General features: G+C 35.4%; 2 protein-coding genes across 3 annotated transcripts in view; one reads left to right on the forward strand and one right to left on the reverse strand.

The window, feature by feature from the left end:
* Positions 1-20,189, forward strand: part of LOC137654439 (uncharacterized) — a 23,759-nt gene extending 3,570 nt beyond the window's left edge. Inside the window, exons 2-3 of one of the 2 annotated variants that reach the window (XM_068388060.1) lie at positions 11,185-11,211; positions 17,591-20,189. In XM_068388060.1, the coding sequence (XP_068244161.1) occupies positions 11,185-11,211; positions 17,591-19,520 (1,957 nt within the window). In that variant the 3' untranslated portion in view covers positions 19,521-20,189. The remainder of the gene's footprint in view (positions 1-11,184; positions 11,212-17,590) is intronic. The other variant, XM_068388061.1, reaches the window with a different exon arrangement.
* Positions 20,190-42,321: 22,132 nt separating this feature from the next.
* Positions 42,322-59,619, reverse strand: LOC137654440 (carboxypeptidase B-like). The gene is made up of 8 exons (XM_068388062.1): positions 58,556-59,619; positions 55,487-55,640; positions 54,163-54,315; positions 52,791-52,925; positions 50,693-50,916; positions 50,297-50,442; positions 49,571-49,686; positions 42,322-47,260 (listed from the first exon to the last, which is right to left on the reverse strand). Exons 1-8 carry the CDS (start codon positions 58,853-58,855, stop codon positions 47,052-47,054), a joined length of 1,437 nt encoding a protein of 478 aa, XP_068244163.1. The 5' UTR covers positions 58,856-59,619; the 3' UTR covers positions 42,322-47,051.
* Positions 59,620-72,089: the final 12,470 nt, after the last annotated feature.

The following is a 72,089-nucleotide window of genomic DNA, read 5'->3' on the forward strand; positions in this document are numbered from 1 at the left end:
CATTTTTGTCCACACTCAGCTTATATAGTATTATAATATACATCAAGTACTGTGTAATGTATGCATAGTACAGTACTCAGCTACTTACATGTATTTATTTTTTTACTCTGCTCTTGTTTTAAACATCGACATCTGAAACATGAAGACAAATAAATGACTTTCTAGTTTAGTTTAAGGCCATGGAACATTTGAAACTAATTATCCTACAATGTCTTTGACCTTACTAGCTATTTCTTGTCGATTTTTCGCACACTAGGTGTAATGCATACTTGAGATTACGTTGTTATATAACTCCATTTAGTTTATTCATTTTCTATTTACTATTAACTGCTGTTAAGCCGTATTTCCTTGTAGGTTTTGGATTTCGAAATAGCTAGATATGTTATTTTACATGTATATATATATATATATATATATATATATATATATATATATATATATATATATATATATATATATATATATACAGTATATATATATATATATATATATATATATATATATATATATATATATATATATATATATATATATTTACTGTATATATATATATACTATATATATATATATATATATAATATATATTTACTGTATATATATATATATATAATATATATTTACTGTATATATATACTATATATATATATATATATATATATATATATATATATATATATATATATATATATATATATATATAATGTATATATATATACTATACAGTATATATATATATGTACAGTATATGTATATATTGTATATATTTATATACATACATACTACATTTAATATAGGTTTCATTTATTAAAGAGTATCAAATTACAATGGGCCTCTGTAGCCTACATATCATCTATACTGTTTGTGTGGGATATTTGTACAGTACACACTTAAACAGTACGTACCTCTGTTGTTAACTTTATTTTCTGTAGTCTCCAAGGTTCCCGAGATCTCTCATACTAATACACACCCACGCTAAATTAGGGGCGATATTTGGCCCCTAATGTTTTTGTTGATGATAATTTTTATTTTGACACTTACGGATTGCTTTCATTATCCACTTATCTTTTGGAGTGATTAACAATTTAGTGGATATGGTTATGTTTGGAAAGTATAGGTTTTATATTCAGCTGCCTACTATTTATTAGTAAACTGCTTTATTAGTAAACCCATTAATTCTTCTTCTCCCAAGGGGTTAACTACTGTACTTTAATTGTTCAGTGGTTACTTTCCTCTTGGTAAGGGTAGAAGAGACTCTTTAGCTATGGTAAGCAGCTCATCTAGGAGAAGGACACTCCAAAGTCAAACCATTGTTCTCTAGTCTTGGGTAGTGCCATAGCCTCTGTACCATGGTCTTCCACTATCTTGGGTTAGAGTTCGCTTGCTTGAGGGTAAACTCTTCTATCTTATTTCTCTTCCTCTTGTTTTGTTAAAGTTTTGATAGTTTATATAGGAAATGTTAATTTAATGTTGTTGGTGTTCTTAGAATATTTCATTTTCCTTTCTTTCCTTTTCTCACTGGGCTATTTTCCCTATTGGGGCCCCTGGCCTTATAGCATCCTGTTTTTCAAACTAGGGTTGTAGCTTAGCAAGTAATAATAATAATAATAAACCCATTAATTGCATAAGAAATAAAAATTTTGAAAAAAAGTTGTTCATCACAAAAGTATAACTTTATTGGATAAGAAAGCTTTTTGTAGACTGGAATCGAGTTAATGTTTATTCTTATAAATAACTGCTATGCTTTTATAGTCAGGAGCTGCCTTATTTTACTTGCAATTTGTGCCTATATATAGTATTTTCATGCAATTTTGTGTATCATTACTTCCTCAACTATTTCAATCATTATGGGATTGAAAGTGTTCTTATGAGAGAAGATCATTGTATATATTTACTGTAATACTGCATAGCTTTTTTGTTTTTACAGTTTATACCATCATTCTCTCCATCTTATTAATAATATAGTTTCTTTTTTATGAAATATCTGGTAAAGTTTAGTAAATCATGAAATAATGAAGGCTGAGTCTAGCTCAAACCTGTTAATACACCACGTCGCATAAGTCCATGTTTTATTCATAATATTTTCCCCCCTCTATTGTATTATTTTGTATACATTGCTGGAGTGTAATGAAATTCTTTAATACACTACGTGCTCGACAATGCTTCTCCTGCCTTTGTCGTCCAAGGATGGTTTAGGTTCTATTCGTCAATGATTAGTTCTGTTTCTTCATAGTTTATCATAAATTTTGAATGGGTATTAGTATGGTCTAATAGTTTTTTACTGCCCATTCTTATAGTTTCCTATAGGACAACACCTGTTCTTTTGGGGTCTTATAATCTTATAAGTTTTGACAATGCCTGTTCATATTGTTTTTAATAGGTTTTGATAACACCTGTTCTAATGTTTTGTTATATGTTTTGACAATGCCTGTTCGTATTGTTTTTAATAGGTTTTGACAACACCTGTTCTAATGTTTTGTTATATGTTTTGACAATGCCTGTTCGTATTGTTTTTAATAGGTTTTGACAACACCTGTTCTAATGGTTTCTTATAAGTTTTGACAATGCCTGTTCGTATTGTTTTTAATAGGTTTTGATAACACCTGTTCTAATGGTTTCTTATAAGTTTTGACAATGCCTGTTCGTATTGTTTTTAATAGGTTTTGATAACACTTGTTCTAATGGTTTCTTATAAGATTTGACAATGCCTGTTTGTATTGTTTTTAATAGGTTTTGATAACACCTGTTCTAATGGTTTCTTATAAGTTTTGACAATGCCTGTTCGTATTGTTTTTAATAGGTTTTGATAACACCTGTTCTAATGGTTTCTTATAAGTTTTGACAATGCCTGTTCGTATTGTTTTTAATAGGTTTTGATAACACCTGTTCTAATGGTTTCTTATAAGTTTTGACAATGCCTGTTCGTATTGTTTTTAATAGGTTTTGATAACACCTGTTCTAATGGTTTCTTATAAGATTTGACAATACCTGTTCGTATTGTTTTTAATAGGTTTTGATAACACCTGTTCTAATGGTTTCTTATAAGTTTTGACAATGCCTGCTTGTATGGCTTCATATAGGTTTTGGTAATGTGCATTCTTAAGGTTTCTTATAGGTTTTGACAACTCCCTTTCTTATGGTGTCTAATAAGTTTTGCCAATGCCCATTCTTAAGGTTTTCAATAGGTTTTGACAACACCTGTTCTTATAGTTTCTAAAATGTTTTGACAACACCTGTTCTTATAGTTTCTAAAATGTTTTGACAACACCTGTTCTTATAGTTTCTAAAATGTTTTGACAATGCCCATTCGTATGGTTTCTAAAATGTTTTGACAATGCACATTCATATGTCTTCTGATAGTGTTTGACAATGCCCATTATTATGGTTTCAAATAGCTTTTGACTTTGCCCTTTAGTATGGTCTCTAAAGCTTTGTTCAGTTTACCAAAGTTTAAGTATTCTGATACTTCAAATTGCTTTGATGTTTTGCTCAAGTTTAATGGCATTTATCCAAAGCTGTTTATCAGCTAATTTACTGCTTATTAATTTCATATACTGTACTGTATATTGTATTTTATATGCTCTACAAAATTTTCATTGTTATATCATCATCGTCTCCTCTTACGCCTATTAACGCAAAGGGCCTCGGTTAGACTTCCCCTGTCATCTGTATCTTGAGCTTTTAAATCGATACTTCTCCATTCATCATCATCTACTTCATGCTTCATAGTCTTCAGTCATGTAGGCAATTTATTCTTTGGAAATCATCGTAACAAGTTAATGGCCGCCTTAATCAATTCTGGATGACTATGTGTATGTTTTATACACAGTGATAATATATCTGAAACACTTTTGTGATGTATGTCCTTAAATATAGTAACTATAACCTATACAACATACTTTACTCTAATTTTGTTTGCCCATAGTGCTCTGTTTAATATATTTGATGCAATTATTCAAGTATTCTATCCTGTCAATGCAGAAGAAAGATGATTTGATTCAAGCTGCTAATTGAGTAGTACAATATAGTGTGTAACATTGTTTACTCGTTATGATCTTACTTGTGTAATTTTTTGTTTATTTGTAGCTGATTATAGTTTTGTTTTCCCATTACATTAGTTATAATTTTTTTTTCTCTCGATTTCCTCTTTTCTGTAGACTGAACCTTATAGAGGCTTTTGTTAAAGTTTTTATAGTTTATATTGGTGACATTTATTTTGATGTTACTGTTCTCAAAATACTCTTTCCTTATTTTCTTTCTTCACTGGGCTATTTTCCCTGTTGGAGCCCCAGTGCTTATAGCATCCTGCCTTTCAAACTGGGGTTGTAGCTTAGCAAGTAATAATAATAATAGGGTTGTTATTTTATTACTGTAATACATACATGGTACAATACAGTATATGAGTCACCTGTCCCTTCGGTATCCTATCGGGTTCTTGTGCTTGATACTTAGTATTCCTAGCTTAGAGATGCATACTGTGATAAAGCTGCTTTGCATAATAAGTTGACTTAGCCGTTTGCAAATAGAATTCCTTACCTAGATAATGATGTACAGTATTTGCATTCTTATATACAGTACTGTAGGTTATTAACAGCTTAGGGTTTGTGGTGGCCGATGTGGTAACGTCCCTGACGGGTGAACACCAAACTGGGGTTTGAGTCCCGCTCAAACTTGTAAGTTTCTTTGGTCGCTGCAACCTGACCATCCTTGTGAGCTAAGGATGTGGGTTTTGGGGAGCCTATAGGTCTATCTGCTTAGTCATCAGTAGCCATTGCCTGGCTTGGGTGCTGATTATATATATATATATATATATATATATATATATATATATATACACAGTATATATATATATATATATATATATATATATATATATATATATATATATATAAACAGTATATATATATATATATATATATATATATATATATATATATATATATATATATATATATATATATATATATATATATGGTCAGTCTCTAGGGCATTGTCCTACTCGATAGGGCACTGTCACTGTCCCTTGCCTCTGCCATTCATGAGGAGCCTTTAATTTAAACCTTATGTAGGCAGTACTGTGAGCTTGTACATTAAACAGGTGTCCTTGTGTTGGGTAAAAAGCTGTATATTTTGCACATTGTACGATTTCAAGGCTCGTTTACATTCCCCATTTGCATTTCTTTTATCTTTTAGAAGGTTGTTCAGTTACCTTGCAAGAAGACACGATCATAAGCAATGGGTTTCTTGTCTCTTTTAGGAATAATTTTTATAGGTTTTGTTTGTGATTATTTTCTCGTTGCTGTTTCTTCCTGCTGCTTCCTCCAGTGCCTTAGATGACCGCGGAGGTAGCAGCAGTAGGGGACTCAGCAGTATGAAGCTTCATCTGTGGTGGAAATGTGGGAGGTTGGGCTGTGGCACCCTAGCAGTACCAGCTGAACTCGGCTGAGTCCCTGGTTAGGCTGGAGGAACGTAGAGAGTAGAGGTCCCCTTTTTTGTTTTGTTTCTTGTTGATGTCGGCTACCCCCCAAAATTGGGGGAAGTGCCTTTGGTATATGTATGTATGTATGTTTCTAACTTTTTTAGTTTTATTGGTTTTTTGTGTTAGCTGTTTTGTTTTAGTTTATTGCTGGTGTTGCTTGATAGTTTTGATTCTTATATTTTTTATTTCGGGTTGGAAAGAGTAATGATTAAACAGTTTATAAAGAGCTAATGAAACCTGATCTAACTCTAACCCCAGTGTTGAGATGTCGCTCGTTCTAATAAAATAACATAGATATATATATATATATATATTTGTTCCGACACGAATACTTTACCTCGAATTACCTCTTCGGAGGGTCCTTGGACCTCTCTCAATCTCGACCAAGATTTTCCGTGCTACCCCCCCTATCTCGTGTGTGTGTGTTTTGTTATCAAAGTTTACTCTGCTAGCAAGGAGGTTTCAGATCTAGTTAGAAGTTGACTATTGCAGTTTGTGCAGCCATGAAATATAAACATTTATGAAGCTCTTTAACTCTTGATTATGCATGGAATAAGATTATGAAAATACCGGGGTCTTGATAAAAGGATGGAATGAGGCAATCACTAAGTATATTTGCATTTTTGTTAGACGGCCACTTGATAAACAAGATAAAATGGTTGAAGAGGGTCAAAAGGAAATACTGTATGTAGATGAAGATTTTAAGATTTCGTGAGGGGTATGCCAAGTACTTTTTTGTGTCGCAAAACAGTGCTTACCCTTTTATGAATAAAAGAAAACATATGGTACCATTCAACAGGAATAATAGATGTTACAAATATTTGTCTTTTTGTAATTAGGTGGTGCTACAATGTTACATCTAGCTGAGGCAATAATTTTTACTGAATATTTTGAGTTGGTGTCCAAAGCATTTCTTGGTTATAAAGCTTGTTCGAAAGACACACTTTTTTTTCCACAGTAATAATAATAATCAAGTCTTTTATCTGAGAATTTCTTGCCCTTTCATCTGTAAGAAACTTTGCTGCATTTAATATCTGTGCTTCCAAGGCATTTTGAGAGTTAGTAATTACAAAATGCGGAGGGTCCATAGTGTTTCAGTGTCTAATAGAATTATTTTCACTCAAAACAGTGAAATGGACATCTAGGCAGCAAATGGAGTGTCGTTATTGCAGATTTAAGTTTGCGAGGCTACATGCTTAAAATGCAATTTTCTTGACCTTACTTTTCTAAGGAAATAATGTTCTGAGGAAGCTTTGTCAGCGACCACAGTATATATATTATCCCTAGTAAATTTTTTTTCTCACTGTTAAATGCTGTATAAAATTGTAGCTAATTACTTGGAGTTGTTGCCCCTGAAAGTTTGGATGTACACTACTGTACGCCCAGTCTGAAACTGTACGTTAATTAATTTTGTACTCTATATACAGTAAACTTTTTTCTGTTGCTGCAATTATTATGGTATTTGCAGTAATTAACTGCATAATGTTACTCCAATTAGCTGTATAATGCCACTCCATTAGTGCAATATTTACTACAGTATACTGCATACATAAGTTCTCTTCATTAATGTTGTTCCTTCATACATTATACTGCAAGTTTTGCAGTACATTATTGTTAGCCCAATGCACTGTCCAGATATTCTCACTTCTAAATGTATAATTATTCCTTGCTTAGATTTATATGTTGATTTTATTGTATGGTAAATAACATCAATCACCATACAGGAAGTATGTTCACTTTTGGAAAATGACATAAAGTAATGTAGATTGGGGATAAGGGTTTAAAGATACTGTACAGAATTACCCTTCCTTACATTACTGATATTACTGCATACAGTATTGTATCATTACGCACTGTAGGCTGGAAACTGTACATCATAGACTCTAGACAAATGACTTGTAACTAATATAGGTACGGTAGTGGGAAATGGGGTAAAATAACGTAGGTTGTGGTGGTTAACATCTAAGGTGTAACTTCATGGTCATAGTAACTCTTTCATTACCTCCGCCAACGAAGTTGGAAGGAGGTTATGTTTTTGCCCCTGTGCTGTGTGTGTGTGGTTGTGAACACCTCCCTGGTTGCAATTGTAATCGTAGGGTGATGGAACTAGTAGAGATTAACTTGTGTTAAAAGCTGGAAATTATAAAATTTGGAAGGTCAAGATCACAGTCAAGCAAAAAGTCCAATTCACATAATGAGCCATAAGTCTGGACATTTTTGTCACAGAGACTTCAAACTTGGTTCATATTTGAGTGTATGAAAATCCATGCCAATTAATACATGCTAAGGTCAAAGGTCAAGGTCGAGAAATAAGCTGCTATGGTGGAAGTCTGCACTCTACTGAGTGCCCCTATATTTATTTATGCTTCAAGGTGAATGCAAACAGTATAGCTTATTTTGATATTGGCATAAATTGAGTTTTATCCCGGGTGATATGCAGTAAGTTTGGCTCGAACTTAGGTCCTGCAGGACAGGAGCCCGTGGAGAAAACTCGTTTCGTGTTGGTATCTAACTCCGCAAAATGAATAATTTAATACGTGTAAAAAGTTATGGTGATGTGGCTGGTATGTCGTGAATAGCATAGATCCTAACTCTTTATTTTGATGAAAAAGCAAGAGAGTAACATTTTGAATCTTTCACAAAACAACAGAGATTGTTAATTGCGGTGAAAAAATGTTTGAATGAATTGGAATGCAACCAAAATGTTTTGCATGTTACTAATGTTAAGCATTATATTTTCTGATAACCATTTTGGAACTGCCTAAACTTTAAGATGCTGCGTAAGGAAAATAAGTTTTCAGCTTGTTAACCTTGCTGTTGTGTCTTGTTACTTAATGAAAGGTATTTTGATATTATACCTGCATTTTTGGATACATTACTGCATGTAATAGTTGGTCAGTTAAGAAGCATTTATTTTGCCAATTAAGCCAGTAAATGATGGTTTGAAGTGTCAATTCCTTTCCAACTGTTTATGATGAATGCCTTAACTTCATGCTTTATTATGGATATTAACCCTTTTACCCCCAAAGGACGTATTGGTATGTTTCACAGAAGCCATCCCTTTACCCCCATAGACGTACCGGTACGTCCTTGCAAAAAAATACTATAAAAATTATTTTTTTCATATTTTTGGTAATTTTTTTTGAGAAAATTCAGACATTTTCCAAGAGAATGAGACCAACCTGACCTCTCTATGACAAAAATTAAGCCTGTTAGAGCAATTTAAAAAAAAATATTCTGCAAAATGTGCTGGGAAAAAAATAACCCCCTGGGGGTTAAGGGTTGGAAATTTCCAAATAGCCTGGGGGTAAAAGGGTTAAGCTAAGTAAAATAGCAGGTACTGTATAAGCATAATTTATTTTTATTTTTAATACAAGAACACCTTAATAATGTGGTATAATTGGCAGGAAGTTAAGTGCCAGAATAGGTAAAATGTTTTGGTTTAGGCCAGGGATACGGAACCCCTTTTTTCGGATGAAGACATCTTGCAATTTCTCAATGCTCCTTAAGGCCGCATAGAATTTTGTTGGTTATTTTATCCTCCAAGTAATTTATTAATAATCTGAAAAAAAGAGTGACAGGTTTATAAAAATTGAAAGCATTACATTTTCAAATATTCGAATTAAGTACCTTTTATACAAGTAATCGGTAAATGAATGATATTGAAAACTAAATTTTAAAATATTTCATTCTAGTTTGGATAGTTTTTAAATTATTGTAAGTAAATGAATAATATCGAAAGCATATAATTTTCAAATTAATTTAGTTAAGCAAGTAGGTTCTTTGCATTTAATTGATAAGTAAAATAATATTAATCTTTTGGAAAAGATAGCTTATAAATATCAACAGTATAACCTTTTCACATATTTTATATTGGAAAGTAGGTCCTTTTTATACAATCACATCTCAAAAATATAACATCCCAGTAAAACATTGTATCTGTTTAAACACACTTAGCTGTTTTCATTTTAAAAAAAAATCAGTTATTTGCTTTCTTAAGATGTTCAATAAATCACTAGCTTTTAGCCATCAAAGCTGAAACACCATCAGTGCATAACTTATCATAATAAGAAAGTAAAATTTAGTCCTCCTTTGTGACATTGCTTTTTGAAGTTGTTAAAATGTCTGTTCCTGATGTCTTCCATAAAGTTTACCTAAGAGAAGCTGGTTTCATACAATTAAAACTCATCAGTGAAAGCACAAATGAAATATTTTTATGCCAAAAATATGAACTCTGTTGACTCCTAAAACTAACATAGATCACAGTGAAGAGATGGACAAAACAGGAACTCCTCGTCCATCATACGTTAAATCACTCACTCACTGCAACTAGAAGTTTTTCCTTGTCAGCTACAACGGCTGTTGCAGCTGATAAGGAATAACTGTTAGGTTTAATTGAATTCAAGGAGAAATTGCTTCAATTCCCTGGGAGGTACATCACTGAACATAACTATTTCTGTGTGTACATATTTGTATGTGTGGACATAGAATGATTTCAAACAATATTCAATGTCAAAGCAGAAATATACTACACATACTGTACATATATCAAAGGCCGTAGAAGACTGCACTTGATGGTCCAAAAGGCCAAATGCGGTTTAAAGGCCGCAAGTTCCCCATCCCTGGCTTAGGCGATGCCAACTCACCAAAATACAAAGCCTAAGGTAGTTTTTGTAGTGTATTTGACGATTTTATAATTGAAATTTTCTTTTAAACATTAACAATTACACCACCCTCAATGGTACAGTAAATACTTTTACAGGTCCCTAAAGCCATTTTTTAGCAATTTAAAATCAGAAATGGTTTACCTCTCTTATGACTTTGTTTTTTTATTTCTGGATTTTCTTCTGATAGACAAATTTAAATGTTCATGCTTAGAGAATCATTACTAGGAAAGGAATACAAACAAGAACTATACAAGAAGGTTGTGCTTGCTAAAATCTCCCTTTGTAAGCATACTATTGTGTGTTTTTTCAGTATGCGACCATAAAATCTCTGGTTTCATCCTTAAGTTTAAAATTTTTCCTTTGACAGCCCTCTTGCTCTAAAGTAAAAAACTATTTGTGATTCAGCATTTGAAGGCATATCTATGGTAGTCACAAGTATTAGTATCAAAACCATTTTAACTACAAGTATGTAGAGTAGGGTCAATATAATCTCTTATCCATAAATGATGATTTAAAGATCAGTCGAGGAATTCACGTTGTCATAACAGTTGTAATATTTAGAATGTGTTCGATCGTGCGACACAGTAGGAATTTCATGTGAAAATAGATTTGTTAGTGTGGATTTGGTTATAAAATATAGTTCAATTTGGTGTTATATTACGCAATTTATTATCTATTGTATTAAAGCGATTTATCTGTTCCAAATTTTCTAGTGGCAATCTTTACCAATCATATGCTTGATTAGGCCATTTCTTTTAGCGATGCATATTTGCACCGACTCGCAGCGATGCCCTTTTAGCTCGGAAAAGTTTCGTGATCGCTGATTGGTTGGAAGTATCTCGTCCAACCAATCAGCGATCCGGAAACTTTTCCGAGCTTAAAGGGCACCGCTGCGAGTCGGTGCAAATATGCATCGCTAAAAGAAATGGACTGTAGGCCATAATATGAAGTCAAAATATCAGGTTCATTGAGGTGTTACTGTATTAAGGTTGGAATTAGGATTTACTAATGTCTGCAAAACATTTTTTTTTCCTTCGGCAGGCGAGTACGAGTGCCTGTATCTACAAAGTAAGTGGATTAGCAAAAATGTGAATGCCAAGTGTTAACTCCTTGTGGTGTGGCTATATACAAGACTTACAACATTAGAGCACTTCTATCTTTCTTACTGAAACTTTACACATACTTCTGTTTTCTGTACTCCTAAAATTGCTTGCTTCCTGTTTTGGTACTTAATTGTTTGCTGTTTTGGTATGTGATCTCAAAATTGTGCTTCTGATTTGGCATGCGATCTCTCCTGATAGTAATGATCTCACTTCAATTTACCGCTAAGCAAGAACCATTACATTTCCTAAAAAATATATACTGGGAATAATTATCTAAGAAATAATAATCATTGACGTAAGCGTGCGCAGCTCAACATTACTGCATGCCAGTACATACAGAGCTTGATGTTTTTATTTTTCATGAGTGAAGCGAGCTCACAGCAAAGCAAGGACCATAAGATTTTCTATTCTTGTTTTTTTTTTACCTATTGAAAGTATCGAGATCGCATACCAAAGCAAAAGAATGATATCCGAGATCACTCCATAAATGAGATCGCATACCAAAATAGCACCCTTAATTGTGGCCTCCTATTTGTTGCTTTGTAGTCTGTCTTTTTCATTGATGATGCCTCTTTGAGTTTATTGGTGTTGATTTAATGTTGCAAAACACTGAGGTGCTGGATTAGTACAAAATACAAACCATTTCTTTTCTAGAGTCCATTACTTCCATGTGAAGGATGGTCTTAACCCGTTTACCCCCATGGACGTACCGGTACGTCCTTGCAAAAAAATGCTATAAAATTTTTTTTACATATTTTTGATATTTTTTTTAGAGAAAACTCGGGCATTTTCCAAGAGAATGAGACCAACCTGACCTCTCTATGACAAAAATTAAGGTTGTTAGAGCAATTTTAAAAAAATATACAGCAAAATGTGCCGGGAAAAAAATAACCCCCTGGGGGTTAAGGGTTGGAAATTTCCAAATAGCCTGGGGGTAAAAGGGTTAATAGCCATGGATTGAATGTGCAAAACAAAGTTTATTATAGATATTTTCTGTGTAATTTACGTCGTGCGTTATTGTTCCGATTCTTCTGAATTCACCCAAATCTTTTTAATAAACATTTTGAATTACATGTTATGCCTTGCTAACTTTACTCTGATGGTTTTAAGAAAAGTATCCAAATTATTATTGAATGGTTTCATCAGAAAATAGTACAGCATTTGTAACATAATATTTTCTGGAAGATTAGGGGACCTGTATCTCATTATTACTCTGCCCTTGGTATTGTGAATTACTGGAACCATAATCTTTTTTTTGTTTACTGTTAGTAATGTAGTAAGCATAATGAGGAATCAACCATTACTTGAGGTACTTTATTGTATTTGTACAGATTACTGCAATAGATTTTTAAAGATCATTGCCCCAGTACTCTGCTTTTGAAAATTTAACTGACATTGCAGTGTGAAAGGATGTACTGTATACAAAAATGCAGTGTCTTAATATTAATTTTGAGAAATATTTTATCTTGTGCATGCTCTATTGTGTACTTTGTGCTAGATAAAGGCATGTCCAGGTTTTCTAGAGAAGTAGCCGTGAGTTTGTCATTTTGAATAAACTAAATTCTGTGCTGTGGAGAGTAAATCGTGTGATGCAGATATTTTTTTTTTATTAAGTGGGTCTGGTTACTGGAAAAGATTCCTTAAAGCTCCTCTTAGAATTTTTGAAATTCAGGTTATACAGTAGTATTTTTAGCTAGGAGAACATCTATATTTAATGTTTCAAATATTTTCAATGACTTGTAAAACAGTTAGTTTCACTGCTCAAATGTCCTTTCAGTATCTTCTAATCAAAGTACCTTTTTATTTACTTTTTCTTCAAGAATTTGGTAGAAGGATGTTTATTTTAGTATCCCATATACAGTAACACCACCATTTTCTATGACTTCCTAAGGAAGAGAATATCAGTCTTCTTATTTTCTTGATGGTATCAAGGATAAGCATATAATACATGTCTCTTAAGTTTCATTCATCATATTGTATTTCTTTCTCTGTTCGCACTCTGGGATCGGAGTTGTAGCTGCTCTCCCATGTATCCAATCCTATCCCATATCCTTCGAAACAAGGTTAACTCTATTCGGGGAAGGATAGTCGTGGTTTTATACACGTTCCTGTTATATGCACAATATCTCTCGGGATATTCGCTCCAGGGGTTAGAACCCTGTGATTCGCCTACAGGTTAAATTCTCTGGTATATCACTCACAGGAGATATCCCAAGTAGAAGCTGCCTAGAGGAACTTCCATCAAGACGACATGGCTATCTCGCCATGAGTTTTTCCATGTCGATCTCCCTTTTTTATGTCGTGGTTATGCTGAAAGGTGCATAGCGTCTTACAGTAACTAAGTACAGTATGCCTAAAGCGTAAAATTTGTCCAGTAAATACAGTATGTAGACGAGAATGTATTATGCTAGAAACGTCTTACTCGGGTGGGAATTTGGTACTTGTAGTATACTGGTATACTGTATATTTCTGGATTTAAGGGAAGGAGCTCACAACTAAGTAATTAACCCTGACAGATGATGGTTATGTTCTTATTACCTGCTAAAGCCCATACTTATACATACTAAAGTACAGTATCTTCAACCAACCTCTACAGAAAAATCTTTGAAGCCCGATTTCTCAGAAAACATGAAATTTTCAGAGAATAATTGCTATTACTTTTTTTAATGTTATTCGATTTTTGTCATTCAAACTTGAAAGAGAGGGAGTTTTTATAGCTGACAATTCAAATATTGATATCTTTCATATAAAAAAATAGTCACTTATGAAAGTGGCTTCTATACATTGATGAAAACGTATGAAAATATGATGAAAATTTTTGAATAAACAACTTTTAGTGCATAAAATTCTATTTCAAATCGGTCAAGAAATTACAGTATATAGAAGGAATTTAAAGTAATTCCAAAATTATATAGTTTTAATGGGTCTTAGTAACGCCATTTAAAGCAGATGTTGTTAACGACTTTGAAAATATAATTGATACTGTTGAGTTACTGTGATTTTTCTATATTGCGCATAATTTATTCAAGAAAATCAACCTCAAAATCCATGAGTCCAAAACATTAAAAGGCAAAGTACTATGGGAATTATGTATGCAAAGATTAAAAAATCTTGGCATCTAAACTGGTATTTGGGAAAGAAGTCGGTGAATCTAGAGGAGTCCGTGTTGGAGTAGACCTACCTCAAAACATCAATGTTTTTGGTGGGGTTGAAGTAACATTTAAGTTTTCATTAAATGAAAGAACATTCAATGAATAACGGATGAACTTCAAGGTTGAACAGAAATTTATATAACTGCTTTTAACGTAGGACTTAAGATAATGGCCAAAGGCACTAACAGAAAAGGTGAGTAGGTCAGTTCAAATAAAACTGTTCGTTGAATATATGTATTTAGGACATAGATTGATGTTCGCACATAGATTTGAAGGTACTGTATTTGCAGAAGCAAATTTCATAGTATCATGCACAAAGAAATAAAAATTGTAGATGAATTAGATTCAGTAGAAGTTCATTGCATTAGTTCTTATACGTAGTTTGGGTATCTTGGTAAGCTTGGGGATGGTTAGTTAAGGGAGAGATTTTCTAGCTTCTCACTAGGCTGGACAGTTGTAATGTAGAGTCAATTTCTTTTATCGAGGCAGATTTGCACAGACTCGCAGCGGTGCCCTTTTAGCTCGGAAAAGTTTCCTGATTGCTGATTGGTTGGACGAGATAATTCTAACCAATCAGCGATCAGGAAACTTTTTCCGAGCTAAAAGGGCACCGCTGCGAGTCGGTGCAAATCTGCCTCGATAAAAGAAATGGACTATAGTGTCTTTTGTAGGTACAGTTGGCTTCATTAATTCTGGTACGCTTCATGCGATGCTAAAGAAATGTCTGACAGCTGCATATTGTTGCAGGTAACACTGTGTTTAGAAAAAAAAAAATGTTGGATTTCTGCTTTTAAAACAAAGTCGCTGAGTTTATAAACACATGATCAAAAGAATTTTTTATTAATTTTACAATGTCCTGCTTAGAAAAATATATGCTTAACAGCACATCGTAAAATTGATAAAAATGCTCTTGATCATGTGTATAAGATCAGCGACTTTGTTCAATGCCAATTGTTTCTCTTAGCTAAACACAGGGTTACCTGCTACAATCTATAGCTGTCAAATGTCTTCCTAGCTTCCCGTGAAGTATACCGGAGTTGATGTAGCCGACTGTACCATCTACTGAGCAGTATGAAGTCGGCACAAACAATATTTTGTTAATTACCCACTTACTGAACTGTAGAATATATTTTGAGCAGGCTGATATAAATCTTTTTATAATTTGTACGTTAAAGATTGGTTTTAATGTTGATACTGGTTTCAAAATATTTTAATTATTCATTACTTCTCTTATAGTTTTTTATTTCCCTATTTATTTTCCTCACTGGGCTATTTTTCCCGATTGGAGCCCTTGGGCATATAGCATCCTGCTTTTCCTACTAAGATTGTAGCTTAGCTAGTAGTAATAATAATTTCCGTATTTTTATTTGTAGGCCACTGTAAGCAGTTCAACAGGGAAATTAAAACGATGTCTTGAAATGGCAATGGAATTATATTTCAAAATAAACTTTACCTATAATTAATCTGGGGATGTTTCTTGAGTTTTGTTTTGTAGGGTCTTTGTAATAATAGAATTTAGCTTTTTTATAATTTACAAGTCTATAAAAATAGATTATGTGATACAAACAATTTAAACTTGTGTTTAAAATTATGCGTGATAAGTTTTTTCCACTTTCTTGAGTCTTGGACACAGGCTAGTTTCCTATTATTATTATTATTACTATCCAAGCTACAACCCTAGTTGGAAAAGCAAGATGCTATAAGCCCAGGGGCTCCAACAGGGAAAAATAGCCCAGTGAGGAAAGGAAATAAGGAAATAAATAAATGAAGAGAACAAATTAACAATAAATCATTCTAGAATAAGTAACAACGTCAAAACAGACATGTCATATATAAATTATTACTGTAGTTTTAAAGTTTTCAGCTATAACCTTGTTCCAATATTTTTTAATCTTGCCACTAGGTGCTGTTTTGTCACTTTCTTTTACTTTCGTTTTTTCATTATCTTTTTCATTGGGAGCCCAAGCATTTCTAGTATGTTATGCTGTATCTGCCTGTCCTGTTTCTTTATGTCCATGATTCTAGTATATTACAGTAGTGTATTTAGGTATGAATTATTTTCTTGAATGTTTCCACTCTTTTGTCTTCATTTAAATTCATTTATCTCTAATGCATGGCGTGGGTTGGCTAGTAGTAGCACGGGGTTGAACGGCACCTCGCTGTTCGGGGATTTTGACAGGAGATATTTAAATGGTGCGAGGCCTCTGGTTGTGATTTATCGCGCCCCAGTATTATATCGACACCTTATACAGGTGAGCGAGCTGGGTTCAACCTGGCATTCCCATGCAATTTTTTCTCTGGTAATATATAGCAGTTATATACCTTAGAAATGGTGCTTGAGGAGCATTTCACTGGGCGACACGGGTCTCTCGGCCAGAAATAGATTTTTCCTTCGTCAAAATCCCTTTTGTAGTCCTGTGAAGTCCAAGAAAATGTCGGTTAGATTTGTGGTATGCGAGTGGTGTAATATCGTAAATGTAGTTTAAAATTGTAAAATATGCATCTTGGTATAATTTGCTAATGTGGGAGAAGTCTCGGTGCAATGCCCGCCGAGAAATGAAGGTATACCATATTTTGTAATACTGTAGCTGATTAGTATAATGGGTTGCTATTCTGGGCCTCGGAATACTTTTAGATACCACATTTAGTTTGGTTATGCCAAGTTGCTACCACAGAACTGGTGTTCTCAAAACTTCAAGTTGTGTTAGGGTCTTTGTAGTTGTCTTCTGGCATGTCTTATTACGTTTACTCATTGTGAATGCAAATCTCACTCTAGTATACAATAATAAAACTCAATGTTTATTCATACATTTGTCGTCCTTTCCTTAGTAATGGTGTACGTATAGAGATCTCCACGTTCTGTTATCACAAAATCATTATCAAAAGATAAAAATTATTTCAGGGGTAAAAGGCACAGCAACTTAATGTACTTGGATATAAGTATTAAGTAAATCTTAGATATAAGTATTGAGCATTAGTATTAAGTAAATCGTAGATATAAGTACTGTATTAAGCAGTAGCATTAAGTAAATCTTGAATACAAGTATTAAGCATTAGCAAAATTTCGTGAACATTGCTGACAATTTTTAAGACAATATTTATAAAGTAGTGTAATAATATAATATGAAGAAAATAATATATGTTTTACCTTTGTAAAGGAAGATCTTTTCTAACGAAATCTTTATTTTCCAGGCGGAAAGATCCACTGGAAATATGTGGATCGAAACACAACAACACTACGTTGGATTATCACGAATGTCTGTGCAGATTTGACTACAGAGGTCAGAGGCATAGTCAGCAGCCTCTGAAGTTCAAGCACTGTCTTCTTGCTGATGAAATGAGAAGAATTGACAACTTCCAGATGTATGTGGTCATAGCTGCAGTTGTAGGTGTCGTTTTAATATTTGGTATTGCTGCTTTTTGCTCTTGCAAATGGTACATGCAGACTAATAAGAATCCTTGTGGTTGCTGTTTACCTAATTGTAAAAAGAAAAAGAAGAAAAAGAAAGGTCAAGACGAAGCGGACGCAGCTAATGAAACTCCCCGAGCTTTAGAGAATGATTGCCAAGGACAGGCGTGGACCCCAATGCGGTTGGCCGTTGACAAGAGTGGCTATGACAGAAACCATGAACCTAATCATGATCACCCACATGAAGATGATCGTCGTTCTGGTTTATGTATGAATTTTTGTATGAGTGATCCAGTTCAAGATTGCTGTGAATTTTTCGACTGTGACATCATGTGGCGTAAGAAAAGCATCTATACGATTCCAATATTTGGGAGGCGGAAGCCGCCAGCTCTACAGCGTAGACCCACCAGACCTGCGCCGCCGCCTCCTAAACCGGCTGTTACTCCTGTTGTCAAGTATCCAGAACCTGTTCTTGAAGGCTATGATGATGGCTTGGAATGTGAACCTGTTCCCGAGGCGCCACCGTCCCCAGAACCCATTCGAACTGATCAGCCAAGAGCAATGTATGTTGACCCAATTGCATTTTTGCAAAAACCATTTTTGAAGACTTCCAAAGATAAAGCCACTGATGATGATCAAGATGATATCTATAGCAAGGTGAAGGAGTTTGTCTTTGGAAAGTCAAAGAAAAGTGGTAGTATTGCATCTCTAAATAAACTAGGCATTTCCAAGTCTCCCGATGTCATTAATACCAGTGCTGCTAAAAAGAGCAAGTATGGAAGAACTGGCAGTCTTGCGTCCTTGCATAACTTGAGTGATGAACAGCTAGACACTAGTTACCATAGTAAGAGGTCCATAAGTCTTGCTTCTCTTCATATGGTTGAAGAAGAGCCAGTCCAGGCGGCGCCAAAAGGTAAACTATTTACAGCACGAAGCAGAGGTTCTCTTCATAACATTTGTGAAGATGATGACAGGCATCCTTCTTTGAAAACTGATGAATATATAGATTTAGAGGAGATGTCAAAGAGAATGGAAGCCAAGATGGCAGCTCAAGGCCCTGTTCCTAGACAAAACCACATGGAGATTGCAGCAAGGCCAAACACATCAGTTCACAAACAACAGAGTGCTCCCAGTCCTCCAGTTCATACAAAGCCAAATTGGACTCCAAATTTCATACCAGCTTCTGCTTACACAAAACCACCTCCGAAGTATGAGGTTTGTTCCTCTGACCCAGCAGCAAATAAACCTTTTTCTCAGGTACCAGTGCCAGTCTTGCCCCTGGATGCCATTGCTCATCGTGGAGTCCCCCACCAGTACTTGTCCCCAGATGCTAAATATGAACCATCACCTATGCGGTATGGTGATGGTCCTTCTGGCCAATATTATCCACCGGTACCAGCTACCCCTGAGAAGCCTGCAGTGCCTGCCAGAGTAGCAGTAGGTGCTCCTATCGTGAATATGGGCACTTTGGGGAGAGCTAAGCCTGTTGTACCGCCAAGACCTCCAAACAGCGGCGGAAACTCTCCCAGACCTAGGGGCACAAACTCTCCAAGACCTAGTGCTGGAAATTCCCCTCGTAGTTCTGGAGGAAACTCTCCAAAGCCACGAGCACCCCAGCCACCAAACACCCTAGGAAGACATCCACACGTGATGAAACCAACAGCGCCGCCACCCCCACCCCCAGTGTCTACACCCATTGAGTCTTCATTATGAAAAAGTGAAAGGAAGTAATATAGTGGGGCGTGAAGGTAAGGCAAACTGGAATTTACCTTGCGTGTGGACATTGACATTGTGGAAAAATATGTGATAGTCGTTTATCGTCAGTTTCTATTGCTGACTGCTCAAGGGACTTATTAGCCAAATTAATTGATCTGTTCACATAACAGATTTTCCAGTATTTGTACAGTTGTTATCCTCTGTGTATTTAGTGTTGTGCTGCTATTAGCCAGTTGTTACCCAATCCTAGACAATATCAAATCATTTATTCCGTTCCTATTGCAAACTATTCGGCTGCAGGCTTCTCACTATTCTTTTTGTTAGATACGTATTTCTTGCTTTTGGCCAATTTTTGTTTTGTGTTTAGTTTATGTAATGTCACATAAACCAAAGTTTGTAGTTGAGACCCACTTGTGCTTATAATGAACATGTACAAGGGATTTATAGTGTATAGTGCTTAAATTTGAAGGAAATTAGCATTACTATATATTGATATTTCATCTTTGCTTCTTGTGAAGGAAGAACACATGTATGGATGCTAAACTCAGTAATGGTTTTAGGATTACTAGTGAATACAAATTTTATTAAATGCTGATCAACCTTAGTTGGTTTATTGAAAAAATCTAAAGATGTTTGTATGGGTGAAATAGAAGAAGAGTTTTATGTGTTGGTATAGTAACCCTTGCTGCTATAGCAGCAAGGGTTACTATACCTTGTAAGTTTTTGGTGACATTTTTAACTTGGAAAGGATTTTTATATTATAAATTGGATTTTTATATTATAAATTGGATTATAGACGAATTTTCAGTTTTTAATAGTTGATGCTGGTTAAATTTTAAATCTTGAAGGCTCACACATCCAGACATGCACACACATGCAGATATACACACACAGTGGTTGGTATCCCATACTTAACGTGAACACTGTAGGAATGATTGTATTTTTTTTTTTTTTTACATCATTTGCCCGTGTTATTAATCTCGGTAACGATTACGTTTATTACATGAAATAAAAATTGAATTGGATAATAGTTTTTGCACTAAACTTATTTTGTGTACAGTATTAGTAATAATAAGGACTCAAACCATTTTTGAAGTTCCTTGCTTAATTTCAATCGTAATAGCACTTTTTCAGTTGGAATCCTCTTTCCACCTTTATAATTGGCCATTCTTTTTGAGTTATGACTTTTATGGAATTAATAATATATACATACATACATACATATACCAAGGCACTTCCCCCAATTTTTGGGGGTATACCAAGGCACTTCCCCCAATTTTGGGAGGTAGCCGATATCAACAAATGAAACAAAAACAAAAAGGGGACCTCTACTCTACGTTCCTCCAGCCTAACAAGGGACTCAACCGAGTTCAGCTGGTACTGCTAGGGTGCCACAGAAAGAAATTTTAATATCGATGAATATCACAATGTGTATAAATTGTAAAGTAATCGCTATGTACGTGAAAGGCGAAGACTGTTGACCAGCGCTGTGTGCATGGGCATTGTTGTGTTGTTGCATTCTATTGTGTAGAAGGAAATTGAAATTCATGTTTATTTGGAATGGTGTAATAATTATAATTTATGTTGGTGATTGTATGTCCTTATTGTGGTGGATTTGTGGTTTTTAATTTTGTCACTTGATTTTGGTCAGTAATTGATTTTGCAAGTCTTGCTACTGGCCATTGCTTGCCCAGCTCTTTAAAGATTTCATTAATTTTTAATGGCTATGTAGTACTTAAGTATGTTAATGAATTCTGTTGTAAGTACAGTATTGCAAAACAAGGATAATGCAAAATTTACTTAATTGTGTGTGCCAGGGAATTTGAGCTTGCGGTGATATTTGTTGCAGAAGCTGGAACAAAACCCAAGTGAGCCATTTGGAAAAGTACTTTAATTTACAAATTCTATAGATTAAAATGTATTTTATCAAGTAAATTACCAATAAATGCACTGTTACAAATGATGAGTGACCTACTTTGCTGTGTAATTGTCCATAATTTTGTAGGACCATACATATGCAAGTTTAGGTTTAAAATGTGCTTATTGAAATATAAGATTATTTTAACATTTCCCTCCATTTAGCTGCCCACCTTTATCACCTTTGAGTTGATAATTTGAATCTGACAGGTTGGACAGACACTTTATTATGATTTTATATTTACAGACACTTTATTATGATTTTATAGTTTTCATGCTCTTGGTAGAAACGAATCCTTTCGGCCATTTCTTCATAGTTTTTAAAAGGTTTTAATGATGTATAAATATAGAGTACATTTGTTTGGAAATTATTTCTGTAACAAGATTCTTCTTGTAAGTTTTAATGTGCTAAATCTCTCAATTTGGTATTGTAGTTATTGTCATGAAAAAAATTTAGTATTTAATCTTAGCCAAGGGATTACTGTACTGTGTTTATTGATACTTAATAGCCTTCAAATTCACGCATACTTTCAAATTGTTTATTGGAAGTTTTCCAGTGTAGATTTGGAAAATTCAATGTCAACCAAATTTCCTGTGAAAATTTAATTTTAAAAAGAAAAATCCTTTATTGAATAATTTTTTGAGGAGCATCATAGCCAAGCTCATTCACAGTTTCTTATACAAAAGGGAGAAACACTATCGAATGTGATAAGTGTAGTTATTGTATTAGGTGTATTGATTATGTTATGGGTGGTGCATATATTATCCGTAACATTTGGGTATATTTTGGTAATGTTTTGCTTTTGCACACCAGTATTATAGTACTGTTTTATCATATTTTTAGGAAAAGGCCTAATTTATTGCAGACTTCTTATTTGCATATATTTGAAAGGATGAATTCGTTCTTTTACTATTGATTACTGTAAGGTACTCGGCGAGTCCCATAATTGAATTTATTGTCCTTCTTGGGTAAATTGACAGGTTGGTGACGTTGGTTTGGGTAAATTGACAGGTTGGAGACGTTGGTTTGGGTAAATTGACAGGTTGGAGACGTTGGTTTGGGTAAATTGACAGGTTGGAGACGTTGGTTTGGGTAAAATGACAGGTTGGAGACGTTGGTTTGGGTAAATTGACAGGTTGGAGACGTTGGTTTGGGTAAATTGACAGGTTGGAGACGTTGGTTTGGGTAAATTGACAGGTCGGAGACGTTGGTTTGGGTAAATTGACAGGTTGGAGACGTTGGTTTGGGTAAATTGACAGGTTGGAGACGTTGGTTTGGGTAAATTGACAGGTTGGAGGCGTTGGTTATCCACCACAGTAAACAGTACGAACTAGAACTGAACGGACAATTTTATAGTCATATTAGATTCCATAGCCAAATATTATTCTGCTCTTTATGTACAGTAGTTATCTTACTTTACTACTGTATCCTTTAAGGTATAGTAAGAGCTAGAACAAAATTTACTACCCATCCCTAGGTAATTTGTATTAAAGTAAATCGGTGATTATTTGATATTAAAGGTATCCCAGAGGTACTATAGTCAATTTCTTTTAGCGATGCAGATTTGCGCCGACTCGCAGCAGTGCCCTTTTAGCTCGGAAAACTTTCCTGATCGCTGATTGGTTGGACGAGATAATTCTAACCAATCAGCGATCAGGAAACTTTTCCGGGCTAAGAGGGCACCGCTGCGAGTCGGTGCAAATCTGCCTCGATAAAAGAAATGGACTATAGGTCCTTGAACTAGATTGACATTCCTTTTAAGTAATTCATAAATCTCTATTTATAGTTCTAGGGTTACTATTACGTCCCCCAAACCATGTAATGACTTTCCCCAAGGTAGGGTAATGTTTGTTCCAAAGCTAAATATGTATACCATCCTCTTAGAAGGTGAATACAGTAATTTATGTCGGTCCCAGAGCTGTTAAACTTGTAAACAATGTTTCTTTCTTGGTGCAGTGTATGGAATTAGTACTTAATGATTTGATAATTTTAGGTTGATCTATGAATGGAAAGTTTCTTGGTAGCCTACAGTACTATAGTTCAAAGATGAAGTGTTGATTAGTTTTTTTTTAACGCGTGTGTTTTATTATGGGTTTTAATTTGCAGAGGAAACTTCAAAGGATATTTATTTCTTAATAGAACTAAGGTGTTTGAATTTTACACGATGGTTTTAATTGTTAAATTTTATGCGTTCTTTATATGTACATTAGTACTTCGTTGTAAGAGTTTAATCCATTCCAGGAGCGTGCTCGTAACCATAAATGCTCTTTAAACCAAACAGATTCTTCCTATAAGAAAGAAAGGGGATTCACTTGATGCATTCCATGTCCAAAATATACATGTACACTTTTTTAACGTTTATAATGCTTTATATAAAGCAAATTATAATCCTTAGCATCTGAATGAATACAAATTCACTATAAAAAAATATATGTATTGACAAATTCACTCGCACTAAAAGTTGAGGAGTCATGGCTGGTGTACGGGAGATGACAGAGAACTGGTAAAAATATCATGTTCTAACGCTTGTTCTGTTACTAACTGAATCGTTTGAATTACACTTCATAGATGCTTTTTTTACACCTTTTAATTTTGACAAGGAAGCTATTTAGAGATGACTGCTTTTGCCTTTTCTTTTAAATGGAATGGAAATGGGGTTAAAGTCTAATGAACACGGCGTGAGTACTGTAGTTTTTTCGTATGGAGGGCACTGATCGATTCCTTGCTAGTTTTGTAAGTACTTGTCCAGAATAAATACGTATACAGAAGGAAATATTTGCTCACAGACTGATACTATGTTCGTATACTGAATGGCTTGTATTCTGAATTACTCGTAAACTGAGTTATTAATGTATTTTTACTTTTTACTGTGTTTGAACAGATACACGTTTGATACAACAAATACAAAAATCTTCTGACAAAAACTTTTATCTTGAACTCAAGTAATCATGATACATTTACTTGATAATCTTTTGCAATATTTATTTTTTAGTTTATTGGCGAAGGATTTTAAATGTTTTACCTTTTTAGACAATTATGTTTTTTTCAAAAGTTCATAATTACTTATCTGTAAATTCCAACTGCTAAAACTGCAGGCTTGGTCATAAAATTCAGCGTGTAGTTTGATACTCCTTAGCTGTGTCACGATGACCTCTTATTGAATGGCCAGCATTATTTTACAGGGGTTGGAAGCCTGACATTTTGTGCAAAAGGTTACACAGAAGTATAACTCACTCACAGTGTTTAGAAGAAAACTTGCTTTCTTCTCGTCCTGCTGGGAAGGACAAACTATGTCACTTTGATTGCATTCATGGTTGGTTAGATGCATCTTGTTGGAAAGTATTACATCACTTGTGCTTGTCAATGGTAGCTTCGCTATTAGCGTGATACTGGAAAATTGTCTGTCGTGACAGAAATGTTTCTTAGTTCCATGTTTATTTGCAAAAGAACATACATGTGTGTGAATCTCTTTGATTGAATTTTAGGGAATAAATTCCTTGTGATAATACAAGGTAAAAATCTGAACTTGGCCTCTTCTTTCACTTAGTCTCGTTGATGTTTGTTTGTCATAAGATGCCACTTCATTGATGTGTTCAAGTGCACATTCCACGTTCACATTTTTCTCAAATGTACATTTCACATGTACCTTACTCCTCTTATCTTGTCCTGTACTATACTGTAATTTAATTTTGTAGGATATTTTCTGATGTTTATAATCAAATTTTGTTTGTAGAAATGTGTGATTTTATGGAATTAATTTTGCCATTCAAGGCCAAAATGGATATTTTTGAATTTACGATGTCAAAATTCTCGTTTCTTATTCCTTCTATGTTGGTAAGGTTAAATCTTTGACTATGCATTGTAGACAGTAGTCTTTAGCATTTTGTATGGAGAGTTCAGAAAACCTTATCGAGTTATATATTTTGAATAGACTAAGCAAGCCTTTGTAATACTCAGGTCCCTTGTGGATAAAACTTGATGTGTAGTAAGTGTTGATACTGTACATTGTCTTTCAAATCTGATATTTTGTGTTAGAGATAGAAATATGGGCATTATATGAATTAATTGTGAAACAGAACTTGTAAATTACTCTACACAATGTATTCGACTCTATTTTCAGTCATTCAGAAATATTTTTTTACGATCAGATGTAGTTACCTAATAATATTTTTGATATGACTAGATTTTTCTGTGTATTCCAATATACTGTCGTGGTAGGTAACGTGAAACATATGCCGCTGGAAAGTACTAAGGCACTTCCTCTAAATTGTCTTAATAGGAACTTAATAGGTTAGAGGCGTATGCTTCTTAGTAAATTTTTCTCACTTTAGGGTAGATATTACATACTATAGTCCATTTCTTTTAGCGAGGCATATTTGCACCGACTCGCAGCGGTGCCCTTTTAGCTCGTTAAAGTTTCTTGATCGCTGATTGCTTGGATAAGATAATTCTAACCAATCAGCTATCAGGAAACTTTTCCGAGCTGAAAGGGCACCGCTGCGAGTCGGTGCAAATCTGTCTCGCTAAAAGAAATGGACTATAGAAGACATTCTTAAGGTTACATGCTTGTAAATGTTGTATATACAGGTTTTATAAATTTTATAAAGTAGTTATGAGCGTACGTTAAGATTACGAAGACTGGGCTCGAGCTTTCTTGCTTGGGGTTTGCTTTACCAAACCTCCTTATCATGAGTTAACATCATGTGCTGTTGACCACTGTTGGTACAGTGACTTTATAACATTTTTTTGCAATGCCAGTGGCAATTTGTGCTAATTGATTCAGGGTGCAGTCAAAATGCTATTGCAATTTTTTTGGTAACGACTTTATCATTCAATAATGCAGGCAGCCACATTGCACTGTTGTCACTACTATTTTTATGAGACCAATACTATTGCGTCATATTTGTTGAAGGTTTTGCTATGTATAACCTTAAGAATTATTTCCATTTGCTTTTTGCAAACATTTAAAATTTTTCCCTTTTTTTTTTTTGTCGTGTGTTGTACTTGTGACTTTTTTTTTTTTTTTTTTAATGAAAATACAAGACTGAAAGAAGGCATAATTTTGTAAATTTTGTATGAGTACTATATATTGAAGATTTTATATTGATTGCAAGGGGCTAGATGGTAAATTGAGGTCTGATATATTAATGGAATTTTTTTGATGTTGACTATCTTCTCCATACCTGTGTTATTAAATTAAATGGTAGAGTCCATCCTTGAGAAATGACTTTGTATTTAAATTACTTTAGGTGCTAAAGTAACTACCTTTAATTGAAATAATATCAGTAAACAATAGAATCCTTTGAGACAATTTTATATCATACTGTTTTTATTTTGTTAGAAGTTTCGTCCATAGTGGCAGTGATTTCAAACTGAATTGCAATTCATCCTCTTTGTTCACTGTAAAGTGTTTTGACGAGGTGCTATGAAATTGTATTTACCATAGGTACCCCCTTGGCACTTCAAGTAGTCTTATGCCATGTAGTTACTCGTTTTGAAATAGTCTTCCGACAACTGTGTATACTTACTGTATACGCTATACTGTCTTCCTATATATACAGCAGGAAAAATGATAAACTTAGTGAGAAAAGAATCCTTTAAAAGTTGATAGTATTTGTTACATGAGATTAAAATCCACTTCTGGAAATGCAATCGTATAATGACACTTGTAAGTTTTTCATCCTTACATTTGAAACTGACAAATTGATAAGACGGAAAGTTCTGTCAGTAGAATGGTTTTGCGTAGTGTTAACTAGACTGAAATTTTTTTTGTATTTAGTGACTGTAACCATGTAGAATGATTTATGTAAGTAGGTTTGTGAGTGTTTTGACTATAAAAACAGTCTTCAGTTTTATGCTGACTATTTTGACAATTGTGTAAAGGTGCATGAGTTTCAAATAGAAGAGCTGTTATGAATTTTTATGAGACTTCGAAGGCAAAGAAAATTTAGTGAAATCGAACATTGATCTTTAGTTGATAATTCACTAGTAATGTATTTATTATACCGTCAATTTAGTTCTCTTAATTTGATGGTACCAAGTACACTTGTCATTTTAATATCTTTCAAGAAGTTTGTCTTAGTGACTACCATTCGATATTGAATGAGTGTACAGCAACTTTCAAGGTGTGTTTGTATTTTTATACAATGTTTAGTGTCAAATACTGTTAATAAGCCTTTTTTTATATCAGTAATGTATGAGTGTAGAACACCGAGTTGTTTCACCAACGATGTAAAAGAAGGTGTTTTATGTGATAGCATATGCCATACTTATTTTCTTAGTGTACATAAACTGTATAGAAAAATAAAGTGGAAAATTGATTGGTGTTTTTTTTTATGGTTTTCTGAAAATTAAAATTTATTTTATTCTGTATGTTGAATGATATTTATGTATTTTAAGTTTTGTATGATCAGAATATGTAAATCATATATGGAAGTATTGATAGGTAAATGAATATGCAAGTATGATGTATTATAAGAAAAAGCTAAAACAAAAAACAAGTGACGTAATGTAATCTACGTTAGAATTTTTTTTCTTTTATTTGTTACTGTGAGATGTTTACGAAATATGAAAAATATCCAATGAAAGGAAATTTATTCAGCCATATAGGATCTTGATAAGTTCTTAACCCTAATGGGTTTTGTGTTTATTGAGTCCAGTATATATTAATCTCCAAAGGCATAAAAGATTGGGAGTCTAAGGGACACATTTGAAAATATGGCTACCACTGCTTGTAGTACTGTATACAATATAGTACACCGTAATGTAAAGGTTCAAATATAAAGTTCAATTTTATATATACTTCGCTGTAAATTTTAGCAAAAATATATTCTAATCAAGAACTAAGCCTCCTTGGCCAAAAAAAATGAAAAAATGTAATGAAAATGTTGCATGATTTAGGAAATCCCTTGTTAAAATCCAATATAATCGAAACATATTCCCTGTTGAGGCAATGTTAGCTTTTACAGTAGAGCATTGTAGGCCATAGTCCTAAACCTAAGTGCTCCAACAGATCTCGAGACTAATTAGGTGAGGCTTATGTTTACGTACATAAATATGCTGAAGGTGATCTTGCTTCTTACATAGCTGGTACTATTGCGAACTTGGTTCGAGAGTAATGTTCGGTATGAATACCATTCGTTTTTCCATCCCCCAGGATTGATTCGTAGCAGATGTCCGTCTGTATGAGACTGTTCATAAATCATACCGTGTCAGATGCTTCTCTGGTTTTTGGTGCTCCTCGTAGGGAATGGGACAAAATGCCCTATCAGCATTTTGCTCAAGTGCCGTTCATTTTCACATCATTCGGCTTTTCTTCCTCACTATAAATTTATACAATTACTTATAGTCAATTCTTTTTAGTGAGGCAGATTTGCACCGACTCGGAGGGGTGCCCTTTTAGCTCGGAAAAGTTTCCCGCTCGCTGATTGGTTGAACAAGATCATTCTAACCAATCAGATAGCAGGAAACTTTTCCGAGCTAAATAGGGCACAGCTGCGAGTCGGTGCAAATGCGCCTCATTAAAAAAAATGGAGTGTAGTGTATCATGTTCTGTACTGTGGTAATTTTGATATACTAAATTTATTTACTTTATGCTTCGTTGAGTAATACAGGTAGTTTACTTTGTCTTGAAGTTATTTAGTGTGGGTCGATATACAGTATGTTTTGTATATAGACTTTCAAGGTTCTTTTAATTTAATCATCGTCCCAATTTTGCTCCATATCTAAAAGCAAGTCATTTTGAACCAGCCTGTAATAATCTAAAGATGCAATTGCTTTAATGATAATAGTGTAACAAAACTTGCAATGTGTTAATAAAGTTGCAATGGGAGATTGTGACAGTACATTTACATTATCTCCCTGTCCTTAGGGCTGTATGAGAATTCAGACCACATTGTGGGACAAAGTATAATTCTGAAATTGATTTCCACTGTTCTAGTAATGACGGAATATGGGATTACATTTCTTTTTAAAGTCCTGCCCATACGGTTGAGCATGCCTGACGGGCAAACAGTGATACCAGGCCGCAATAGTTAGTGAAAATGATGACGTCAAAAGCAGGAAAAGTAAAGGCACGGATCTGGCAACACTATGATGCCAGATCCCTGTCTGTGGTTTTCCTGCTTCTGACCTCATTAACCCTCATTCTTACTAACTATTTTGGTCTGGTATCAATGTTTGCCTGTCGGGCATGCACGATCGTGTGGACAGGGCTTAACTAATGTGCAGCATTTGCTACCTTAGTTTTTAATGTGCATTATTCTTATTATCATTATTATATTCCAGGTGATTGGTAAGTAAGCAGTGATGTGATGTTCCCTAAAACCTAGAGTGCATGTTGCTATATTTACTGTTGCTGCTTCATCGTTCATTTTAATATATTCATAAAGTTTCTAAGTCCCTATGTAAGTACTTTGAATTTATATTTTTGTTTCTGGGTACTCAGTATGTTTAGAAGAAACAGTTTGGTACAATATGTACTTGTACTGTAATAGATCTTTCAGTTTTTAGCCATGACAAGTTATGGATAAGTTAAATTTTTTTTTTTTTTTTTTTTTTTTTTTTTTTTTAGCAAACTTTACCTTTTTTTTTTTAAACTATCCTAACGTAAGTTGTTATAGTATGCATTATTTCCATGAGTCTTACCTTCAAATCATAAGCTATTAACTACAGAAGCATCATTTTCCCAATCTCGTATTAAAGATCAAAATCATGGAAATTTTCAGGTCTAACACCATCCCACCTCACGTTGCTTAACCTATGCCATACGTCATTTGACTAAGAATTGCGAGTAGCATATGCTACAACCCAATTGAAGACTGTCAATAATTTAAAAATCAGTTTAAATGAAGTCCTGGTGCAGTGTTAATCTAGATTTCTGTTTTCCCATCATTTGTGGTTTCTACTTAATTTTTTTTCTTCGACCAATAATTTTTGTTGGATACTGTACTTGTAGCCAGCTGATTAAACTGCCTTGACAACCTAATAATCACACTTCTTATTAGAAGTAAAGTGCTGTAAAGTTGTATTTCGAATTTGTAGATCTTTAATCTCTGTATGTGAAGTTTTTGTGACTTAGAAAAACCATAGAAAAATCATATTCCAGATGGTAAACTCAAAATTAATGCTCTGTCTGACCAAGCAGAAACACTCATTGGATGGCCTCAACAGTTATGCCTTCCCATCATTTTGTCTTGTAAGGAAAGGGATCAGCAGAGCCATCATCATGTCCAATCTCCAGATCACTCTGTTAGCACTGAAAAGGCCACACGCAGATTGATACCCACACCTATATCTGATGGCAGAAGTTCCGAGAGAGCTTCCAACTTGGATCGGCCTTCTGTGTCAACCACAAGTGAAATAACACCACAGTGAAGTGGGTTAGTGCTCTCTCAGCATCTCCTGAGGCAGAAGCTTTACACACCTAACTGCAAAGCAAACCTCTGGATATTTCGGAAAGTCTGATAGCGATCTACCTATCAATGTGGCCGGTCTTCACTGATTGGTGTTGTAGGAAGAACCCTTCTCCACTTGAAGCCTATGTTCCATTAATTGGAGACTTACTACTGTACCTGGAGTATGGGAAATGCCTTTTAATTTCATCAATTAAAGGCTATCACTCTGCCGTGAGCCACATCTGCATACTGAGAGGAATAGACTTCTTTTCTTTGTGAAAATTATCTTCTTTGACTAGAAGTTTTGAACAATTTTGTCCCCTTCAGAAAATCAAGCCCTCACTTTGGAGAATGGTACTAGGGTCTTTCGAACCCTTAAAAAAGGCAGCTTACAAACCCATGATGAGAGCCACAGATGTGGCCCTCAATCCTATGACATCATTTCTATTAGCCTTAGCCTCATCTATAGAGATGAGAGAACTGCATGGCCTATCATATTTGGTGTCACCCCTGTATTGTTGACAGATTTCGTTATTTTGTATGGAAAAATCTCTCGAGTTGTGATGCATTAGGTCATTCAACCATGGATCACCAGATGCAAGGATCCTTTGATCTGCTTTATTATCCAGACTGAACATTGTGTTCCTGGGTTTTTAACCAACCAGTTGGCAGAGCAGGACTTTCCTCGTCCTAATTTGTTATAACATCTGACATGGTTCTTCGTTGTCAAGAGCAGGTGACAATTTTGTAGCTTTTCGTGTTTTGACTAGCAAGGAACTGATCTATACAGTGTTGGAAACTGTCCCTCCTCTTGCTTTCAAAAATTTTCCTATTTGACAGACATGTATCATCAACTATAGATAATTTGACAAAATATTAGGCTAAAGGATCCTTGGCCTCAAAGATCAAGTGACACTTAGACACAGGATGAATGTCATGCTGCATTTCTTTAAGCCTAAAGTTCCTTGCTTCTGGGTCAGGAAAACTTCCGTTTTCTGTCGTTCCTCTAACTCCAGCAATTCATCATTAATGGTTACGTTTTAACCTCAATCAACTGTTCAAAATCTTCCAACTCTATATCAACTTCCTTAACAAGGGATACCAAATTCTTTGATATATCCAATACTGGCCCATCAAAACCGTTGAAATTATGAACAACTTTAATGCACAGTTTCTTTCATACATCATTCATTGTTATTTTATAGTTAATTCAGACCAAGAAGTACTGCCTGATAGGTATTACAGCCCCTCCAAAAATCCAGAATGTTTATGCTGTCATCTCCCATCGTAGCATTGACTGTCCGATATAAGGTACTTCCTCTTGAAAAGATCTTTGAAGCCTTGGCTCAAAGGGTGAATGAGAGACGGAGTGTAAGGTAGAAAGAAAACTACACTGGCGTTTGGGTTTATGAGACATGAATTATCTAGGATCAACATTTCCTTAAAAGGGAGTTTTTTCCTCTGCAATATTCCTTGACTGCTGGTATAACATGGCCAGTGAAATTCTTCAAAAATTACCGTGGTGATCCATGCATTCTGGTTAGCTATCAGAATAACAGGTGTTGATTTTAAAGGCTAAGTAGATTAATTGTAGTTTAAAATCCAAGCGGCACACAACAAACAAAACGGCGCTTACGAAGTCCAACAGAAGGATGTAGTGTGGCGCTAGCACCGGGCGTCGGTAGGATAGTTCAGGTAAAGTAGATAGGGCCTCTGTTACGGCCCTCACCTTTGATGAAGGAATTACCTAAATGGGAGGCAGCCTGTGAATAGTGGTTTTCACACGCCCCTGCTTTATAAACGACGCGCGAGGGTAGTAACCTCTGCATTCCATACTTTAATTTCTCTGGTATATTGGAAGTATTTATATCAGAAAAGTGTAAGGAAGGACTCTTTTCACCAGGCGTCACAGGTATCTCCCCAGAAATAGATTTTTCCTTTGTCAAAATCCCTTAATTGTAGTTTAAGCTTGAAATTGCCAGTGATTTTACCTCCTGACATTGTTTGCGAGGGATCCTCTTTTACCGTATTCTCTGGTAGCCTTCCTTTTGTATGACACAACCTTGACAAGTTCTTGACTCAACAACTAGAGGTAAGAAACCTGTAAAGGAGAATACCATTGGGGGAGTGACTTTGCTCAACTCAAGCTTCTGCAATCATTTGTTCATAATACTCGGTGTACCTTGAGGTTGGAGACCCATCAAAGATTACTCCAGCCTCAACAAGTTTGTATTCCTCATGAGATCGTTATTGGAGGTAAATTTTTTAGTTTTTTCATTGATCCAAAAGAAAGATTGGATGTTCTTCCTTGACCTATTGAATGCTTATTTTATTGTTTCAATTTCTCATAATTTGAGGATATTCCTGAGGTTCTTTTTTCATAAGGGAAGACTTCCCAATTTTGAACCTGGTGCTTTGGCCTAAGCAGAGATTCATAGATCTTCAAAATGTTATGGCTCAAGTCACAAGTGGCTACGTCTAAGGATACGAGTTTTATTATATCACATGACTTGTAAGTCTTTGCAAGTTCCTTGACACGGAGTTTATGGGCCAAGGAACCAATTAAAAACATATGAAAAATTAAATGATTCTCGTGACGCTACAGAAGGCCCAATTTACCGTAACTTGGTCAATAGTCTTCATGTTTGGGATATGGATGAAATAAGCTTTTTTTTTTAGGTTTCTCCCTTGGAGAAGAGAGTTGACCCTTTCCCCACTTTTCTTAAAGAATTCTGGCTCTACAGACATTTCCTGCTAGCATGTATCGAGCCTTTGGGGAATCATTGGTACTTTAAAGAAGTGGCTGGTATCCAAAACTGGCTTTCTCGCTAGCAAAGAATTTTGCATGATATATAAATTAACCTACTCCTAATTTTCATTTTTAAACATTTAAACTTACCCGCTGGTTATATAAAAATAGCTTTATTCTTCTGTCCGGCAGAAATTCAAAAACTTGTAGCAATCGCATAGATATGCCAGGTGTACACTAGCGCCACAACGGTAGCTAGGCCGAACTATTCCTCCCAGCACCAGATTTTCTTCTGCCGCCATACTGGCAACATAGAAGGAATTCACTCGTGATTAACCTGGATTTTAGCAGTACATTGGTGATGTACTCTTATATACGGGTTTTAACATTCACTTATTAGGCTTTGTTTGATATTTGTTCGCTATGTTATAGCTTAAAAGGTAGGATTAGAAATTTTTCAACCTATCTTAAACTAACGAAAGCATTATGGTGGTAGGTAAACACTCCACCTCATCGATGACGTCAAAGTCATATGACGTAAGCTTGAGTATGACTTGCATTTTCTTTCTTTTTCTACAAAGAATGATAAGTTAATACTATCTTACAAAGTATTTAGTTATATGAAATAAAAGGATTATGTTATTTTAAGAAAATTTTTGTCCGATAATCTTCGATCTGTTTTAAAAATTATCTAGCGTTCAGTTTATTTATGCTACGCAGTCCTCAGTCTATCATTACAGTATTTTTCTTTAAAAACTAAAGTTTTTAAGTTGTATTAGATAAAAGGTATATGTTGTTTTTTCTGTAGCTAATCTGTTTACAAAGATGAAACAAAATTAGCGTTCAGTTAATTTTTATACGACATAGTATTCATGACAATCGATATAGTCTCACAATTCTCCGTATCGTTGTTTACTTGTTCGTTTTTAGAATACTAAATTTTTTCGTATAATATTTATAAATGTTCCAATTGTTAAATGTGACTATTCGTCTTTTATTGGAACCCCCTTAAGTAATAAGGGTTGGTTTAAATATATAGATATACAGTATTGTTTATTCCTATATGTATTCATTTAATATTTTATATAAAATTTTTGTTACATTTTTTATAGGATTCAGTGACTATTGCATTCTCATTCAAGCCCTTGACAGAATAATAAGATCTCCCTCTACAGGCGTGTCTACTTTTGGTTTTATGCCAAAGAGTTTAAAAATTGCAAATTTTTAGTGCTAAATTAGTGCAGTGAATTTTATTCAATACAGTGGAGGGTGCTTCTGTTCGGACTTGTCGTTATCTTAGCCTTAGACCTCTTTCGAGCTCCCGGACCCATGGGAGAAGTAATGTCGAGCGGCGAAGGGAAGCGAGAGGCGTAGCCTGGCGCCTACCGTCTTGTAAGACCCGAGCAGAAGTCCCCTCGAGTGTTTTCTGTTGACGATTCCCAGAACGCTCGCCCTCGCCATGGGTAAGGCGTGGTAAAAGTTTTTTCTAACAACGATGTAGAGCTTTGGACATCAACGTCCAGCAAGGCTAGCTAATATCGCTGCTGTAAGAGCTTGACATGGTTTGTAACTTAGTGCAACATCTTGTTTTCTTTTGTTCGATGATCGACCGTTCTAGACGCGATCGGCATAGTTCCAAGCGTCTGAATCGCGGGCGTTTTTATTCGCGAGCGTCATTGTTCTGAAAATCACCCAGCGCCGAGCGTCAAGCAGTTGCATGGCGTCAAGCTTCCAGCAGTTGCGCTTGACGTCGAGTGTCAAGCAGTTAGACATGACGCCGAGCGTCAAGCAGTTAGACATGACGCCGAGCGTCAAGCAGTTACATGGCGTCAAGCTTCAAGCAGTTGGACGTGACGCCTCGTGTCAAGCTTAGCCCCGAGCGTCTAGATCGCTAGCGTCTGAATCGAGAACGGCATTGTTCCGAGAGTCACGTAACGCTGATCGTCAAGCACAAGCTTCCAGCAGTTGCGCTTGACGTCGAGTTTCAAGCAGTTGGACGTGACGCCGCGTGTCAAGCTTAGCTGGCAGTTAGATGCGACCTTCCCGAGGCGGGTACTTAAACTATAACAAAGGCAAGAACGTTATTCTTCGTTCGTCCAAATTGGACTTGCTAGCAAAAAAATACCATAGTAAAAACAATAATAAAATAATGATAATAATAATGGTCATAAAGCGTAAGTGATATAACCTAGATGACAGAGTACCAGATGGGCAATATTAACTTGAAATACCAGCGAAGCGAACAAAGCCACAATGGCTGCCAACACTGAGGAAGGCCAAGCCGCTCCCAATATTAAAATCCACATTACTGGAAAGAGAACAAATGCCCGGTACTGAAAAAAGCTGTCAAAACAAACTATGGTACTTAACATTAGTAAAGGTGAAGTAGCAGCGTCAGTTATGATGAGTTAACGCCAATCACGGGAAAAAACACCGAGAGCACAAACAACACAACTATGCGAGCAAGTCCAAAACAGAAGGATGTCCTAGAAGGCGTTCGTGTTAGGTGTCTGTGGCGTGGTCCAAGTGTGGTTTCTAGGGCTTCTGTTACGGCCCTTCCCTTTGATGAAGGAATTATCTAAATGGAAGACAGCCTGTGAATAGTGGTTTTCACATGCCCCTGGTGTATACACGACACCCACAAGGTGCTCGCGCGAGGGTAGTAACCTCTGCATTCCATGCTTTTATCTTTCTCTGGTATATTTGGAAGATTTATATCAGAAAAGTTTAAAGAAGGACCTTTTCACCGGGCGTCACAGGTCTCTCCCCAGAAATAGATTTTTCCTTCGTCAAAATCCCTTATTTACATTTTTTTTTGCATATTTTTGATAATTTTTTGAGAAACTTCAGGCATTTTCCAAGAGAATGAGACCAACCTGACTTCTCTGTGGCAAAAATTAAGGCTGTTAGAGCAATTTAAAAAAATTTGCTGCAAAACATGCTTGAAAAAAAAATAACCCCTGGGGTTTAAGGGTTGGAAAGTTCCAAATAGCCTCGGGGTAAAAGGGTTAAGAAATAAATATTAACTAGAAAGATATTATGTTCTCAGACCAAGGCCTCCTTGAACTAATTCTTGGTGTCTGTGGGAGAGCGAGAATTAAACCTCTAAAGCATTGAGCTCAGATTTCAGGACCTTAAGGAGTTGGCTCCTAGGAAACAAGACATCTCTACCTAGGTCAGAGACTTGTAGAAGGAAGGGAGTGGTGACTTTCAGAAACTCATGAGTTTTTTCTGAAGAGTTTCCATTTTATTTTGTACCTGCTGCTCCTCGTCCCGCCTTCAGAGTTTTTCGCTAAGGAAGACGTCGAAGGAGTCTCTGTGTATTATTTTTATTATTATTACTAGCCAAGCTACAACCCTAGTTGGTAAAGCAAGATGCTATAAGCCCAAGGGCTCCAATTGGGAAAGATAGCTCAGTGAGGAAAGGAAATAAGGAAATAAATAAATGATGAGAATAAATTAGTAAATCATTCTGAGAAAAGTATCAACGTCAAAAAGACAGTGCATAGGGCAGTGCAATAGCGCGTCCTCAATGCAGCATAAAGAATCTAATTGCAGATGTTGGTGCAGCAGCACGTTCAGCTGCAACAGCAGGAAGTGCATTGGGGCTTTTGTGAGAGAAGGCAGTGTCCCTTTTTTGCTGTGTATGTCCTGTCAGGATGTCAGAAGCTTTAGTTCAGACTGATATGGATCTTGTTCCTGAGTCTGGTGTTATGGTACCGGCACCGCCGCTTCCGCTAGACTGCTTTCCGTCTGCTAAAATGCGGAGCGTTATGTAAGCGATGAGGAAGACGAGTTTGCGATCGAAGTTTTTCTACACCGGTGTCACCTAATGTTGATCCTAATTGGACTAAGCATGAAGTAGTGGCTCTCATCCTTTATGCAGTCTTATCAGCCTGCTGTTAGCAAAGCGATGGTTCGTCATGGTTCTTATCAGGACGCGTTGTCGCACAGGCTGTCTACCAGCAAGCTAAATGTTGAGCAGCGTGATAAGGCTTCTATATCCCATTGAGTGTCTGCTTCTCTTGATATCAGACATGAAACGGCCAAGCGTGTCATCGAGCGTTTACCTTCCAAGCGCGGCGACGATCGCTAGGTAGCTAAGCGTAGCATTGGGTGTCAAGCTGAACGTGTCGTTGGGCATCAAGCTTAATGTAACGTTGGATGTCAAGCTGTACGTGACATCGAGCAACAAGCTCGTGACGTCGAACGTCAAACAAACCGTGACGTCCAACATCAGTCTCATACTGTTCGAGCTACGTTCAGAGGACAAAAGTTCTCTATGGAGACTCGGAAGACTATGCTTGCAGCAGTAAAGAAGGTCCACTGGATGATCTATTTAGATCTCCAGGATGCTTACTTCTACTTCCCCATCCATCCGAACTTCAAGCTACCGGAAGGTTCGTGTATAGCAGGAAGTTGTCCAATTTTGAGTTCTTTGTTTCGGGCTAAGCACCACCCCTCAAATAGAGGGTGTGTCTGTGAGGTCATATAGTTGTTTCTTATCCTTACCCCTCTTCCAAGGAATGTCGATTTGAAACTTCTTTTAGCTCCCTTTTCCCGGAGAGAAGAAATATCGAACGATAAAGGTAACGAGAGGCTTTAGCTCCCGAGCAGTCACCTACTCGAGCATACCTTTTGACGCCTCACAGGTCTCTCACCTTCATCATAGGAAAGGTGAGGTGAAAGTTTTTTGTCGTCTTCAGATGACTTGGCTCCCAGGCGAGGCTGGCATCAACTTCCAGACTTCTAAAGAGGAAGATGGACACGGTCAATCAGCATCTTTTCTTGACACTGCAAGCTTCTGGTTGTAGTCTTTCGAACAGTTCTGAGCGTTTTTGTTTCTACCGAAGGAAATCTCTCCTACCAAACATAATTTTAGGATGTCAGCAACTGTCAAATCACATCCAACTCTTTCAGTTGCAGGACAGTTGTCTGAGCCTAGCATGGCTTCAGTTCATGCTCCTTCTCCACCGTCAAACTGGTTATCGTCTTCTGGACGCTCTGCGTGTTTTCAAACGGTGTAGAAAGAGAGCTTGTGGTAGACATGACGTCTCCTGTACCACAGCAGTTTGACCCTATTTTTATTACACTACTAGATTTGCAACAGAAGCTCTCTTCACTCATGCTAGTTTGTCGGCCTGCATACAACAAGAGAGTAGCAGACCTGGATCTTGAGTGTCAGGTAACTTCACGTCTGGACACAAGCGTAGTGAGCCTACTAGTCGAGATGTTCTTGATGACAGACGTCTTTACAACTCCCTAGCAAGGAGTCAAACAAACAGACGTGACGTCGTACGTCCACCTAACAGGACGTCGAGCTTCCAGCGGAACAGGACGTCCTGTAAGACGTGACGTCGAGCGTCTATTGAGACGCTACATTAATCATCAAGCACAATGCGACCCCGAGCGTCAAGCAACTCGTGACATGGTCTTGTACACGTTCCCACCATTCAAAATACTTTACAAGATGTTACAAAGTTTACAAAGTTCGTGTCTCACGAGGGAACCAAGTTGACTTTAGTACTGTAGCTCTATTTTGGCTGTCAAGAGGTTGGTTCACAGAGGTTCTGGAATGGATGATGGACATTCCAAGAAGCCTGCCATTGAGAATAGATCTTCTCAAACAACCTCACTTGGCAAGAAACCATCCAAACCTCCAAGCTCTACTTCTGACTGCCTTCAAGCTATCGAAGTACTCCCTAGATCTGGAGGGTTTTCGAAGGAGGCAGCTAAGGCTATTGCTAGTACAAGAAGGACTTTTACCATCAAGGTTTTACAGTCTAAGTGGGAGGTTTTAGAGAGAGGTGTAGAGCTAAATCAGTTTCTTCATTCAGTACCTCTGTAAAACTAATTGTCGATTTCTTCTTAAACCTTAGAAGAAAGCACAATTTTTACTCCTCGACCATCAAGGGGTACGGGGGTATGCTGGCAGCTGTCTTCGGACACAGGAATTTAGATCTCTCAAATTATAAAGACCTTCAAGATCTTCTCAGATCCTTTGAGACTTCTAAGAAGCGTCAATAAGATTCACCAGCCTGGAATTTAGATATTGTTTTTAAAATTCCTCACGAGTGACAGATTCGAGCCTTTACACTTGGCTTCTTTTATAGATCTGACCTTGAAGACTCTTTTCTTAGTAGGTCTGGCAACAGCTAAGAGTGTCGGTGAAGTTCACGCTTTTAGCCAGAATATTGTCTTCAGAAACAGAAAAGCCATATGCTCCTTGCAATTTGGATTCCCGGCCAAAAATGAACGTCCTTCTCATCCATGGCCTAAATCTTTCGAGATTACTTTTCTCTCTGATATGGTGAGTGAAGATTGGAAGAAAGTTATTTGTCATGTTAGAGCACTGAAGTTTTTTCTGAACAGGACTAAAGATTTAAGAGGCAATTCAGAGGCTCTTTGGTGCACAGTCAAGAAGCCTGCGCTACCTATGTCTAAAAACGCCCTCTCATTTTTTTTGTAAGACTTTTAATTAGAGAGGCTCACTTACAGTGGTGAGACAGACCTTAAGCAGCCTAAAGTAAAGACTCATGAAGTTAGAGCTGTGGCAACTTCTGTAGCTTTTAAACAAAACCGTTCTCTGCAAAGCATCATGGATACAACCGTTTGGAGGAGTAAACCTGTGTTCGCCTCGCGTAACTTATAACGTTTCCAGACTCTTTATGAGGACTGCTACACTTTGGGAACATTCGTAGCAACGAGTGCAGTAGTAGGTGAAGGATCTACCACTACGTTTCCCCTAATCCCTAGTACCCTTGTTCTTCTCTTGGAACTTTTATATATTTTTATGATTATTCATGAAGATTGGTCGACAATCCTCCGCAATCTTTGATTTAGTCAGCTGGTCATTTTGTTCCTTGAGAACACCCAGAACAAGATTATTAGTTGAGGTCCTGTCAACATAGAGGTTATTACCCGTTTGACAGCTCCTAGAGATCTTCAGCCCCCTGAGTGGACTGCTGGATCTTATAAGGATAACAGACATAATGAGGCAGAGAATCATTGAAGTCAGCTTTCTTAAAAGGTACGAACCCTTAAGCTTGTTTTTATATAACACTTAAGTGAAATTCCAACAATGTTGCTGTCTCTGACCCTACACCAAGGGTGTCAATCAGCTATTGTTATATAAATAGCGGGGAAGTTTAAATGTTTAAAAATGATATTTTCATAATAAAATAAATTTTTGAACATACTTACCTGCTGGTTATATAACTTAAAATCCCACCCTCCTCCCCTCTAGAGACCTATGGGCATGGAAAATCTGGTTCTGGGAGGAATAGTTCAGCCTAGCTACCGTGGTGGCGCTAGTGTACACCTGGCATATCTATGCGATTGCCACAAGTTTTTGAATTTCTGCCGGACAGAAGAATAAAGCTATTGTTATATAACCAGTGGGTAAGTATGTTAAAAAATTTATTTTATTATGAAAATATCATATTCAAAAGAAATTTAGGTGCTAAAACTATGGGGTACTGTATATACTTGTCTTGTATTAGAGGGAGCTTAGAAATTTTAAAGAAAATATTTGCGGAATCTGCTATCACACACTTCATATTTTTCCTAAGAGTTTGCACAAGTGTATAGCCAGCTTGTGTGTATATTCTTACAAAATGCTTTACAGTATTGTAAATATAGTTATGCAAAGATCTATATATACCATTCTATATACCAAGTCTGACTTTGCTCTACAATTGTTCAATTGTTTTCTAACAAAACCTATATAGTTTCTTGATTAACTGCATATGAAATTTATTAGCTTCTGCATTACCATCTTCTTTTTTCACAAGCATTTTCAATATTTCTTTATTTTAAATGACAGCATAGATATGCTCGCTGCAAAATCATTAGATGTCTGTTTTTTGTTCGTTATTTTATGCATGAAATTATTTTTACTCGGTACTTTTGCATTTACAAATAATTGCAATTTTCATGTTCTACATATTTATAAACTCATTCTTTGTATTTTCTCATGGTACAGTATACGAAAAAATTTGAAAATATAAACATTGCGATATAAAGAAATTATACTGTAAATTTAGTTTGTCTATAATCGCTCAATCATTTTCTGATAATGTATACAACTTTTATTTATGCAATAAACAGGAAATTTATTCAGCTTGCTAAAACAATTTTAATTTCTTAATGGCATTCTTTAATTATGCTATGAAACATCAATGGGAAGGAGGTGGACGCTTGACGTTATTGCTCACTGTAAAAAATTTAGGATACTGTAATCAATCACGGGTCATTAACAATCAGATTTATGTAAAATCATTGCCACAGTGTAATGGATCTGTCGTTTCTACACATATCCTCTTTTAACATTATTTTTTACGAATATATTTTTTAATTGTAAATTATTGAACGTTTCTCACATATTTTTCATAATTCCTTTGATTTTTTAATACTTTTAATCACCGTTAAGATATTTTGCTTACATCATGGAACAAGTTAAATAATTTCTTGACAAAATGAAATAAATAGAAGTTCATATGTTATAGTTTGGCTGTACCAAGGCGCGGAAAAAAATCCCTTTTGAAGGCATGTAAATTTTGACTTCTGGCCAAAAGTCACGAGCCTAACAGTTTTTTTTCTCATGCCTGTGATACCGAAAGGGTTAATAAAGTATAATTCATAACTTGGAACCAGGGGCTACAAAAACTCATTATCTTGATTACCTTTATTTAATAAATATCACTTGGAATTTATCAAAATCTTGTACATTCTGTATTTATTACATACCATGTACCACAAGTAAAAATAGTTATTTAAATAAATAAATATAAATAAGTATATAAATAAATACGTGTATAAATAAGTATATAAATAAATATGTAAATAAATAGTGTATTATGCAATGTCCTACTACATTGCAAAGTTTCTAAACTTGGGTGAATAACTATTAGTATGAAATGGTTTACATTAATGTCCTTTTTATACTATAGGTATGGGACAGTAAGGCTTTTTGGTAGAGCCACATACAAGAATACATGGCATGAATGTTTTACAAAGGATATAAAATGGAGGAGGGAAATAAGAAATAGCGCTGTGGCTAGAATATACCTTGTAACCCTTTAGAAGTGAAAGAATTCTTTATAGGTGCTCATTGTGTGCACTCCTTTAGTGAAACATATAAAAACGAAAATTTGACCAAGAGTCATCCATAGAATAGTGCCAGTATGTAAAAAACTTATAGAATGAACTAATACTGTCCTGTATATTAAAGAAGGGAATTAGAAGAAAGTTTAATAAGCTAGATTATTGGTTATCATAGACAAATTTTTAAAGGAGCACATGAGTAGGTTAATTACAAGCAATTGGGAAAGAGGTAATATTGAAATGTAAAAATGGGTGCTGTTGCTAAATCAAACAGACTATGTAGTTAAAGTCTGTTTCTATTTAAAGAAGAGATTGCAGCAAGTGGGGAAGAGGTGATTGCATGAATTTTGTGTATAAGGACAGTTTGACAAAGATTAATTAGGTTTGAGCGTTCGAGGTCGGGTAAAAGTATTGGTGTAGTAAAAGTGCTGATAGGGACATTTAAGTTCAGAGTGGATCCGAAAAATGTAGTTTATAAATTGAAGTGCAGTAGAGGGTCTTGTTTTACGAAAATATTAGTGCAGACGGGAGTTTTGAAAAATCAATATTGGAAGGATTGAGCTAAAGGTGGTATGGGAGGGTGTAGAGGGGTAATTTGAAAAAGTGGTTTCCTTACGTTCGAGTGTACGAAGGGTGCCAAAAGTGTAGGGGAGATGAAGAATATGCAAGTGGGGAGTTTGAAAAACTAATACTAATTTGTGTTTAAAGTGAGTTTGGAAATTATTGGTCTTATAAAATTCAAGGCGTTATGAGGTCTTGAGTGTGCACAGTTTTGAAAATTTATTTATGCCAGTGAAGTTCAGTGGTACTTTGAGTGCAATATTGCATTGAAAATATAGCTTTGCAGGGGAAGTGCAAAAGGGAAGATTGACCAAATATTTTTTAGTGATATTAGAGTGCATAAGGAGTGAAGAAAATATACTTGAAGAATGACGATTGCAAAAAAAGTTTAGAAAATGCAGTTTTTCAATTTCTAGTGTCTAGGTGTTTTGAAAATATAGATTTGCGTGCAGGAATAAGGGTTTGCAAAGTGATTGTAAAGAAGTTTGACTGGATAGAAAACTTGGAAAATGTATTTCAGTGAAAAAAAAAGAATAATTGCACGAGTGTGAGTAAAGGGATTTTGACGAAGGAAAAATCTATTTCTGTGAAGAGACCTGTGACGCCCGGTGAAAGAAGTCCTTCTTTACACTTTTCTAATATAAATCTTCCAAATATACTAGAGAAAGATAAAAGCATGGAATGCAGAGGTTACTACCCTCGCGCGATCACCTTGTGGGTGTCGTGTATACAACAGGGGCGTGTGAAAACCACTATTCACAGGCTGTCTTCATCAAGAGTGGAAAAAGTGACCTTTGATAATTAAGGTGCTGAGGGTTGAGTGCATAGGAAATGTGAAAATTGTGCTTTTTTTGAGAACAAAAGTATCCTTAAGTAGTTTAATGTGGCTTGAATGCATAATTTTGGAAGGAGAGACAGGGAAGTATTAGTTTAATGTGGCTTGAAGTGAATAAGGATCTCAGAATGCATAATTTTGGAAGGAGAGACAGGGAAGTATTAGTTTAATGTGGCTTGAAGTGAATAAGGATCTCAGAATGCATAATTTTGGAAGGAGAGACAGGGAAGTATTAGTTTAATGTGGCTTCAAGTGAATAAGGATCTCAGAATGCATAATTTTGGAAGGAGAGACAGGGAAGTATCTTTTTGAGATGAGTGCACAGGGTGTGTGAAAATTGTTTTGTGAAATATTGAGCAAGTAGTGAATCCAAAAATTAGATTTATACAGTTTCAGTTTTAGGAAGATAAAAGAATATTTTGAAGAGTGAAGAAAGATGTGGTTTGAGTGTTATGAAAATGCAAGTTTATGAAGGAAGTGCTGAAGTTAACAGAATTATTCATGAAATGAAGGCTGCAGTAAGTCTTTAAGGGTATTTCATATCAATAGTACAATAATGAAATATGGTGATTGGGGTTGTGCAGAAAGGTGCTCTGTGCTGAAGTTTAGGGGGTTCTTGTCCAATATCATAAGTTAGCATTCAAATATTTAGTCAAGGGTGATTCATCTTGTGCTTCTAGTGTGGGGTCTTACTAGTTTGAGAAAAAACCTAATGAAAGTGTATCTAAGAAATAAAATTGTGTATTATTGCATCGTATTGGTATGAAGGACGTGATAGACAAATTTACTTATGACTTTCAATAGCAACATTGATATCTTTTGGTTTCCGATTGCGCAGTTACTCTTAAATGTTATATTGTTAGCTGGTGTTTTGAATATTTGTTTCACAAGGAACGGTCATTTACGAGAGATAATTTCCACAAAAGTGTACAGATGAGGAAACCAATGAAGGATACCACAAGGATTTTAAAGTGTAATGGAGTCAACCCCTTTTTTGTTAGATAGGTCAGGCAAATGAAGGAGATATTGTTTATGGAAGTACGCTTAAGGAATGGAAGCATATATTGGGGATTTTTTATAAATGAAAACTTGTGGCTATCTAGGGAAAAAAAGAAAGTTTCTTTTAGGGAGGGTAACACTTAAAGCAAGGTAGAAATGAATAGCTGATTTCTTGGTGTTGGAGGATTTCTGTCTAGGTTAATGGGTTTACATCAGGGATGAAAGGCTTTGTTAGAAAAAACTAGGGATATCGTTTAGGGATAAAATGGTATTCGATACATGTAACTTTTAAAAGTCTTTTGGGCATTGGGGATGGGCTGCTGAAAATATGGATAGTGGGGTTTCTGTCAATGATAAAAAAAGGAGCTCTGTGAGGGATTGTAAGGTTTCTGCTGGGAATAGAATAGTTCCTATCATGGATAAAATGGATTAATAAAGGATAAAAGATTTTCCATTAGGAGAAAGAGGATTTCTAAGGATAGAAGGCTTAATGCCCATGGGTGAAAAAGGATTTAACCAAGGAGTGGGGTTCATAACAAGATCAAGACTACATTGCAAGTGTAATGGAAAGTTATATATTTTAACATATCTTAATGGGAATGAACTCAAAAGATCATAGGAAAAATACTGTTTGGTAGTTATTTGTGCAGTGTGGGGACTATAAAGGCTCTATAACATACGGTATCTAGCATTGGTTAAGAAGGTAATTGTGCATAGTATTCTGTGGATTTGAGTGGAGACAGTCAGTGTGGGGAATATTTGCTGATATTGTATTTTATGCAAGAGTTAAAAGGATTTCTTATATGAGGGAGAGAGCAAAGACTGAAAGTAAATCTTGAATACTTTGAAGGAAATTAAGTGTTAAGAAAAAAATATTTGCGACTTGTTAATCGTAAAGATTGTTCAAGCGTGTGCATTGTGCAGGTCATTGCAAGTGAAATGAGTAGTGCAACTCTTGGCAAATGCTGTTAAATGAGTGAATAGTTGAATAATGGCTAACTGACCAGAGATTGTGTTAAGATAGGTGATGAATATTACGGAGAAAAATATTTTCGGTTGTAAAGGAAAAAGAAAATTAGTTAGTAGTAAAAGTAAAATGTTTGGTGGATTAGAGACGTTATTATAAACTTGGGAGACTTGATATACCTGAAATGAAAATGGACATTCTATAAATACAAGTATAGAACAAATGCGCCATTGGCTGGTAGGTGGGTACAGTATTACATTTAAAACAGAACCTGCGACTTTTCGTGCAATTTAACTTGCAAATAACTAAATCTTTTAGGGAAATTTACCTTTTCAAAGAGAATAAAGACTATGGGAAAATGGAAATTAAAATAGAATGAAGAGTAGCCAGCCTTTAGAACTTGAGAAAGGAATGTATTTCCATTTCCACAGTAAAAAATTGTTTGTGGTGCAGATAATCGCAAAGAAAGAAGTATTTTTCATTGGCTACACGTGAAATAAGAAGAAACGAGGAAGACGAAACGATTGATGCTTAAAATCACATCAGTTAAAAAACGTGAAAAAAAAGTTAATGAGATTGTGTGTGTGCTGAAAACTACGTCAATTTTAAGTACTCAAGAGATAGGAGAGTAATTAATATAAGTAGATTAGAAGAGAGATCAGCACCTATATGTGCAAACTATTGGTTTTGTTTTCAATAAATATCCAGCCCTTTAACAGATGTTTCAGTGAGTGAGGCCCTTGGATTTTAATGTAGGCCTACTGTTGGACACAGGAAGTCCCTGGTACTCCATCAGTCTGAGGAAGTGTACCCTATCACTCCCTAACTGCATGGGGCGTTCCTGTATGTATCTCTTCCACCATGTCTGTTATCTCTCCGTACATTCGGTGTTTGGTTACTCACCACACTGTAAGAGTGTGACAAGGTGCTCTTCCATAGAGCAAGGTATGCCAGGAATTCTTGCGTCCAACTATAAATTTTTCTACGTGCAAATGATTTTTAAGCTTTGTTCATTTCCCCGTCCAAGGAGTTGGAGGGTTCGGTCAAAGCTGCATCATCTTGCGAGATGTTTTCCGAGACCCTGGTACTATTTTTTTCGTATTTTGGAAGCCTCTCCAGCACTCCGGCAGCCATGGCCCTTATGCCCTCGTAAGTCTCGATGCCGGTTGGTAGAATCTGCTCCTTGGGCAAGATGAAGCCGTGCTGACCTGTTGCAAAGGAAAGGGAAAATGTGCTGAACTGGAATTTCTATTTTAATCTATCATATTGAGCGTGATCAACATCTTTCACGGAGATGCATTAATATTTGAATTGCTTTAAAGCTGTAGAGAGAAATGCCTTCTTTAGATACTTGTATTGTTCTAGATAAACTTGACTAATTATCAAGGGATTTTTAAGATTTGCTTTCATACACGATATACTTTGTTTTTCAGAAAATTTATAAGGAAAAATTTAGTGAATAAGTGTTTAGAGTCTGACCAAGGTATCAAAATATAATGCCATAAATATAAGGACTAAAATAAGACAAACTTATTTAATGAATCATCTTAAGTTCTTGAAAATGAATTATTGTAAAATCATTGTCTTATCCTTGTAATGCCTTCAGTTTATGCAACAATATCTCCATCATAGATACAGTATACTGATATTGAATGTTCCTTCAATACTAGGCTATTGAAAGTCACTCCAAAATCAAACCATTGTTCTCTAGTCTTGGGTAGTGCCATAGCCTCTGTACCATGGTCTTCCACTTTCTTGTGGGTAGGGTTCTCTTGCTTGATGGTACACCCAGGCACACTATTCTATCTTATTTCTCTTCCTCTTGTGTTTTGAATTTTTTATAGTTTACCTATGAAAGATTTATTTCATATTATTGTTCTTAAATTTCTCTTGTAGTTTATTTCCATTCTTCACTGGGCTATTTTCCCTGTTGGAGCCCCTGGGCTTATAGCATTTTGCTTTTCCAACTAGTGTTGTAACTTGGGAAGTAATAATAATAATAATGATAACCCTAAGTTTGTTCATCGAATAATACCTAATACTCCCCTTCAAAGGCTAAGTAGCGTTTTCCTTCATATGGTGGATATATTTAAGGAGAAACTAAAGTATTTATAACAATCATCCATTGGTTAAAATTACGTTTGACTGCATACTTTCACAAGTTTGAGAAAAGGCCAAAATTCTAGGAAAGATTGATTTACAAGTAGACATTCTTACTGAGAAATTATAATGTTTTTCGAAGAAAGCAAGAAATGAGATGATAACGGAAATTTAGGTGTTTAACCAGGCTCACATGCACATATGTAGCCTTTTGGTATGTAGCCTAAATATTTTGTTGTTACTATTTAAGAAAATCTACCACTTTGAATTAGTCCTAAATAACCTAGATTCTCGGAATCATATCGGGTTTTAAGTTTATTTATCCACTGATTCTCGCATTCATCAACTATTGTAAGAAAAAGTTTACTTTTCAGTTGCAAACATCAGAATTTCCAATTTCAGCAAATTTCCAATTTCTTTCAGCAGTTAGTTCGAATTTCTAAAGATTATCAAGATATTCAGTAGGAAGTTAAAGACTACAGTGCACCTCACAAAGTGTACTGTAGCCTTCACCTAATGAGATTTGCCCCAAGTTTTCTAGTTCTCTTATATCTCTATTCCACTTCCTATCTTCACCTGTCTTTGAAGATCACTTCAGTATTAGTGGAAGATTCTCAGTGAACAGCCTCCTCTGACCCATTATTGTTCCATATAACAAATTCTGTGAATCAATTCTTAGTTTATATTATCTGAAGTTCTCTAGAATCCCTACGAATTTATAGACAACCTCTTGAACTTCAAACATCTTGGATAAGTTTCCAAATTTTAAAACTTTCCAGGGTGTATTAACTAATTTAAAATTTCCGGGAATTTTTGAGTCTTCAAAAATTAATTTCCAGTTCCCACAATTTGTAAGTCCTCATTAAATAAAATTTCCGATTTCTTATGTCTAGTGTCTCTTGATTGAGTTTAGCATTGCTGAATTCTTAAGATCTCGTTAAAACGTCGTTCGTGAATGGCAGAGGTAAGGGACAGTGGTTATGCCATAGAGACTGACCATAAAGTATACATATGATCAGTGAAAAAGCCTCCTCTCCATCTAAGCTAGGACCATGTCAAGCCAGGCAATGGCTGCTGATGACTCAACAGGTAGACCTATAGGCTCCCTAAAACCCTGATTCCCCCCCCCCCCACCTTCACATCTTTAACTCACAAGGATGGTGAGGTCACAGTCACGAGAAATTATCTTGAACCTCATTTCAGCAGATCGTCAAGTTAAACGTTTCTACCAGCTTAAAAAACCTATCAGGCTCAGTACAATTATTAATATTGCAATAGAATTCTGTTTACTATATAGTCAAAATTCAATCCTACTTGGGAAGGTTTCTTCCTTCGTAAAGTTCAACTTAACGAAGTCCTCCTACTAAGTTTTCGGTTTTTCAAAATTCTCAAAAGGAGCCTCATTTTCGAGCACTTACCTAGATCTCTTAATTCCAAGGAGTAAGAGAAAGGTATTCCTGCAGTGGCATAAGCAAAGTCTCCAGAACCACCAGAGGCAACGTAGAGAAGCTGCGTCACAGATCCCAACGTGTAACTGAGAAGAAAGAGAGAAACATGTCAGTAGTGGATGGGAAATAATTCATGGTTATTTTCAATGATTTAAAATAAGGTCCTAGGCATTGTGTGTGTCAAATGGAAACTAGAAAAGAAGGATAATGGAGGTAAGAAGTAAAGTTTAAAGTGAGTGATTATAGTATTCGGGAATAATAGAATCGGTTAAAGAAAGAGGCAGTCACTAGGCTGAATGATTTGGACATGTGATTTTCACATTTTTGAGTGAAATTCTCCATCTGTAGTGATATATTCGTGAAAATAGACTATTGTACTGTAATGCAGATATAAAGACTTAATTTTACAGGCAAGTCGATAGCATTAAGTGTGTAGTTATATTCAGCTAACACCAACTATTTCTAGGAAGATATCAGACTTGATAAGTTAGCTTCTTTGGTCTACTTATCAGTTTTGTTCAATTCATCAAAGTGTAACTTGGGTTTTAGTAGTTTTCATTACCTCTTAAAGGTCAACTGTATCTTATAGTGTCTTAGAGAGGAAAAAAAAGTTTTGGAATGTAATTTAATCCCTAGCACTATATTTTGACAAGTTTCCTAATGGTTACTACTACCTAGGTATTAAAAAACACTTACTCGGTACCGTCGTATTTGCGGATGGCATCTGTGGCTAGCTTGCCCACTTCGTACATGTCGTCGTAATTGTCTGGGAAGTTGTAAGTGCCTGCATAAGGCAACATCCACATCTGAGAGTAGGCGTGGATGCTGACGTAAACTTTTAGCTGTGGAGAATGGGTGATAAAGTTTCAGAGTTTGCTAAATATGAAGGGAAATAGCAGTGAAGTACTGTATGTACAGCCCAGTAGTGAAGTAGTACAATTATTACACCTTGTGGTGCGTTGTATGTACAGTACGGTACTGTATTATTTAAAAACTTAACTTATGCTACCGTAAGTTTGTGAGAATAAGCTTTTGCCTTTGTACAATAGTAATTTCATCACTGAATTAAAAAAAAGAATAAAGAAAACTCACTTGATCCTTGTACTCCATGATGAAATCTCTGATTGCTTGTGTCTCGGGTTCAGACTCTGCACTAGGTCCAGCGTAGATTTCACTACAGGGATTCAGGGATGAACCGCCATTGTTCCAGAGGTAACCAAAATTCCTGTTGAGATCTACACCGACGCAAGAGCTATCTGGGTTCACGGCGCGGTTCTTACGCCACAGGCGGTCATGGTGGCGAGTGTATTCGTAGCCTGGGGTGATGAAAGATGAAATTATATAGATTTTGCTTGCATTCCAGAGTGAAGAACCATGGACTTACCTGGCCAGTTGAAAATGCTGAATACTGCTAACAAGAGAACGTTTGTGTCTTCAAGATTAAGCCAGTGCTGACTTTGATGCAAATGTATTGTACTCTACATTCCTATTGAATTTCCTATATAGGTTATGCTGCAGTATTGTACAGTACTAAGGAAATGGAAAATAATTCAGTGCATCAAAGTCTAAAGGACTTATAGAATATTGTGAAAATACATTTGATGACTAGTTGAGTTTGAGTGCACAGTATTAACATAGAAATAATGTGCTCAATACCTTTTGCATTCTACTTTTCTATAAAGAAACAATAAAAACGGTGATCTCATACAAGCTAAACAGTCCAAAGTTAGAGACCTATATTCTGTCGTTTCTCGAAGCTGTGGCGTGGAAAGGGTACTATCTCTAGCCCGTAGGCTAGTTTCTTTGAAGTTGGTAACTTCTTTTGTTGTCATTACTTGGGCACCAATACATCTTGAAAATTCAGGCTAATTCGTCCACTGAGTTGGTTGTTTGTTTTTACATTTATTAGAGAGCTTTCTGTTCTGTGTCATTCCTGGTTTTAATAAAGGTGTATCAAACATTGAAAGAAGACTTTTGTGGTTGGCACCAATCCGTAGCCTTGTATACTTCCAAGCTTCTTGTACCGTCCTCTTCAGGGAAGCCTCTTATAGTGGAACAATTCACATTGTATGCTATTGATGGCACATCAGTGTTATAGCCATACCGCAAATTAAGATGAAAAGTAGATAGTGTATGGCTATTATTAACAATGATGTTCAAGGAAGAAAAACAGCGTAACCTTTTCAAACAACTGCAATTCTAAATTTCTCCCTTATTCTTCATGATAGTGACCCTAAAATCCGTATTATTACTTACACATAAAACCATAAGCCTATTTTATTGTAGTACTGTACTTACATGTAGAAGTCTCAGTGCACATTCTTTACAAAGTGCAGTGCGTGCCATTGGTAGCCTTTCGCTGAGTCTGGCTATTAACAGAGCAGTACGATATCAGAGTAAAGGACTTACCTAGGAAACTATTTGATTGTATATTGCTGGTCTAAAAGCCATGAGAATTGGGCGTAAAGGAATAAGCTGCAAATTCATTAACAATTTCAGTGAATGTTGGAACTAAAGAAAAACGTATATGGAATAGAACTATAAAACCAGAAAAATCCTTCAAAACTGAAACAGCTGCTAAAGAAACAGTCTACTTAAAAGATTTATCAGATTTGTGAGAGAAAAGGGTCATGACACTTAAGTTGCTTCAATTTTTTCAGAACTGACTAAATCTGACATAGTTTGATAAACTAATAAAGTTAGAAAATTTTCAGCAATTTATCCTAGCTTTACAGCTAATGAGTAATAAGATACAGCCAATGACCAAGATACTTTTATGATAAAGGGTCTGGTCTGAAGAGTAGCATTTTTTTATTTTAATTAGCTGATACAATGGATACTGAATACTTGAAACGCTGTGGAAGCATGTGGAAACGAACTCGTTGAAGCTAACCACCTGTCAAAATTGTAGAAATATTTAGAAAATTCAATTGCGTTCTCGACCGGTTACATATAACGGCGAGCTAATCGATAAAAATTATACTTGTAATATTGACAGTCCTACGGTAAGATTTATGAATGATATTTTACAAATATACAAAATTGTAGCTATCTGTTTAAGCACTAGAACTCTATATATTTATAAATTATTCTCCATAACTAAAATTCTGCGTAAAGATAAGGTCACATATATGTTGGTTCTTAATGCGTAATAAAGATAGATTCATACTAATATGTATGAGCAACCTACCGTCAGGATTACCCAGAGGCATAATGTACCAGTCGAACTTTCCAGTGACATTTTCGTGTTCCCAGTGATACTCCACCAGTCGGTTCAGAATGTACATGGCTGTGGCAGGAGAGACCCATTCTCTAGCGTGAAGACCTAAGGAGAAAAGACAAGAGTTCCATAAGGTTTGGGAAATGTTAAGGGGTTCAACTGAGAGTATTTGCTGTGCTTCATTGCACGAAGACCAGAGACGCAAAGTCATAAGTTCCATTAGGTTAGGGAAATGTTAAAGGGTTTAACTAAGAATTTTTTCTGTGCTCAGCAGGAAGACCTGAGGGGAAAAGACCAAGAGTTCCATAAGGTTTGGGAAATGTTAAGGGGGTTCAACAGAGAGTATTTGCAGTGCTTCATTGTGCGAAGACCAGAGGGGGGAAAAGTCATAAGTTCCATGAGGTTTAGGAAATATTAAGGTGTTTAACTAAGAATTTTTGCTGTGCTCCCTTGGAAGGCCTGAGGGGAAAAGACAAGCTTTCAATAAGGTTTGAAAAATGTAAAGTGGTTTATCTGAACATTATCTGTCCTCCCCTTTAAGCCCATTCTACACAAGGGGCAAATGCTGGACGGGAACTCTGATTTGTGCGTAATTCTCTCGTTTTGAAACTGTTAGCAGATCAAATAGTCTAAGGAAGGCAGGAGAATGTATGACTCTGGCCAGAAGTTGGGCAGAGGGCAGTCAGAGCTGTGTCGGACAATAGTCGGCCACCCATCCAGTGCCTTGACAATGGGCATGGGCACTTTGCACATGGTTCCCTCGTCTATGACGTCATCTGTACTCCTGATCGCAACCCATACCACAAAATTGGTAACAGTGTCTGCCCGACGTGCATTTGCCCGTCTTGCCTGTCGTGTGGAAGGGGCTTTAGGTTCCCCATTCTATGTATCATTCATGTTTAATTTCTATTGGGTCTTTGCTCTGAAAGATGATTGATTCTTCGATAGAATGTTAACACAAGTCTCTCTTCGTAGTTGTATATGACAGATCTATTTTAATGTTGTTACTAATCATAAGATATTTTACATTTAGTCATTGCTTCTCATGTAGTTTATTTATTTCTTTTCCTCACATGGTTATTTTTACCTGTTGCTGCCCATAAGCTTATAGTAGTCTGCTTTACCAACTAGGGTTGTAGCCTAGTAATAATGATAATTACAATATTGATGATATTGCACATCTATAGTAGAATAACATATCTTCATTACTAATCCAAAAGTTTGTCACCAAAAGATTTGTAAAGTAGAGAAGAAGCTTCACCTCTAAACCAAGTTGAAGATCTTATAATAACAAACGAGTTTTCCTTAAGAATAAAACAATTAAACAAAAGACTTCACTCACCTCCATCAATCCAGATAGCTGGTTTTGGTTTATCAGAAGGCTCTGAGATCTTGACCACCAGCAGAGAGCGATTCTCATAGGACTTGCCAATGTCAATGATGGTAACCAAGTTTGGGTAGTGGATTTCCAACCAGGACATGTAGTCGTACATATCTGAAAGCAGAGAATTTATTTCGAAATTTATTCGACGAAGTCGTGTTTAGATAGGGCCGTAGATAGTCTGAGATAGTCATCTATCCTTACACTATACTCAATTTTTTTTAATGAGGCACCTTTGCACCGACTCGCAGCCGTGCCCTTTTAGCTTGGAAAAGTTTCCTGCTATCTGATTGGTTAGAATTATTTTGCCCAACCAATCAGCGATCAGGAAACTTTTCCGAGCTAAAAGAGCACCCTTGCGAGTCGGTGCAAATCTGCCTCACTAAAAAGAATTAACTATAGTTGTTTGGTTACTCGCTGCTCAGGTAGGGTGTGACAGGGTGTACTTCCTCAGAGGGAGGTATGCCATGAATTTCTGTATCCAACTGTACCTCATGATAAATAGTTGTAACTAACGGGAAAATATATTATTAATTGGACTATTTGTATTATTGAATCATATAATTACTTTAAATAATATGGTTCCTCATGTTTATTATTTTTAAAGGATTACAAGCACAATTTGTATTAATGAGTCCTATAATTATTTAAAATAATATGGTTCTCCGTGTATACTTTTAAAGGGGTTACAGAGCTTATGATAATATATTTATGGGTCATACATCACGAGATCGAAAATATTGTAGAGGATAAGATTTTAAGAATGAGTGTGTCAAAGTTAGTTTGACTTTTTTTTTTTTTTTTTTTTTTTTTTAAAGATCTGCAAGTTATGTTAAATCAGATATTCAAAGACGAGTGAAGCTGGTATTAGATAACATAATTTTTTTTATCTGTTTATACTTTATATTTGAAAAGTTTTGCAAAAATTAATGACACATTAAAGATAGAGAATAAATAACGGTCGTATTATGAAAAAATGCTAGAATATTGAGAAATGAATGAAAGAGCAAAATCACTTTATATTTAAAATTTTCCAAAAACTAATAGACATTAAAGTTAGAGAATAAATAACGGTTGTATTATGAAAAAGGGTTAGAATATTGATAAATAGAAGAAAAAAAAATAATATTGTAAAATCCCAGGCAACTAATAAACATTAAAGTTAGCGAATAAATAACGGTTGTATTATGAAAAAGGGTTAGACTATTGATGAATAGAAGAATTTTTTTTTTTTTTTTTTTTTTTTTTTTTTTTTTTTTTTGTAAAATCCCAGGCAATAACTCACCTTCAGTGGAATGATAATTATCCCAGGTCATGGAATGTGGAGTCTTTGGACTGAATCCAGGGATTTCGTCACCTTGTTCGTTGTTGATGGCGACCTGGAGGTCACGAATGACCTCTTTGTAAGACAGGTCATATTCGTTGAAGACTTGACGTATCTGGAAAGGAGGGTCAATAGCTTTGTACTATCTGAGTGTATAATAGATAATGATGATATTAATTATTAACTTATAATAATATCGATAATGATAATTTGATCTAATTTGCCCATGTGGTAACGTCCCTGACTAATGATCGCCAGACTGGGGTTCGAGTCCCGCTCAAACTCGTTCCTTTGGTCGCTGCAACCTCACAATCCAAGTTAGCTAAGGATGACGGGTTTGCGGGGAGCCTATAGGTCTATCTGCTGTGTCATCAGCAGCCATTGCCTGTCCCTTCTTGATCCTAGCTTAGGTGGAGAGGTGGCTTGGGCGCTGATCATATGTATATATGGTCAGTCAATTGCGCATTGTCCTGCTTGCTAGGGCAATGTCACTGTCCTTTGCCTCTGCCATTCATGAGCGACCTTTAAACCTTTATGATCAGCCTCTGGCTTATTGTCTTGCTTGATAGGGAAATGTCACTCTCCCTTGCCTCTGCTATTCATGAGCGACCTTTAAACCTTTATGGTCAGTCTCTAGGGTATTGTCCTGCTTGATAGGGCAATGTCACTGTTCTTTGCCTCTGCCATTCATGAGTGACCTTTAAACCTTTCACCCCCCTGCATTCCCTGTTTTAGTAACCCCTCCCCTATAAAGCACCTCCTCCCCCTCCTCCCCTCCCCCTCCATGAGATCATAACACGCAGTTGGTACTACAGCGTTGCACATAAGACATTTCTTATGACAATCCCGATTTTATCCTGTTGAATCCTCTTCTGCAAATTGCAAGGCATCTCATGTACTCCAAGGTTATTTCAATTGAACGCCTTAAGGGGAGGGGCTCTCATTATCTTCATGAAATGAGAGAGAGAGAGAGAGAGAGAGAGAGAGAGAGAGAGAGAGAGAGAGAGATTCAAGTTTATAGTCTATCATTATTCCCTGGCTATTCTTAAGCAATTTTATGTAATTATGAAAATTTCTATCATCTTTGCTAAGCATACAGTATTTCAAAGTACTGTAGTTCGTTGTTGTAATTATCAATTTTTAAGAAACTTTCAACCGGGCTCCACAAGGCACTAGAACAGTTGGAAGACCTAGGCCTACGTGGCTGAGGACTATGAAGCGTGAAGTAGATGACGATTAGTGGAGAAGTATTGATTTAAAAGCTCAAGGTAGAGGATGACTGACGATATCTAACTGAGGCCCTTTGCGTTAATAGGTGTAGGAGATGTTATATATATATATATATATATATATATATATATATATATATATATATATATATATATATATATGTATATATATATATATGTGTGTGTGTGTGTGTGTGTGTGTGTGTGTGTGTGTGTGTATCTATAAGTACACCTTTGAATAATCTGTTCTTCAGTAGGCCTATGTCTAAAATCAGTACCTTGACAAAATACACAATTTTTCAATTTTCTCTTCATTTTAAAAGTTTTATTATCAAATCATCTCGTCAGAAACTGCAAGTTTTTGATACGTTTAATTGGTTTCATATTCCGATGTTCACAAAATGTTTATCTTAAATTCCTATTAATATTTGATTAAGTCGTTTGTTGCAACTGGATACACTATCTTGAATAACTTGCTGTCATATTTACTTGGGTCTTCAAAATGGTAATTTTTAGACTATTAGTCACTTCATTCAGGATTAATTATATCTATTTTTAGCCATCTCCACATACTTGTATATATATATATATATATATATATATATATATATATATATATATATATATTATTATCATTATTATTACTATTATTATTATTACTTGCTAGGCTACAACCCTATTTGGAAAAGCAGGATGCTATGAAACCAGGGGTTCCAACAGGGAAAATAGCCCAGTGAGGAAAGGAAACTAAGGAAAAATAAAATATTTCAAGAACAGTAACATTAAATTAAATATCTCCTATATAAACTATAAAAACTTTAAAAAAACAAGCGGAAGAGAAATAAGATAGCATAAAGTGCCCGAGTGTACCTTCAAGCAAGAGAACTCTAACCCAAGGCAGTGGAAGACCATGATACAGAGGCTATGGCACTACTCAAGACTAGAGAACAATGGTTTGATTTTGGAGTGCCCTTCTCCTAGAAGAGCTGCTTACCATAGCTAATAATCTCTTCTACCCTACCAAGAGGAAAGTAGCTTGGCTTTTCAAATGAAAAAATCCTAATCCTTTGTTAATCAATATATACTCCATTTTAGACATTTCTTCTAAAAAATGCTATACATAAAATCTACAAAATGATCAGTTCATCAATCAGCTTCCATCTCGGTATAATTCGTTATTAATCACTAGTGTACGTCGCCCGTCAAAAGTGACGGCTAAATATTTCGATAGATAGGCCTATGCACAGAGATTTAACCCTTCTCACCCTGTCCGCCTCTCCTCACTAAAACGCGGAAATTTGGTTATATATATATATATATATATATATATATATATATATATATATATATATATATATATATATATATATATATATATATATATATATATATATATATATATATATATACACACCATTACTACATCTCAAAAACATTATAATTACGATAATGTAAAAAAACATATATTAAGTCAAACTAGCATGTATCTCTTCTAGTGAATTCAACCCACCGAGATATATACTAAAAAAAAGAAAAATACTAATAAGAAATTGAAACCTAAGGACGCATTTGAAACCAAATTTCACAATTTCGCTTTAAAACTCCTACGTAGTCTTGACCTTGTAACTCCCATAGGCCTAAGAAAAAAAAATCAATAATTCAAAATTTCCAGTATTATATCTAAAAAATTCATTTACTATCCTAAGAAAAAAAAAACAATCGGTAATTCAAATTTTCCAGTACTATATCTAAAAATACAATTACGATCCTGTAGGAAAAAAATACAGTAATTCAAACTAACCTGCTTCTCCTCGTCGGGGGCCGTCAACACATCAACCTCGTACTGATTTTCAAGACTCCGCCCTTTGTGCTTCCATGACCAAACCTCGACGCCGGGGGACATGTCCATCGAATCCACCACGGGCAGCTGCGTTTCGGACACGTCCGTTCGAAAGAGTTTATACCCTGAGTAGGACCTAATGCCACCGTCGCTATCTCTGCGGTTAGCGAGCTCCTGCTGTAGGAAGCCCTCCAAGGGATGCGCTCGGCAGGATAGAAGGAGGCTGGCCAATAGGCCTAGGAAATGGATCATGTTTGCCATTCTTGAAGCTTTGTTCGCAAGATTATGTTTTGTTTATATAGGCCTACTATTGAAAAAAGGTGATTTTGGAGTTTCTAGTTTCTGGAGCAGATGAAATAACACTTTAATTAATAGGCCTACTATTGAAAAAAGGGTGATTTTGGAGTTTCTATTTGCTGGAGCAGATGAAATAACACTTTAATTAATAGGCCTACTATTGAAAAAAGGGTGATTTTGGAGTTTCTAGTTTCTGGAGCAGATGAAATAACACTTTAATTAATAGGCCTACTATTGAAAAAAGGGTGATTTTGGAGTTTCTATTTGCTGGAGCAGATGAAATAACACTTTAATTATCTTTAATTTTTTAGAAAAAGGTGATTTTTGAGTTTCTAGTTGCTGGAGTAGATGAAATAACACTTTAATTATCTTTAATTAACTTTAATTATCTTATTTTGATGATTATCAAGCACGGCTGGATATTAACCATTCACTTAAAACGAACAAAACTCGGGAGTGAAAAGTATAAAAGGAAAAAAACAAGAGAAGAAAAAGAGAAGTGCAAACTAGGACAGGAGAAGTGTGGGAGAAGTGTCGAGTCTACTGTGTGTTCAGTTGCGGACAGAAGTGTGCAAGTGATGATTGTAAACCACCAGATATCCCCTTTTATATGCGGATCAACCAGACGTATACCCTTTAACCGGATGTCCGTATACGCCGAGTGTCAAGGCCCGGATGTATTTCCGACCTTCAAAATGATGTGTAGCACAATGATGGCATTGGTTGTACAGTTTCAAATTCTTTGAACTTTACTGCATTAACTTTGTTATTATGCGTAGAAAAGTGGTTATTATTATTATTATTTTTATTTTTACAATAAAATGCAATCTCTATAAATGATGATAATAAGCATTTATTCATCAGTAAAGCATTTATTTACATTTTTCCATCTACCTAGGCCTATTCATTCAGAATTTTCCCTGTTGGAGCCCTAGACATTATAATTTTCTGCTTTACTAAGGTTGTAGCTTAGATGATAATAATAATAATAATAATAATAATAATAATAATAATAATAATAATAATAATAATAATAAGGTTATTATTATTATTATTGAAATATTTTAATTGTTAATTACTTGTAATTTCCCTATTTCCTTGTCTCACTGGGCTATTTTCCCTGTTGGAGCCCCGAGGCTTATAACATTCTGCTTTTCCAACTAGGGCTGTAGTTTAGCAAGTAATAATAATAATAATCATAATAATGATAATAATAATAATGATATTATTATTGTCGTTGTTGTTGTTGTTATTATTAAATTTGTTTATTTTAATATTCAATTACTTGTAATTTCCCCATTTCCTTTCTTCACTGAGCTATTTTTTCCTGTTGGAGCCCTCTGGCTTATAGCATTCTGCTTTTCCAACTAGGGTTGTAGGTTAGCAAGTATTATTATTATTATTATTATTATTATTCATACATAATCTGCAGTTCTAGTTTGTAAAACATAATATTATAAGCCCATGGGCTCTAACAAGAAAAATTCTGAAGGAATAGGCCTAGGTAGATGGAAAAATTTAAATAAATGCAAAAGTTATGAAATGTTAATGAATAAAAGCGTGTCTTTGTACACTAATGCTTATTATTATCATTTTAGAGATTGCATTTTATTATTATTATTATTATTAATAGTATTATTATTATTATTACTACTACTATTACTACTTAAGCTACAACCCTAGTTAGAAAAGCATAAAGTTATAAGCCCAATAGGTAGTAGGTTGGCCAGGGCATCAGCCACCCGTTGAGATATTATCGCTAGAGTTATTGGCTCCTTTGACTGGCCAGCCAGTACTACATTGAATCCCTCCCTCTGGTTACGGCTCATTTTGTCTTTGCCTACACATAGGGCATCAGCTACCCGTTGAGATACTAACGCTAGAGGGTTATTGGCTCCTTTGACTGGCCAGACAGTGCTACATTGAGTCCCTCCCTCTGGTTACGGCTCATTTTGTCTTAGCCTACACATACACCGAATAATCTGGCCTATTCTCACCACATTCTCCTCTGTCCTCATGAAACCTGACAACACTGAGATTACCAAACGATTCTTCTTCTTCGTTCTACTGCATTGTAATTGTTCAGTGGCCACTTTCCTCTTGGTAAGGGTAGAGGAGACTTTAGCTATGGTAAGCAGCTCTTCTAGGAGGACACCTCAAAATCAAACCATTGTTCTCTATTCTTGGGTAGTGCCATAGCCTCTGTACTATGGTCTTCCACTGTTTGGGTTAGAGTTCTCTTGCTTGAGGGTACACTCAGGCACACTATTCTGTTTTCTTTTTTCCAGTATTTATAGTTTATATATGAAAGAGTAATTTTAATGTTACTGTTCTTAAAGTATTTTATTTTGATTTTTATTACTTCTCTTGTAGTTAATTTATTTCATTGTTTCCTTTCTTCACTGGGCTACATTTTCGTGTTGGAGCCCTTGGGCTTATAGTATCCTGCTTTTCCAATGAGGGTGGAGTTAAATAAAATAGATAAGTAATAATAATAATAATAATAATAATAATTCCATCAGTCAAGAAAGTAGCAAGGGCGCTTAATATTTTTATTGTTTGTGCAGGGCAGCGGACAGACTTAAGTGGCTTACTCTTTTTACCAGCATTCATACTAATGTAGGCCTACACGTAGACAAACTTTTATTCATTACTTTTTCATGACATATTCATTTATTTACATTTTTAATTTATGTATTCATTTGCAGTATACATTTCTTTCTTTTGGGTAATTGTATTCGCTATAATGATTGTTTCCTTAATATAATCGAAAGAGCAAAGTTTTTTCCGTTTTGATTTTGTTCAATGTTAAATTTAAAAAATTTGAATAAAATTTAAAAGAAAATCTCTGTGCTCTTGATAATTTTGTGTGAAATACATAGATGTGTTAGATGGTGTGTAGAAATAAGATTGCATTTTTATTCTACTAAAAAAGTCAAACAACCGTTTAATAGATAGGCCTATAGATTATTTTAATAGTTTTATTACTAAATGCACCCTCATCATCATCTCCTCCTACGTCTATTGACGCAAAGGGCCTCAGTTAGATTTCGCCAGTCGTCTCTATCTTGAGATTTTAATTCAATACCTCTCCATTCATCATCTACTTCACGCTTCATAGCCCTCAGACATGTAGGACTAGATCTTCTAACTGTTCTAGTGGCTTGTGGAGCCCAGTTGAAAGTTTGATGAACCTTTATTGATTCAATATCTCTCCATTCATCTACTCTACGCTTCATAACCCTCAGCCATGTAGTCCTAGGTCTTCTATCTGTTCTAGTGGCTTGTGTTGCCCAGTTGAACGTTTGATGAATCTATATTGATATATGTTCAGTATCATGCAATTGCAAAATTACATAATCATAGAATTCATATTTAGATGGAACTGTTACACCAATATATATATAAATGAGACTCCAAAATCAAACCAATATTATCTAGTCTGGGTAGTGCCATAACTTCTGTACCATGGCCTTCCTCTGTCTTGGGTTAGAGTTCTCTTGCTTGAGGGTACACTCCGGCACACTACTCTATTCTATCTCATTTTTCTTCCTCTTGTTTTGTTAATTTTTTTATTATTTATAAGGGAAATATTTATTTTGATGTTACTGCACTTGAAATATTTTATTTTTCCTTGTTTCCTTTCCTCACTGGGCTACTTTCCTCTTGGTAAGGGTTGAAGAGACTCTTTAGCTATGGTAAGCGGCTCTTCTAGGAGGACACTCCAAAATCAAACCTTGTTCTCTAGTCTTGGGTAGTGCCATAGCCTTTGTACCATGTTCTTCCACTGTCTTGGGTTAGAGTTCTCTTGCTTGAGGGTACACTCGGGCACACTGTTCTATCTAGTTTCTCTTCCTCTTGTTTTGTTAAAGTTTTTATAGTTTATTTAGGCAATGTTTATTTTAATGTTGTTACTATTCTTAAAATATTTTATTTTTCCTTGTTTCCTTTTCCCATTGGGCTATTTTCCCTGTTGGGGCCCTTGGGCTTATAGCATCCTGCTTTTCCAAGTAGGATTGTAGCTTAGCAATTAATAATAATAATAATAATAATAATAATAATAAATGAACAGTTCAGGTTGTTCCCGGACGCCTCTGTGATCCACAACTTTAACTGCAAGTTTTTGTTTTACAAATTAAAATGAGAGTCAGGTTTTGAATACAAGATAGGAGAACAATACTCGATATATGGTAGAATTGAAGAAATAAAATATTTCCTCAGGATAAATTGATCACTGAAAATCTTAAAAGACTTTCTCAATAAGCCTTTTTTTGTGTGTGCAATTGAAGAAGAAACAGATTTGCTGCGGTTCTCGAAAGTAAATTTGCAATCAAGAATCATCAACTCCAAAACGACTTAATTCTTCTGGAGACACATCGGCATTGCGAAAGAATCTATAATTTTTTGTTTTCGACTAGCCAAGTCTCATTTAAAAAAATCAACGATACTATAGTCCATTTCTTTTAGCGATGCATATTTGCACCGACTCGCGGCGGTGCCCTTTTAGCTCGGGAAAGTTTCCTGATCGCTGAATGGTTAGAATTATCTTGTCCAACCAATCAGCGATCCGGAAACTTTTCTGAGCTAAAAGGGCACCGCTGCGAGTCGGTGCAAATATGCATCGCTAAAAGGAATGGACTATAGTCATAATAAACCACCAAAACTACTTCTTCCTTCTGAAGACACATCCCATTTTTACAAATCCATTTCAATTTTCTATTTTTTAACATTTAGCTGCACATCATTAAAGTTATTAATATTATTAGTGTATAATCTAGAATTTCAAATGAGTTTTATACTCTTAAGTTCAAGAGACATTATCGATTTGGATGTTTAGGAGCCCCTGTCCACGATCTACTTACAATCATACTATGAACTTTAAAGTTTAACTGAATGCCCTACAATTTACACCATGCCCTGATTTTAGCTATATTTCTATTAAGGGATTTAGCAACCACAGGTTTACACCAAAGATCCGGAATTGATATAAAGAGAGTAGCATCATCTGCATATGAAACAAGTTTTCTAGGCCAAACCACATTTCATTCGTTTGTACTATGAAAAGTAATGGGCCAAGAACACTACCCTCGGGAACACTAGCTATAGTACTCCTATAGTCACTATCAAAGATCCGGAATTGATACAAAGAGAGTAGCATCATCTGCATATGAAACAAGTTTTCTAGGCCAAACCACATTTCATTCGTATGTACTATGAAAAGTAATGGGCCAAGAACACTACCCTCGGGAACACTAGCTATAGCATTCCCGTAGTCACTATCAAAGATCCGGAATTGATACAAAGAGAGTAGCATCATCTGCATATGAAACAAGTTTTCTAGGCCAAACCACATTTCATTCGCATGTACTATAAAAAGTAATGGGCCAAGAACACTACCCTCGGGAGCACTAGCTATAGCATTCCTATAGTCACTATCAAAGATCCGGAATTGATACAAAGAGAGTAGCATCATCTGCATATGAAACAAGTTTTCTAGGCTAAACCACATTTCATTCGTATGTACTATGAAAAGTAATGGGCCAAGAACACTACCCTCGGGAACACTAGCTATAGTACTCCTATAGTCACTATCAAAGATCCGGAATTGATACAAAGAGAGTAGCATCATCTGCATATGAAACAAGTTTTCTAGGCCAAACCACATTTCATTCGCATGTACTATAAAAAGTAATGGGCCAAGAACACTACCCTCAGGAACACTAGCTAGGCATTCCTATAGTCACTATCAAAGATCTTTAATTGATACAAAAAGAGTAGCATCATCTACATATGAAACAAGTTTTCTAGGCCAAACCACATTTTATTCTTATATAGTGTGCAAAGTAATGGGCCAAGAACACTACCCTCGGGATCACTAGGTATAGCTTAGTCACTATCAAAGATCTATAATTGGTACAAAGAGAGTAGCATCATCTGCATACGAAACAAGTTTTCTAGGCCAAACCACATTTCATTCGTATGTACTGTGAAAAGTAATGGGCCAAGAACACTACCCTCAGGATTCACTAGCTATAGCATTCTTATAATCACTATCAAAGATCTATAATTAATACAAAGAGAGTAGCATCATCTGTATATGAAACAAGTTTTCTAGGCCAAACCACATTTCATTCGTATGTACTATGAAAAGTAATGGGCCAAGAACACTACCCTCAGGATTCACTAGCTATAGCATTCCTATAATCACTATCAAAGATCTATAATTGATACAAAGAGAGTAGCATCGTCTGCATACGAAACAAATTTTCTAGGCCAAACCACATTTCATTCGCATGTACTATAAAAAGTAATGGGCCAAGAACACTACCCTCGGGAACACTAGCTATAACTTTCCTATAGTCATTATGGTATGTATACAGAAAGCTTCAGGCTGGGAATAAAATGAAAGTAATATACAATATTACACTCATCATCGCGTGATAGTCACTAGGCGTACGTGAGACTGTCGTAATGAAATCATTATCATAATGAAGCACTGTTCTATTAAGGTGTTTTCGAACTAGCACCCGAGAGAGCATAGTAGGAAAACTACAAGCGAAAGTTCAGAACATTTTAGCGTAGGGCATTATAGATTTGCCGAACCGTAAATCCGGTGTCTATGTAAGCAAGGCTAATTGACCTTTTCTAAGCAAGGTTAATTTACCTTTCTCTCTCTCTCTCTCTCTCTCTCTCTCTCTTATTGTTCAATATTTTTGAAAGAAAGACAGGTATGTTATTAAATACTCTCTCTCTCTCTCTCTCTCTCTCTCTCTCTTATTGTTCAATATTTGAAAGAAAGACAGGTATGTTATTAAATACTCTCTCTCTCTCTCTCTCTCTCTCTCTCTCTTATTGTTCAATATTTGAAAGAAAGACAGGTGTTATTAAATTCTCTCTCTCTCTCTCTCTCTCTCTCTCATTGTTCAATATTTGAAAGAAAGACGTATGTTATTAAATACTCTCTCTCTCTCTCTCTCTCTCTCTCTCTCTCTTATTGTTCAATATTTGAAAGAAAGACAGGTATGTTACTAGATACTCTCTCTCTCTCTCTCTCTCTCTCTCTCTCTCTCTCTTATTGTTCAATATTTGAAAGAAAGACAGGTATGTTATTAAATACCCCCCCCTCTCTCTCTCTCTCTCTCTCTCTCTCTCTCTCTCTAATATTTATTTATTTAATTTTTACTACTACTACTACTACTACTACTACTACTACTACTACTACTACTGATAATAATAATAATAATAATAATAATAATAATAATACTGTCCACAAAATAATATATTATCTGAAGCACTTGGAGTACTTGCATATTTTGTAGGATTTTCTCAGGAAAAAACTGTTTTAATTGAATCAGTGGGTCTTATTGCGCTAACTGCTATGCTGACTTATGCAATTATTATGCAAATTTAAAGATAAATGGATCCACTTAACAAACAGCTGTATTTTTAATTCTTGCTTAACAATACGATCCTGTGAACAATATATATCCTTAGAATGTGGCAGTTTCATGTGTACACACACACACACACACACACATATATATATATATATATATTTATACATACATACACATACATATATATATGTATATATATATATATATATATGTATATTATATAGTATATAAATGTATATATATATATATATATATGTATGTATGTATGTATGTGTGTGTGTTTATACTCACACAACGCGCAACAACTTAAGGTATTTTAGTTTACACTGTATGAAACTACTACTACTACTACTACTACTACTACTACTACTACTACTACTACTACTACTACTACTACTACTACTAATAATAATAATAATATATTGAACACAGGTGTAACTATTCTTGAAAACTATCACAGGAAAGTAACATAAAATAGAACATAATGCTTTAGCCGTTATGATAATTCATAATTAACACCAAAAAAGAAAGACTTTTCATATTAATAAACATAATATCACAAATATGAAAAGGCTGAATAAACTACAGTAGAGAAACAGTATAAAATGGTCAAATCCAGCCAGAAATCTCATTATTATTATTATTATTATTATTATTATTATTATTATTACTTGCTAAGCCGCAACCCTAGTTGGAAAAGCAAGATGCTATAAGCCCAGGGGCCCCAACAGGGAAAATAGCTCAGCGAGGAAAGGAAACAAGGAAAAATAATATATTTTATGAACAATGACATTTAAATAAATATTTTCTATATAAACTATGAAAACTTTAACAAAACAAAAGGAAGAGAAACGAGATAGAATAGTGGGCCCGAGTGTACCCTCAAGCAAGAGAACTCTAACCCAAGACAGTGGAAGACCATGGTGCAGAGACTATGGCACTACCCAAGACTAGTGAACTCTGGTTTGATTTTGGAGTGTCCTTCTCTTAGAAGAGCTGCTTATCATGGCTAAAGTCTCTCTTCTATCATTACCAAGAGGAAAGTAGCCACTGAACAATTAGAGTGCAGTAGTTAACCCCTTGGATGAAGAAGAATTGTTTGGTAATGTCAGTGTTGTCAGGTGAATGAGGACAGAGGAGAATCTGTAAAGAATATGCCAGACTATTCGGTGTCTGTGTAGGCAAAGGGAAAGCGAACCGTAACTAGAGAGAAGGATCTAATGCAGTCCTGTATGGCCAGTCAAAGGACCACATACCTCTCTAGCGGTAGTATCTCAACGGGTGACTAGTGCCCTGGCCAACCTTCTACCTTACGGTGACATAAGTTTTTATATATTTTATAAATGAAATATTTGTTTTGATGTTAATGTTTATGGATTATTTTATTTTAATTGGTCCTGATTTCTCATATCGTTTATATATTTCCTTTCCTCACTGGGCTATTTTTCCCTATTGGAGCCCTTGGGTTTATAGTATCTTGCTTTTCCAACTAGGGTTGTAGCATAGATAATAATAATAATAATGATAATAATAATGATGATAATAATAATAATCATGATAACTAACAATAACAATAATAATAATAACAATAATCATTGTAATAATAATTATTATAATTATAATTGTAATAATAATTATAATTGTAATTATAATGATAAATAGTTATTTTTATCAAAGTTAAATCATTGCACAGACAGATATAACTCTTCCTTAGATGTTATTGAATGTAACCCAATTGCGTTGAAAAGTATTTGGAAGCAAACTCTCCAGTATACGTCAAACTATTTGAAGTTATTCAAGGTCAAAATCTAGAGAACAATGTGAAATGACCATTTTTTTTTTTTATATATTTGTGTAAAGTTGCATATTTGTTATAAATCTTCTATAGGAGTCGAGGAATTTCGAGTTTTAAGAGATGTCAAGTAATAGAATATTTTTGCATGAAGCTTAATTAGAGCGCAGACCTCCGCCGCGGCAGCTCATTTCTCGACCTTTTGTCCGACCTTGATCTTGAGTCATCTGTATTTGATTTATTTAAAGTCAGGTCACCATATTGCAACAGGAACTAGGGGGACACTCAGTAGAGCGCAGACCTCCGTCGCGGCAGCTTATTTCTCGACCTTTTGCTCAACCTTGACTTTGAGTCATCTATATTTTTATTTATTTAAAGTCAGGTCACCATTCTGCAACCGGAACTAGAAGGGCACTCAGTAGAGCGCAGACCTCCACCGCAGCAGCTTATATCTCGACTTTTTGTTCGACCTTGACCTTTGAATTTAACATGTATTAATTGGCGTGGATTTTCATACACTCAAATGTGAACCAAGTTTGAAGTCTCTGTGACAACGATGTCCAAACTTATGGCTGATAACGTGAATAGGACATTTTGTTTGACCGTGACTTTGACCTTTGACCTTGACCTTCCAAAAATTAATAGTTTCATAATCCTTACTTAACACTTATTCCCTGAAAATTTCATTACTCTACGATTAAAATTGCAGCCAGGAAGCTGTTCACAAACAAACACACAAACAAAGGGTAAAAACATAACCTCCTTCCAACTTCGTTGGCGGAGTTAATTACTCATGTCAATCTTCTTGCGACACGTCTTGCCCACGTGAACCTTCACACAAAGCTCTTCACGTGTTAACATTTTCCTTATACTAATTTCGTTGTTGTTCAACTCATCTCCACTAATTTTAACCAGGGGATGATCCCTTGGAGCTCTGTCCTCGTGATGAAGCATGACATCATGAGTAATCTTCCACCCACTCTGATATGCTTTATCTATTTATATTTCCTTCTTTGTGCTTGCTCGTTGTCAAGCAGATGATGGTGAAAGTGGGGAAGTTTCTTTTTTTCTCTTCTGATTTTGTCATTTTGAGGACTTCATGTGAATCATGCGTCATTGGATTGGTGATTCTTCGAAGTCAAGCTTTGGGTTCATTCGGAGCCAAACTTTTTTGTTTATTCGAAGCCAATTTCTGGATTTATTCGAAGTCAAACTTTGGTTTTCCTCAAAGCCAATTTCTGGGTTTATTCGAAGTTAAACTTTAGTTTTCTTCTAAGCAAATTTCTGGGTTATTTTTAAGCCAAGATTTTGGTTTCTTTGAAGCCAAGCTTTTGGTTTCTTTGAAGCCAAGATTTTGGTTTCTTCAAAGCCAAGATTTTGGTTTCTTCAAAGCCAAGATTTTGGTTTCTTCAAGACCAATTTCTAGTTTTTTAAGTTAAGCTTTTGGTTTCTTCTAGGCTAAGTTTTGGGTTTCTTCGAGCCAATTTTTGGGTTTTTTTCGAAGCCATGCTTGGGGTTTTTCCGAAGCCAATCTTTGGGTTTTTTCGAATCCAAGCTTTGGTTTTTACGAAGCCAAGCTTTTGGTTTTTTTCGAAGCCAAGCTTTAGGTTTTTTCGAAGCCATGCTTTGGGATTTTCGGAAGCCCAACTTTGGGTTTCTTCGAGCCAAGCTTTGGGTTTTTTCGAAGCCAAGCATTGGGTTTTTTCGAAGCCAAGCTTTGGTTTTTTTCGAAGCCAAGGATTAGGTTTTTTTTTAAGCCAAGCTTTGGGTTTTTTCAAACCCAAGTTTTGGGTTTATTTCGAAGTCAAGCTTTTGGTTTCTTCAAAGCCAAGCTTTGGGTTTCTTTGAAACCAAGATTTGGGTTTCTTCGAAGTCAAACTTTGCGATTCTTCAAAGCCAAGCTTTGGGTTTCTTTGAAGCCAAGCTTCGGGTTTCTTTGATGCCAAACTTTTGGTTTCTTCGAAGTCAAACTTTGCGATTCTTCAAAGCCAAGCTTTGGGTTTCTTTGAAGCCAAGCTTCGGGGTTCTTTGATGCCAACCTTTTGGTTTCTTCAAAGCCAAGTCTTGGGTTGTTTTTATAGCCAACCTTTTGGTTTCTTCGAAGACAAGCTTTTGGGTTATTCGTAGTCAAGCTTTGGGTTTCTTCGAAGCAAAGTTTTGAGTTGTTTCCACTAAAGCGTTGCTCTCTTTTCAATTTGATGTTGATATCCGGTTCCACAGACTAGTACGTTCAATTTGATTTTTCCTTTATTGTAAATTCTGTTCCCATAGAATTGTAAAGTGAATAACACCCTTTTTTAAAGACGATTATTAAAAGTAAGATTAAAGGACTCTCATATTTTTAATTTTTAGAGGAAAAAATATAGTAGATGACTCGGGTTTTAGCAATATCTTTCTCAGTGGAAATATTTATTTTAATGTTGTTACTGTTCTTTCAAATTTTTATATTTCCTTTTTTCCTTTCCTCCCTGGGCTATTTCCCCTGTTGGGGCCCCCGGCTTATAGCATCCTGCTTTTCTACCTACGGTTGTAGCTTAGCAAGTAATAATAATAATAATAATAATAATAATAATAATAATTAGCTTATCCTATGGTGATGAAATCTGAATGGAAGGATTAAAGACGCAAGAGAAATGTCCTTTCTTAGGATTGTATGGCCTATTGGAAAAGTCCCAGCCTAGCGAGCTGCCTGAGGGGGGGGGGGGGGGGGTTCGAGCCCCGCTCTTTGCTGCAGAGCTCTCGAGATAGCTGTGGTCTTTCCCTTCTAAAAGAGGAGGCCGATGGAGTGACTACTTGTATTACTTTTATTTAAAGAAGCCTTTATATAGAAAAAAAAAGAATTACGAGTAAAATATATAGGGTTTAATCCCGAAAGAATATGTATATATCTATCTATCTATCTATATATATATATATATATATGTATATATATATATATATATATATATATATATATATATATGTATATGTATATATAGGCCTATATTTAGATATATATTTATATATATGTATAGATATAGATGTATATATATATATATATATATATATATATATATATATATATATATATAAACACATATATACACATATATACATACACGCACATACAATAAATAGAAAACTAACTATCATATGTTTATATGATAAAGTAAATACGAATTTATTTTAATTCTCATATAAAAAAAATATCAGGCTGTCTGTAAAGATTGCCTTGCCCCTTGCTTTTGAATAGCCTTAGTTAAAATATGAAAACTAGATTTTAACGGGCTCTTGCTTTTGAATAGCCTTAGTCAAAATATAAAAATCTATATTTTAACGGGCTCTTGCTTTTGAATAGCCTTAGTTAAAATATGAAAACTATTTTTTAACGGGCTCTTGCTTTTGAATAGCCTTAGTTGAAATATGAAAACTATATTTTAACGGGCTCTTGCTTTTGAATAGCCTTAGTTAAAATATGAAAACTAGATTTTAACGGGCTCTTGATTTTGAATAGCCTTAGTCAAAATATAAAAATCTATATTTTAATGGGCTCTTGCTTTTGAATAGCCTTAGTTGAAATATGAAAACTATATTTTAACGGGCTCTTGCTTTTGAATAGCCTTAGTTAAAAAATATGAAAACTATATTTTAACGGGCTCTTGCTTTTGAATAGCCTTAGTCAAAATATAAAAATCTATATTTTAACGGGCTCTTGCTTTTGAATAGCCTTAGTTAAAATAGGAAAACTAGATTTTAACGGGCTCTTGCTTTTGAATAGAATTAGTTAAAATATGAAAACTAGATTTTAACGGGCTCTTGATTCTGAATAGCCTTAGTTAAAATATGAAAACTATTTTTTAACGGGCTCTTGCTTTTGAATAGCCTTAGTTAAAATAGGAAAACTATATTTTAACGGGCTCTTGCTTTTGAATAGCCTTAGTTAAAATATGAAAACTAGATTTTAACGGGCTCTTGCTTTTGAATAGCCTTAGTTGAAATATGAAAACTATATTTTAACGGGCTCTTGCTT

The sequence above is a fragment of the Palaemon carinicauda genome, chromosome 15 (assembly GCF_036898095.1).
Source record: "Palaemon carinicauda isolate YSFRI2023 chromosome 15, ASM3689809v2, whole genome shotgun sequence".
Lineage (NCBI taxonomy): Eukaryota > Metazoa > Arthropoda > Malacostraca > Decapoda > Palaemonidae > Palaemon > Palaemon carinicauda.

Bases quoted from the DNA above. Each gene is read 5' to 3' on its own strand.
- LOC137654440 (XM_068388062.1), bottom strand. From the start codon at position 58,855: ATGGCAAACATGATCCATTTCCTAGGCCTATTGGCCAGCCTCCTTCTA. The intron at 55,641-58,555 runs GTTAGTTTGAAT...CCTCCTTTCCAG, and splicing joins CCCCCGACGAGGAGAAGCAG to ATACGTCAAGTCTTCAACGA. The intron at 47,261-49,570 runs GTAAGTGCTCGA...CCTTTGCAACAG, and splicing joins CTTGGAATTAAGAGATCTAG to GTCAGCACGGCTTCATCTTG.